This window comes from Bos indicus x Bos taurus, chromosome 10, assembly GCF_003369695.1.
Source record: "Bos indicus x Bos taurus breed Angus x Brahman F1 hybrid chromosome 10, Bos_hybrid_MaternalHap_v2.0, whole genome shotgun sequence".
Classification (NCBI taxonomy): Eukaryota; Metazoa; Chordata; class Mammalia; order Artiodactyla; family Bovidae; genus Bos; species Bos indicus x Bos taurus.
In genome coordinates this window covers 51,060,721-51,132,809 of record NC_040085.1, presented here as the reverse complement: position 1 = coordinate 51,132,809, position 72,089 = coordinate 51,060,721, and positions in this window count along the sequence as shown.

Here is a 72,089-nt window from a genome sequence, read left to right as displayed (position 1 = left end):
CCAGAATTCTATGGTCAGTCATGTTCTCATTCGCATGAGAAGGCAATGGAGAAATGTTTCAGATGCCCAAGTTCTCAGAATTATGGGAACTTTGCTACCTTTTTGATGCAATCGCTTGAAGAAGCCCTTGGGTTGAATGAGAAAAAAAAAAATCTGTGGAATTGTGACATAAAAAAAGTATCTTAATCAGTGAAGCCTCTAAAATTTGGCACTGTTCACGTAGCATTCATTTATGTCAATAAAATTTTGTGAAAATGTGAGAAATAATTTTCCAAAACTGTACCTTCCAACAGAACTTTTCTGAGATAAATATTCTCTGGGTTGTTAAGGTAGCTACTACTATCCATTTGTGACAGTTGAGCACTTTAAGAGGAAAAAGTCAATGACTACTGTGCAGAGTTGAAATGCAATAAAAAACAAACTATGATGGCTCTAAACTTTTAAAACTATAGTCACTTCTTTAGATGGTAATGAGGAAATGTTTATTCAAAGTCCAGCAATTTCTTTGCTTTCATTTCTTGTTCTTTGATTAAAGTCAGGTATAATTTACCTATCTATTAATATCTATCTATCTCTCATCTATGTCTGTCAATATATTAATCGTTACAATAATTTTCACTCAAGTTTAATGGTAAATAGATACACTTGGTGGTAAGGCTTTAGGTAAATTTTAAATATCTCAAATATGATGATTTTAAAAATGAATGTTGACATTTTTAAAGAGGTCATTGTAAATGATAACCCTATATGAGAGACAGCAAAAGAGACGCAGATGTATAGAACGGTCTATTGTACTTGGTGGGAGAAGGCGAGGGTGGGAAACATGTATACATCATTTCATGTATACATTGAAACATGTATATTATCATATGTGAAACAGATCGCCAGTCCAGGTTTGATGCATGAGACGGGGTGCTCAGGGCTGGTGCACTGGGATGACCCCAGAGGGATGGGATGGGGAGGGAGGTAGGATGGGGGTTCAAGATAGGGAACACATGTACACCCATGGCTGATTCATGTCAATGTATGGCAAAAACCACTACAATATTGTAAAGTCATTAGCCTCCAATTAAAATAAATTTTACAAAAGAACTAAAAAAATGGTCATTATGGTAAAAAACACACAATGAAACAATATAGAAGTAACTTCTAAGGAGTAGGATATGTTCTTAGAAAGAATTGTGGTCCTTTTTAATTTAATTCTCACAGGATTTAGTTGTATGTCTTATGAGATTTTCCTTATGTTGCTTTGTATGGCACCTGGTCTTTATTGTTGTGCTTGTTCAGTTGCTAAGTCATGTCCTACTCTTTTTGACCCCAGGGACTGCAACACAATAGGCTCCTCTGTCCTCTACTATCTCCTGGAGTTTGCCCAAATTCATGTTCATTGAGTCAGTGATGCGTTTAACCATCTCATCCTCTGCCACTCTCTTCTCCTTTAACTTCAATCTTTCTCAGCATCAAGGTCTTTTTCAAAGAGTTGGCTCTTTGTGTCAAGAGGCCAAAGTATTGGAGCTTCAGTTTTAACATCAGTCTTTCCAATGAATATTTAGGGTTGATTTCCTTTAGAATTGACTGGTTTGGTCTCCTTGCAATCCAAGGGACTCACCAGAATCTTTTTCAGCACCACAATTCAAAAGCATCAGTTCTTTGATGCTCAGGCTTCTTTATGATCTAACTCTCAAATTTGTTCATAATCTTTATAAACTTGTCTAATTGTCTACTGCTAGATCTTGAGCTCATTGAGAATGAGCTGCGTCTTATTCACAGGACATAAGAAGCCCTAATTCATATATATGGTGGGGGCACTTCTTATGTAACTTAATCCTGTGCTTTGAGGATTATGGACAACACATTCCATATCAAGCTTGTTTTTAAAAATATTAATTTCTTTGGTTGTGTTGGATCTTAGTTGTGGGACTTGGGATCTTTGATGTGTCACGTGGAATATTTCATTGCAGCACACAGATTCTATAGTTGTGGCACATGGGCTTAGTTTCTCTGTGGCATGTGGGATCTTAGTTCCCCAACCAGAGATTGAAATCACATCCCCTGCATTGCAAGGTAGATTCTTAATCACTGGACCAACAGGGAAGTCCTGATATCAAGTTTAACTGACAGCCTCTTTTGGAAATTAAGCTGACTTTTTCATAACTCTCAGGGTCAGAAATCTCAGCATTGCCCAGCTATAAATAACTCATAATTTGGTGATCATGACTTATTTTTAGAATATATAAACAATACTTATTTTAGCTCTACCACTATAGCTACATACCCTTTGGTAAAAACATAATTAAAGCTTTAGTTTCTTCATTTGTAAAGTGGGGACAGTAACATCCTAATTCTTACTATTGTTGTGAGGATAAAAAGAGCAACTATGTAATTATTCACATATAGCATGTCTTCAATGACGGTTAGTTGCTGTCTTTCTTTGCAGAAGAGGCTTACTATTGTTGTGAGGATAAAAAGAGCAACTATGTAATTATTCACATATAGCATGTCTTCAATGACGGTTAGTTGCTGTCTTTCTTTGCAGAAGAGGACCAGGAGTGTAGCATAAACAGCATTAATCTGGAGGTGTAGTTCTAAACCTAGCTCTTCTTATCAGTGGCTGGGCAACTGTGGAGAAACTGGTTTTCTTTCCTGGGTTTAATTTCTTCTTGTAAAATGAAAAGAAGGGAATAAATGATCCCAAAGGGCGTTTTTGAATCAGTCACTCTGTGAATTTGTAATCAGAATAGTTAGTGCAGTTAGGCGAATAAAAGAAATTTGGGTTGAAAACTGATTGATTTAAATTGCCTTGATTGTGTCTATTAATGGATGTACTATGATAACTGTGGAGAAGGCAATGGCACCCCACTCCAGTACTCTTGCCTGGAGAATCCCATGGAGGGAGGAGCCTGGTGGGCTGCAGTCCATGGGGTCTTGAAGAGTCGGACACAACTGAGCAACTTCACTTTCACTTTTCACTTTCATGCATTGGAGAAGGAAATGGCAACCCACTCCAGTGTTCTTGCCTGGAGAATCCCAGGGACGGGGGAGCCTGGTGGGCTGCCATCTGTGGGGTCACACAGAGTCAGACATGACTGAAGTGGCTTAGCAGCAGCAGCAGCAGGATAACTGTAAGGGCTTCCCTGGTAGCTCGGTTGGTAAAGAATCTGCCTGCAATGCAGGAGACCCTGGTTCGATTCCTGAGTCAGAAAGATCCCCTGGAGAAGGGATAGACCACTCCAGCATTCTTGAGCTTTCCTGATATCTCAGCTGGTAAAGAATCTGTCTGCAATGTGGCAGACCGGAGTTTGATCTCTGGGTTGGGAAGATCCCCTGGAGAAGGGAACTGCTACCCACTCCAGTATTCTGGCCTGGAGAACTCCATGGACTCTATAGTCCATGGGGTCACAAAGAATTGGACACGACTGAGCTATTTTCATTCACTCACTCACTAGGATGACTGTTCTTCCTTGTTTATATTGACAGCATAAACTTGGCCTAAAAACATGTTTTTTTTTCTTTCTTTGTTCCTTTTATCCTTCCTTAACCCCCATCAGATTTTCCTGACCTGTTCATTTCATGTTCTGTTGATCTTCTGAATTAGGATGAAATTTTGTTACTCTAAACCTGTCTCTTTCTGATATGATTTAAAATAGAATCCACCACTTTGAACAATCCCCGACTGGAATAAGAAGATCCTCATAAACCCTGCCTTCTTACAGGGTTTACATGGGACCTCATTCTGTAGATTTCATTATTTCTTGTTGTGATTTTTTTTATTATTCGTTTTTAACAAAACAGAAGGAGAAAGAGAAAATTATCATCCCCTCGGGCATTTCTTAGTTACAGTAATGGAAGTTTAACTATTGGTAGAGACTCCATGGGAATTTGAAATAGTTTTAGTATTTATTCAAACTACCTCCTATCAAAAAAGGTAACCTTTGCCGCAGATTTAATAACAGTTGTTCAATTCAGTTATGTAAACACTTGCCACCTTTGATTTTTCTGAAGTATTTTGAATTTAAAAATGCACTTTAGCATACTAAGGATAAAATTTATCCTATCTGCCTATCTAGAAGCATAATATAATATAAAAGTAAGATAATAGAGAAAATACCTGTCTTTTAGATATGTAAACAATCTAATTTTCACCTTCAGTTATCAGTTGCATGTAATTGTGTAAAAAATGAAGTTAACTGAAGTCAAGTCTGCAAAGCTATTGTATACTTTGGCTGTAATACCTGCTATTTGTAAAATTTGTTATGTGTTATTTTAAAGATGGGGGTCTCCCTGCACAAGAGCGAATTGAACATCAGCTGTTGTTATCTGGCACAGGTGAACTATGGCATCTGTTCTTGAGCTAAAAGATACTGATATTCTTTAGTCCAGATAAGGAGAAGGAGGGCCACACCGCAATGTCTATTCATCTGCATTATGTTGTTGTTGTTGTTCAGTCACTAAGTTGTGTCTGACTCTGCAACCCCATAGACTGCAGCATGAGAGGCTTCCCTGTCTTTCACCATCTCCTGGAATTTGTCCAGATTCATGTCCATGGAATCAGTGTGGCTATCTAACCATGTCATCCTCTGCTCCCCATTTCTCCTTTTGCAATCTTTGCCAGCATCAGGATCTTTTCCAATGAGTCAGCTCTTTGCATTAGGTGGCCAAGGTATTGGAGCTTCAGCTTCAACATCAGTTCTTCCAAAGAATATTCAGGGTTGATTTCCTTTAGGATTGACTGGTTTGATCTGCTTGAAGTACAAGGGATTCTCAAGAGTCTTCTCCAACACCACAGTTAACAGCATCAGTTCTTCAGCACTCAGCTTTCTTTATAGTCCAACTCTTACATCCATACATGACTACTGGAAAAGCCATAGCTTTGACTAGGTGGACCTTTATCAAAAAAGTGATGCCTCTGCTTTTAAATATGTTTTTTATGTTTGTAATAGCTTTTCTTCCAAGGAGTGAAAATGTTAATTTCTTCTATACCTAAGAATCTTGCAAAACAAAAGTTCCATAAATGCAAACTCCTTTATATAAATTTATTCCTGATCATTTTTTTCACTATAAAGAATGAATATCATCTTAGGTTTTCTTCCATTTCTAAAGGAACGTCATTCAGTTTGTTCCCAGTGGTCAGGTATGTCCTCCATTCTTTTTCCTTGTTCTTGAGGACTCAATCTGTTTTAATTCTTCTTCCATGAGCCTTGGAATTAGTGAAGACTTGAAGAAGGGAAATTAAGAGCAATTTGGGTTGTCTCTTTTTTCAATGTCTTTAAATTTCCCTTCTCAAAACATACCTGGCACCCTGGGTTGGCTTTCTCCTTTGCTGTCTGGGTCCAAATTTATCTATTCTTGTCTCTTGATGCCTGATTTCTCTGTGTTAGAATATAGATTCTTAAAGGGGCTTCAACATTTTTATTATTATTGTTATTATTATTATTAGTTGAAATTTATAAAGTCACAATGTATATTTGCTACCTGGCCATGCAGATGTATTCTTTTTTTTAAACTTTGCAAATGTCCTAAGCCATGAGGACATATGTGACTTTTAAATTTGTGATTCCCAGTAGGGCTGCATAACAGAATCATGTACAAAGATTTTAAAAAATACAAATAGTAAGAACTTCCCATAGAAATACTGAATTGTGGAGCAGCAAATGGCAACCCACTCCATCATTCTTGCCTAGGAAATCTTGTGGACAGAGGAGCCTGGCAGGCTATAGTCCATGGGGTCACAAAAGAGTTGGACACAACTTAGTGACTAAACAAATCAACAACAACAACAATCCATTCAATAAACCTTATATACCCATCAAAAAAAGAAAAGTACTGAATTGGAAACTGGTATTGAAGATACAGCTCCAACATAACAAATGAGTTGAAATAATAAAATTCTTACTTTTGGAAACATGATCCAGAAAATATGGACACTGAGGAAGAACAACCACAAATATTGAAATAAAGGATTTATCATAGGAATTGGATCTCACACAGTGTGGGAGGAACTGAGAAGGTGAAGTCAGAAAGGGGAAAACAGTCACTAAATAGTCTCCTGATCACTGGGAGGGCAGACAAGACTTTCAGAGAAATCAGAGAGAATAAGCACATCTGGCTGTAGAGTAGGCTATACAGGGGAAGCTTGTGGAGAGGTCGATTGGAAGGCCACTCTGGGGAAGCTGTGTGTCCTCAGACGAGTTCCTGGCAGGAGGACTCTCTGGGACTGCTGTTGGTCTGCAGGACAGCTATTAGGAAGATGAGTTAGCTGTGTTGCAGAGGAGAGCAAGAATATGCTGGATCCCGCAAGGCACTTCTATATGACGTCTGGCTGTGATGAGCCCCCAAGAGCAATGGAGTCTACTTCATTTTATCCTTCCAAATCTTATACAAGTTCCTCTTTTATCAACTCCAACTCAGACCCATACATGGCAGAATGTTCTGAGAAATGCAGCTCCCAGCCTTGGCAAAGTTGTTAACTTGCAATGTAGTGTGGTGTTCACACAGACATTGTGAGGAAGCAAGAACACTGAGTGTGGGCCAACAGGGAGGAAGGGAATGCATCACATTTATGAAGAAGCAGAAGCTTATGTTCCCAAAGAAAGATGGCAAGAATGGCTGGTCCTCAGACCCTAAACTTGTTAGTTTCAGATTCTGTATATTAGAATTAATCTCTCTTTTTCTGAAGAATTTGAGCACATTATCTTGCAAACAAACAAACAAAAACACCTATTTATCTAAAACCTATCTTCAAAATAAAACTGTTTAAGCATTAAAAGGCTTTTAATTCATTGTTCAAAGATTTGTCCTAACTGACTAGAAAATGTATAGTCAGGGTCTAGGACACCATATGTTGCCATATTTTTAGTTCTTAAAAATATTTGTAGAACAAATGAATAAATGAATGAATGATTGGATTTAGGCCATAGGCTGTTCTGTTTTTGTACAAAAATCAATAAAACTGTGTATCAGAACATAGTATGTTAGACCCTTCATCAAGCTAAGCAGGCGTTATGAGTCAGTTTGTCAGGAACAGTGATGAACTTTGAGTCTTCTTTGATATTCCTTGGCATCCAGTGTCATGCTTTAGATAAGAAGGCTCATCGGAGTTAGGTGAACTATGTGGAGCCTCAGAACATTCTAAAGACTGTAGGCAAATATGGCAGCTAAGTTGAAGCCATTAATTTCATTACCTTACTTTTTAGAATAGTTGAGCTAACCAATTCTAGGGGATTTGTCTAGAATATTATTAAGCTTGAAATAAATGTCTTACCCAAGCATTTTGTTGAGATGGCCTTTTAACTCTAGGGTGATCACTTTTTAACGGTTAATTTTATTGCATAATTGGGCATACAGAATGTGAAGATGAGTAACAAACCTTCTTCTTTATGCATTTCACATATGATAATTATCTAAAAGGAACAGGCTTTGATCCTTTAGAATTCACATTTCCCTCTTTGTTATTCTGGTATATGAGAAGATGAGAGGAGTGAGAAAAGTACCTAGGATGGTGGAGAGAAAGATATTCTAGCTTCCTTTTCTTCATTAAATCCTTGTCAAAGGCTGGTTGGACTTGTAGAGAAATATGATAAATATGATAAATAAATAAAAGGCTGAAATAAAAATAGAATAAATTCTTTAATATTAGAATAAACCAAATTTGAGGCCATGAGGGTTCAGAGTGAAACTAACTTTTCTTACTCAGCTCTTGGCCTGGGTAAAGGGTGATATTGAACTATATATATTAGAGCTGGTGAAGGGAATTTACCAATACACTTCAGATTCTACTCTGTATGGTATATGCCTTCTAGAGAAAGTTCTTAAAATGTCTTCTCTGAATTTTTCCTTGCGATTGGATGCCCCTTCATATAAAATAATTAAGAGTGCTTTAAAATTGCTTTCATAAATTTTAGCTCATTTGGATCTTAGAAAATTAAAATATAAAAGACAACTAATTATAATTATTCTTCCCCAAACCAAGTAAACAAAGTCTACAAATGTTAAATCAATCACAAAACACTTTAAGAAAAGATATTTGTTCAGATACGAGTTTTCCTAATTGTACTGTCATGATCCCTAACTTTTCTGTTTTTATAATGTACGTGATAAGTTCTTTCAGTTGTGTCCGATTCATTGAGACCCTATGGACTGTAACCAGTCAGGCTGTTCTGTCCATGGGGTTCTCCAGGCAAGAGTACTGGAGTGGGTTGCCATATCTTCCTGACACAGGGATCGAACCTGCGTTTCTTATGTCTCCTGCACTGGCAGGAAGGTTCTTTACCACTAGTACTACCTGGGAAGCCCATCTTTATCATGGGATATATGAAAATCCATCATATATCATACTATCATAAAACCAAGGTAGTAATACCCTATACCTACCCTGGGGCTCAGCAGTTCCACTCCAAGGTATTTCTCCAATAGAAATGAAAAAATCTACTAAAAAACATATAATAATATTCATAGGAAGTTTATCCATAATAGTCCCAAACTGGAAATGACCCCCATGTCCATTAATTAGAGAATGGATAAATGTGCGTGCATGATGTGGTATATACATACAATGGAATACTACTCAGCAATAAACAGGAACAGACTAATAATATATGCAACACAATAAATCTCAAAAACACTAAACGAAAGCAGCCTTATACAAAAGAATACCTACCATATGAGTTTATACACTGGAGTTCTAGAACAGTTGAACCTAATCTATGGTGCAAAAATATCAGAACGGTGATTGCCTCTTGGTGTGGGTAGGATCAGATATTGACTGGGAAGGGCACAAAGAACTTTCTGGCATGATGGTCATGTTCTCTATCTGATAGAGGTTTGAGTTAGATAGGTGTATGTGTAAACACATCAGTGTTAACAACCCTGATGGTTTTTCATCGTAATCAGGAAATAAAATATCACAGTGTACCTGAAGGATCTCCTTGTGCTTGCTTCAAGTTACTGCTGCTGCTGCTGCTAAGTCTCTTCAGTCGTGTCTGACTCTGTGCGACCCCATAGACGGCAGCCCACCAGGCTCCCCTGTCCCTGGGATTCTCCAGGCAAGAACACTGGAGTGGGTTGCCATTTCCTTCTCCAATGCATGAAAGTGAAAAGTGAAAGTGAAGTTGCTCTGTCGTGTCCAACTCCTAGCAACTCCATGGACTGCAGCCCACCAGGCTCCTCCATCCATGGGATTTTCCAGGCAAGAGTCCCAAGATAAGCATTGTCCTTATTTTTAACGCTATCAGTAATAAGGCTTGCCTGTTTTTGAACTTCATAGTGCCTGGCAAGCAACAGATATTTAAATATAAGATTGATTCTTTTAGCTATTTCTTCTTCCTAGTCACACACCTGAAGAAGGTACTGCAATATTTAATGTATTATGTGGTTTAATGAAGCAAATTCTGTCTACATGACCTCCATGAAAAGTGAACAATTCAGCTTACTGACCAACTGATCTTCCAGACATCTGGGTCTTTGAACTGTAGCTAAAATAGCTGTTTGCCTGATTGAAATGTCCACACTACATTCAGATATTTAGACTTTGATTAGGTACCCCTAAATGAAACATGTGCGTGCAAAAGCATTCCAAACCGAGAAGATACAAAGAAATATTATCCTTTAGAACACATTTGATCCTTTTTTTTTAACCCAAGAAAACATAAATGCAACAATAGATCAATTTGACTGTAAATATTATCTAAGTATGTCCTTTAAAAGCCAAAGGAATGTCAGATACAATTTATTTTCCACCAGTGCAAGCTGAGACATTAAGTGGCAATTCTAGTTCCATTAGCTAAATCTGGCAAATATGCAACTGTTTAAAGGCATTGTCGATAGCCATTGCACAATTAAGTATTTGTACTGATGCCTTATTAAATTACCCTTTTCAAGTAGGCATAATAAACTAGGAGTTCACTGTACAGATTTTCATGGGGAAAGTCAGATCTGTATGGGATTTACTTAGAGAGAATTTAGTGCACTGACTAATGAAGTAAATGTCATATGTTTTGACCAAATAAATCTTAATCTCCTTAAAAGTTTTTTTAGGGTCAAGAACAGCAAAACAAAATCCATGCAAATATAATTGTCATGATTTATAACATTATTGAAACAATTTTGTAATTGTGATTGTCTTTTTGATAACAAAATCTATTTTGTTTTAAACAGAGAGCATTTTCCTATACAGAGATTTCTGATCTTCCTGTAAAAAGCTGGTATTTCTTCCAAACTCTAAGATTCCTACAGGGGCTGAGTGGTAGATATGTGAATGGAGAGGGGGATGGTGGAGACAGGTGATGGAGAAAGAATTAGGAAAGGAGGTCATGGAGAAAATTATTCAGAGAAGGCAATGGCATCCCACTCCAGTACTCTTGCCTGGAAAATCCCATGGACGGAGGAGCCTGGTAGGCTGCAGTCCGTGGGGTCGCTAAGAGTCAGACATGACTGAGCAACTTCACTTTCACTTTTCACTTTCATGCATTGGAGAAGGAAATGGCAACCCACTCGAGTGTTCTTGCCTGGAGAATCCCAGGGACGGGGGAGCCTGGTGGGCTGCCGCCTATGGGGTCACACAGAGTTGGACACGACTGAAGTGACTTAGCAGTTAAAGAAGTCTTTGAGGACTACTGGGGAATCCTGATCTTCTAGATGGACCCTTCTGCATCTTGTCTGCAAAGCAATGTTAATTAGAGAGTTCTTTATTTAGTGGTGCGTTGGTCTCTTTTTTTCTTTCATCATTGGACATAGTTCTTGTCATGTCATTCTTAAGCAATGGGTATGTCTTTCTGGGTCTGGCACCACGTTAATTTCTCTATAAAAAATAATTCACATTTTCCCTCTTTCCCCATCTACTCAACAAACTTAAAAATATTTGATTGGCTTTTAATTTCTGAGTCTTCCAAATAACAAAATTTCTGGCACTATGGTTTATTCATAGGAAACTAGAATAATTAGAGATTATTTCTAATTCAGTCTGAATGAAATAAATGAATTTAAAAATTATTTTGAAATATTAGATGATGATATAATGTACAATAATTATTTGGATACATAACCAAAGTTCTGTAGTTTTCGTCTGGCTGTTTGATGTTATATGAGGACAGTTCCTGTGCCTATCTTGTTAAAATTGCCAGGAAGAATGCTTTTGCTTTCCAGTTTGCATTATGTAAAACATAATCTTGGGAATAGTTACTCTAAAGGAACATTTCTATAAGATAAATTGCATTTGGAATCTTTTAGGGAAGGTTCTTTGAGAAATTGTGGTAAATCTTTTTCTAATGGAAAGAATCACTTCAGTTTACCTCTCCTGAATACCTTTCATTTTCATTTGTTGAAGGGGAGCAAATGTTTATACTTTGAAGTTTTTGAATGTTGATCATAATCTTTGTTTTTACCATGTTTGTCTGGGTTGATGACAGACAAAGAAACTGAAGCACAGATGTCTCCTGCAAGAGGTAGAACTAGGATTAGATATCAAGACTGCTAGTTTTAGCTACCAAATAGACACACGGTTTCTTCTGTGTTAAGGTTCTAAAAAAGTTGTGATTCTTTGAATCATGTAAAAATTTGTCCAGGATTTTGTAGAATTTTGTAATTTTTCAGTAAATGGTGTCTTTTTAAATATAAATATACAGGTATTATTATTCCTGCCCCCTACTGTCATATTCAAAAAACCCAAGGAAAGGAAAGGAAAGTGGTAGAAGAAAGAACTAGATGGGAGATTTGTGTTGTAGCCTGAGACACACTGCTAAATTTGAAAACTTGAGCAAATCATTTGTTTTCTCTGATCTCAACTTCCTCAAAGTAGTAATATGTTAAGAACAAGTGGAGTTTAATTTTTGTTGTCCCTGTTCTGGGCTCAGGGACACAGACTAATTACTCAGGGGCCATTGTTGAAACAGAAACCAGGAAAAACCACATAGAAATCTTTCTGGAAGTACAATCAGTGACTATATTTTGAACAGTACAAATCCTGCATCCTGTCATTTGGAGACAGAATTTTCTAGAAGACAATGAAGGTGTTCAGTTAAGTCGCTCAGTCATGTCTGGCTCTTTGTGATCCCATGGACTGCAGCACACCAGGCCTCCCTGTCCATCACCAACTCCCAGAGTTTACTCGAACTCATGTCCATTGAGTCAGTGATGCTATCCAGCCATCTCATCCTCTGTTGTCCCTTTCTGCTCCCACCTTCAATCTTTCCTGAAGGTGAGGTGGTTCTATAATTCTAACAAGCACCTCAGGTGATTCCAATGCTCATTGAAATGTAATAACCACTTCTACGAGATAAATGTTCTGTTTTCCTGAAAACCCTCTTTCAAAAGCCTCACACAAAAATTAGTCTTTGTTACAAAAAACATGGATATAACTCTTAGCTTGTTTTACAGCTAATCGTTAGGGGGTGCCCAGTAGTTTTTATCAGGTCACACTGGTCAGTGTGAACAGGGACACCAAGGACTTTTGAGAAGGGTTCCTGGAGGATTCTGATCAAATCACAAGAGAGTGGAGCTTACTTAGAAGGTGGTGGGTCTGAGACCTGGTTCTCAAAGATGATCTTTGAAGAGAGTGCAATGTCTCGTTATTGTTGTTTAGTTGCTAAGTCATGTCCAAATCTTTTGCGACTCCATGGACTGTAGACCTCTAGGCTCCTCTGTCCATGGAATTTCCCAGGCAAGAATACTAGAGTGGGTTGCCATTTCCTTCTCCAGGGGATCTTCCTGACCCAGGGATGGAAACTGCATCTCTTGCATGAGCAGGTGGATTCTTTACCACTGAGCCACCAGGGAAGCCTGTGCAATGTTAACACAGAGTTAACATGGAAAGTTAAGGTAGGCACCAGAATTAAGAGGGAGGCTGGGGGAGACAGACTAAGCCAGGATCATGGGAAAGAGATGGCAGAGCAATGCCAGTGGCAGCTCAGTTCCTCCCTGTGGTTACAGCTCGCAATGTGTCCTAAAAGTAAGTTCTGGGGGGCCTTGGGGACCCTGATGCCTGCCAGCGGAGAAGAGATTCTGCCTGTAGTTTCCATGGCTGGAACACTACAGAGCCCAGCAAGGACACAGTGGCACAAGACTTCCTGGGTCTACATCATGTACAGTTTGGTCTCTCCTCTAAGTATTGTCTTCAGTTCAGTTCAGTTCAGTCATTCAGTCATGTCCGACTCTTTGTGACCCCATGAATCACAGCATGCCAGGCCTCACTGTCCATCATCAACTCCCGAGGTTTACCCAAACTCATGTCCATCAAGTCAGTGATGCCATCCAGCCATCTCATCCTCTGTCATCCCCTTCTCATCCTGCCCCCAATTCCTCCAGGCATCAGGTTCTTTTCCAATGAGTCAACTCTTCGCATGAGGTGGCCAAAGTATTGGAGTTTCAGCTTTAGCATCATTCCCTCCAAAGAAATCCCAGGGCTGATCTCCTTCAGAATGGACTGGTTGGATCTCCTTGCAGTCCAATGGACTCTCAAGAGTCTTCTCCAACACCACAATTCAAAAGCATCAATTCTTCAGCGCTCAGCCTTCTTCACAGTCCAACTCTCACATCCATATGTGACCACTGGAAAAACCATAGCCTTGACTAGATGGACCTTTGTTGACAAAGTAATATCTCTGCTTTTGAATATGCTATCTAGGTTGGTCATAACTTTCCTTCCAAGGAGTAAGCGTCTTTTAATTTCATAGCTGCAATCACCATCTGCAGAGATTTTGGAGCCCCCCAAAATAAAGTCTGACACTGTCTTCACTGTTTCCCCATCTATTTGCCATGAAGTGATGGGACCAGATGCCATGATCTTCGTTTTCTGAATGTTGAGGTTTAAGCCAGGTTTTTCATTCTCCTCTTTCACTTTCATCAAGAGGCTTTTTAGTTCCTCTTCACTTTCTGCCATAAGGATGGTGTCATCTGCATATCTGAGGTTATTGATATTTCTCCCAGCAATCTTGATTCCAGCTTGTGCTTCTTCTAGCCCAGTGTTTCTCATGATGTACTCTGCATATAAGTTAAGTAAACAGGTGACAATATACAGCCTTGACGTACTCCTTTTGCTATTTGGAACCAGTCTGTTGTTCCATGTCCAGTTCTAACTGTGGCTTCCTGACATGCATATAGTTTTCTCAAGAGGCAGATCAGGTGGTCTGGTATTCCCATCTCTTTCAGAATTTTCCACAGTTTATTGTGATCCACATAGTCCAAGGCTTTGGCATAGCCAATAAAGCAGAAATAGATGTTTTTCTGGAACTCTCTTGCTTTTTCCATGATCCAGCGGATGTTGGCAATTTGATGTCTGGTTCCTCTGCCTTTTCTAAAACCAGCTTGAACATCTGGAAGATCACGGTTCATGTATTGCTGAAGCCTGGCTTGGAGAATTTTGAGGATTACTTTACTAGCGTGTAGATGAGTGCAATTGTGCAGTAGTTTGAGCACTCTTTGGCATTGCCTTTCTTTGGGACTGGAATGAAAACTGACCGTTTCCAGTCCTGTGGCCACTGCTGAGTTTTCCAAATTTGCTGGCATATTGGGTGCAGCACTTTCACAGCATCATCTTTGAGGATTTGAAATAGCTCAACTAGAGTTCCATCACCTCCACTAGCTTTGTTCATAGTGATGCAGTCCTTCTCAACTAATTCTGTTCATGAATTTTACAACATTCAGAGTGAGAGATATCCTTCAGGTAGTACAAATCAATAATCTGTACTAGGTGGGCCTCAAAGTAAAAAAAAAAAAAAAAAAAGGGAAAAGTTACTACAGGAACATCCAAATTGGGTCAGCTTCACAGTTGGCTTCTAGCTAGAGACTTACTGTCCCAAACTGCACATATCAAGGGCTTCTTAGGCAGTGACACTGTATAAGAGGTGGCTGTGGGATACTGGTTAGAGTCTAGGCTTGGGAGCCAGACTTCTTGGGGTTCACAATTCTGCCCCCAACTTTGAAGCTGTGGAACTCTGAGCAGTTTCTTCATCTGTAAAGTGGAAATAAAATTGACACCTAACCTGTAAGGGGAAGACTGAAGGCAAGAGAAGGGGGCAACAGAGGATGTGATGGTTGTATGGCATCACTGACTTAATGGACGTGTGTTTGAGCAAACTCTGGGAGACAGTGAAGAACAGGGAAGCCTGGTGTGCTGCAGTCATGGGGTCACAAAGAGTTGGACACGATTGAGTTACTGAGGAACAAACCCTTAAAATTGTTATGAAGACCAGAAGAGTAATATGTATCAAGTGCTTAGAACACTGTTAGCAAATATTGCTGTGGTTAGCCCTCCTTTGTCCAGAGGAAAACAGGGACCTAACTGTCTGTGATATAGGACTTGTAGACTTCCTAAGCCTCATTCCTGTTGAGCAACAGTGGAACCCAAATGACTGCTCTTAATGTTCTGGGTTAAGATAGCAGCAATTATTGTTGAATATGACTCAGTTCAGTTCAGTTCAGTCACTCAGTCATGTCTGACTCTTTGCGACCCCATGAATCGCAGCATGCCAGGCCTCCCTGTCCATCACCAACTCCTGGAGTTCACTCAGACTCATGTCCATCGAGTCAGTGAGACTCACATCCATCGAGTCAGTGATGCCATCCAGCCATCTCATCCTCTGTCGTCCCTTTCTCCTCCTGCCCCCAATCCCTCCCAGCATGAGTCTTTTCCAATGAGTCAACTCTTTGCATGAGGTGGCCAAAGTACTGGAGTTTCAGCTTTGGCATCATTCCTTCCAAAGAAATCCCAGGGCTGATCTCCTTCAGAATGGACTGGTTGGATCTCCTTGTAGTCCAAGGGACTCTCAAGAGTCTTCTCCAACACCACAGTTCAAAAGCATCAATTCTTCGGTGCTCAGCTTTCTTCACAGTCCAACTCTCACATCCATACATGACCACAGGAAAAACCATAGCCTTGACTAGACAGGCCTTTGTTGGCAAAGTAATATCTTTGCTTTTGAATATGCTATCTAGGTTGGTCATAACTTTCCTTCCAAGGAGTAAGCCTCTTTTAATTTCATGGCTGCAGTCACCATCTGCAGTGATTTTGGAGCCCAATATGACTCAGGAGAAGTACAAATATGACTCAGGAGGAGTACGTGTAAAGCCTTTATACTATGGTGCACTTTGACTTTGTCAGATGAGATAGCCAGGCCCAGAGGAAATTGCCCTTGGATTAGCTCAAGTATGAGCAAGTCAAGAAAGTTTCAGCAGGACATACTGAGGTGAGGGCCTCTTTGATCAGCACAAGAATGCATAAAGCAAGAGGTAAGGCAGAGTGCATGGTTTTTATTTTGCCTCCTTCAGCTGTCCTTGCCTAGGAGAAAAATTTGAGAATGATGACAGAGGTATTTTGACACTTAACAGGAATCTAGGTGGGTTTATGTGCCAATTGAAAGCTCATGTTTTTTTTTCTCTTAGTTATGGAAGCCTATGCCCCTCTCTTTATTAGTAGCTCCATACAGGACTGTGCTGAAGTCCTCTATTGATCTTCAGATAGCACAGCCAGGCTCCCAGCTGCCCTGACAGTCACCTCTGCTCAGAGCCTAGAAACTGACAGACATTGTTGTCTTGGTATTCACAAGGAAGACCTCCTGCTCACGTAGAAACTGTCCAATCCTGTGCAATATGAAGGGGTGAAAAAAGGCTTCTGAACAAGAGCTTACAATTGTAGAAGGAGCTATGGAGGGGGAACCAGCAGCCATCTTATTCAAGTAAATGAATTTAGGGTTTCTATGAATTACTTAGTCCACCTTTTGTCTACATGATATTCTGTCCTGTTGAAAGAAACTTATGCTTATTAGTTCCAACAATGAGCAGGGTCTTGACTTTAAATCAGAGAGTCTACCAGGACCTCTTTTCTTTTATTTAGTATCTTTATTATTTCACATAACATTCTCTTGGCTGTTATAAAATTCATATCCATAACTTGTATATTTATTTATAATTATAATTCAGTATATTTAGCTGGTTTACTTTACGTGCAGCATTTAAGTGGAATTCATTTCATTGATATACTATAATATCCTCCTAATATTCTTGTTATTGATTTTAGTGTTTCAGAAGTATTATTCATACTGACACCTTACTGGGAAGCAAATTTCAGTTATATCAATAGATATTATTATAATATAGAAAATATTAATATTTGATAGTGACATAAATATGACACAAAGGCAATAAACTCATTAATAAACACACACATGTCATTAATAAAACATTCCAAGATGGCAACTAAGAATTTTCAGCTCTTGTTCTTAAAGTTCCCCTTTCATTTACCAAGTGTATATTGAGTGTTGCCCATTGTTCACAAGTTATTCTCAGTTAATGACATTGGCCCTCTTTTAAAGTAACACAGAACATGAAAATAATTAAAATGATAGCATAAAATTTACAAGTTAAAAAAATGATTTGTTAAATCATAACAATGCTTCCCTCTCTTTTTCTTTCTGTGTGTGTGTGTGTGCGCATGTGGGTGCATGTGTGTATGTGTGTTGCTTGGCAACCAACATTGATCTGTCCAAAAAAAAAAAATCACATGACTTAGGAATCGCTAGTGGCACTTTTACTCTGTCATTTTTCTTTCTCATACCAAACTGATGAAGGTACTACTAACTGGGATACCTATTAATTGTTTCTTCTTTCTTTGAAGTTTAATTTCCATGTATTTATCATGCATTGGGGATGGTTCTGCTAAAGACAGTGACCTAGAAGGGATGACCTGAGAGAGAAATGAATGGGAAAGACTTCTTTGAGATAAAAGAGAGCATTATCACATTCAGTTTCGTATTTATGGTGTATTGAGTCTGTCTTGCCTTCACAAAATACCAGTCATGGCAGAATCCAAAGTCAGGCGGCCTCTATTTCCCCTCACTTTTATTTGGAAGCTATAACCAGGAAACCTGCTAATTGCCTCCATGAGGCTAATTGGTGTGTGTGTGTGTGTCCAATGAGTTTATTAGAACTATCTTCCTGATCTGCTCCAGCATCAGTGCACAGCAGTTTGGATCTTCCCATCCATCTGGTGTATCCCACTCCTGCCTATTCAGTTCAGTTCCCTGCTTAACACTGTCTTCCTTTGAATGGAGTACTCTGCTCTCACATGAACTATTTGGTATACAGCCTTTTCTTTTTTTTTTTGTTAAAAGCTTCTGACAAAGCATTCAATATTTTGGGGCCATTTTTGTCATCAGAGTATCCCATCAGAATTAAATAAAACTTTAGGACATAGGAATAGAAATCTTTCTGAACTCCATACATTAGTTTTATAAAGTGTCTTTCCCCTAAAGAACTCAGCTTGGAAGAAATTGTGGTTTGCCCGCAAGTAGGGGGCAAGTGACAACAACACATGCCAATCAAATGGTCAAAACTCTGTCACAAGTCAATAGAGGATACTTTCCTTTCCAAATCCCCTGTCTTTTATCTACAGTTATTTGCTTAGTTTGAAAGACTTTGAAACATATTCCCCATTTGGAGTATATCCAGTTTCTCATTCTCTCTGTATTACATTCTCCTGTTTATGAGAATTGATGCTGTTTGCTTATATTGCTTTTGTGACTTCCTCCACCCCACCCTATAAGAGTCTAACAGGGCAGAAGCTTCAGAGACTCTTCCTGGCTAATACCTGACCCCTTTCTCTCACATTACAGCTCCGAGTGACCATTTCAAAGCAAAAGGTCATCCCTATCCCCATCCCTTTGGAACCAATGTGCATCAACCTTCTAACCTCTGCCTCCGAGAGATGATGGCTGTTTGGGCTGCAACTCCTTCATTACAGATGGTCCATATTTTATATTTAGTATGGGAGGTCAAATTTAGGAAAGCAATTTCTTTTAAAGCTAAGAGTTCCAATAATCCAACGTCTTCTATTGGCTTATGGGTGAATGGGCAGTAATGGGTTTATGGGAAGCGCCTGCTGGTCTGTCTTTTCCAGGGAGGGGATTATTCCTGTCAATCTAAATTTTTAGAATTGGTGGGCTCCCATTGTTTATTATTCAGCAAGCTTTTATTAGATTGTCTCTAAGCACAATGCAGCAAGTGGGGCATCCTTCTGAGCAGGCTAGCAGGCTGGATCAATATTTCTAGGCATTTAAAATCTTGGATAAAATAATATAACATTTTCATCTCAGCTTCAGAAAAGAGTCCTGCATGTAGTTTTGTTGCTGAAAGAATATACAGAAAGATGCATGATGACATTAGCAAGAATAAAAATTGTTTAACAATGATGGAATTTATGGGTAAGATGTTGAATTTTTCAGGTGAGTATACATTTAAAATGTTTCAGTCTTTTGTGACTGTTTAGCCTAAATATACAAAGAAACAGTGTAACTGTGCTACACAAATGCATTTACTGTGCAAACTTCAAATAAAATAATAGAGAGAAATGGCATTAGCTTTAAAATTAGCAGTGTAAATGAATTTGTAAGTATATATATATATTTTTACATATATATATATATAAATAACATCTATGTATGGAGTGAAGCAGAGACTAGATTAACTCACTTGTGTGCAGCAGATGATCAAATCAAGCACAGTGACTTGGGACCTAAGAGAAACCACATAATCTCAAGGCCTTTGGTTGTGCAAGCTCCGGATGGCCAAACTATCCTAAGGATATGCAGGCGGGGGAGGTGGGTCACAACCTCCATGTCTACATTGAGCATTCTCATTCTTAATGGACTCTAGAAGCAAACCAAAGAAAAGCTCTTAGGCTTTTGTGTTCAGACATCAGGCTTAAAAGTTCCTTGTCCTGATTTTCCAATTTACCTGGTTAGAAACTAGGCTGGAAGTAAAACTGACCCTAGGAAGGAAAATCTCCTGAAACCTAAGAGATGTTGGATAACCGTGGCCTCGTCACTTGCCTGCCCACTCCCTGTACTGGGCATAAAGACATGTGGGGACACACATCTGTCACAGACAAAATTGAATCAGGTCATCAGGTTGTTGTGTGTTGTAGATATTTTAATAAAAATAAAAACCATAGGTTATAATGGTTTTGATAGCTGCTGCTGCTGCTGCTGCTAAGTCGCTTCAGTCGTGTCCGACTCTGTGCGACCCCATAGACGGCAGCCCACCAGGCTCCCCTGTCCCTGGGATTCTCCAGGCAAGAACACTGGAGTGGGTTGCCATTTCCTTCTCCAATGCGTGAAAGTGAAAAGTGAAAGTGAAGTCACTCAGTTGTGTCCGACTCTTAGCGACCCCATGGACTGCAGTCTACCAGGCTCTTCTGTCCATGGGATTTTCCAGGCAAGAGTACTGGAGTGGGCTGCCACTGATAGCTGCTAGCATTATCATTTTTATCATTGTTGAATATTTACTATATTTTAGATATCTCAAGAATATTTTCTCAAAAGTTCCTTTGAGGCAAAATATTTTTATTATCTAGTTACTTTACAATCAAGAAACTGAAGGGAAGGAAGGAAATTTATTGACTAGCTCTTACATGTCAGACAATATGATTGTGATAGCTATTTATATTATTTAATTTTATTCTTAAAACACTTTTAGGTACATATTAGGTATAATTACATATTTGAGAAATCTAAGACTCAGAAAGGTTAAATAATTTACTCAATGTCCCAGAACTAGTACATGGTGGAGTTGGGTTAAAAGTGACCAGATTTGCTTTGTTTCTAAGTGTGTGCTATTTTCACTTGATTCTGTTGCCTACTGAGAAAGAGCAAAGACCATCCATTATTTAAATCCTTTGTCAAAAAAAAAAATCCTTTGTCTTATGTATCCTTCAGAGGTGTTTGTCTCACCACTGCTTTATGTGCAGTCTGCTCCCAAAGTATTTGACCCCCAAAGTATTTGGCAGACAAAGATGTGAGGACCCATGAGTTGAAGCCCCATGTTATTACTCTCTGGCTTATAAAGAGCCACGGTATGTGGGAGTCTCCAAAGATGATTTAGTGGAACAAAGATGATGGAGTTAGGAGAGAAAAATGAGCAAAACATATACACTAACTCATTCTTTAAAGTCTGTGCTATTAATTCATGTTTCTAAAGCGCTTATTCAATACTGAGTTAAATTCACCTTGTTTTGTAGAACATTTCAAAGAGTTTGTATTGAAGTCCTGACTGCGATCTTTCAATGGGGCAGTTGCAAAAATCCACCTAGGGGTTGAAAATGAAACTCCACCTTGAGGACACAGAAGAGGCAGATCAACATCACTGTGAATCTTTGATTCACCACTTCCTTTGCTTGAACAGCCTGAGAAATCGCTACCATGATCCCTGTGGGCCCTTACTGCCTCAGTTCTCCACATGCAAAATAGGATGACAGGGCTATCCCATGACCTTGTAGATTACAGAATAACCTGCAAATAAAGCAATGGGGAAATGCCCAGGTATGTAAGAGAAATAGTGTCTTCTCTGTTCAAATGCTCTTTAAAAATGTTCAGGAAAAGAGATGAACAGAATTCTAGCAAAATCAGGTAACAAAATGCTCAAGTTGCAGCACTTGGGCAACAACTGGGCATAAATCTATACTAGGTGCTAAGCTTACCTGTCAGGATGCACAGGCAGAGGAGCCTGACTGAATTGGGAGAGTGCTGTGGAGAATCTGGCCTCTGGAACACAGTACTTTGTCCCTTCAGCTTTTCTCTGCCTCTCTGCTGTGTGCAAGAGAGAATGCAGGAAATGTGCAGTTAAAACTGGTGACTAAATTCCAGAATGTCTTTCTTTCAAAGAGGATGAAAGAAGCCTCTCTCTAATTCTGATGCGTGTGAAGGAGACCATGCGAATAACAAAAGATGGTGGCTCAGTGGGAAGTGGACAATTAATTAGCTAAAGTATCTTACCCTCTCATTAGCTCTAAGTAGGATGTCAAAGAAGGAATTGAAATCTAGCCTCTTGTTGGGCTTTGCTGGGTAAACTGTTTACATGAACACAGAGACAGTGAAGGTATAGCAGATTCTGAGAGCGGCACATATATTTAGAAAGTCATAGCAATGAAGATGTGCTTCCCAGGGACTATGGCAAAAATCCTGGGGCCTGAATACCTGGTCTGGAATATTGGCCCTGCCACTTTACCTGAGTGAGTTATGCAAATTCTCCAAGTCTCAGTTTCCTTAGTAATAATTCCCACCTTACAAGGTTTGGGGATCAAATTAAGAACTGCATTTAGCATAGTCCCTGGAACATATTAAAAACTCCCTACCGGATAGCTATAAAAATAATAATTATTCACTCTAAGAAAAGATTTGGGGAGAAACTTAGTGAACAAAAGTTGATGGTGGTCAGAGAATTTTTATAGTGGCTGGGAGTCTGTTTCTTTTTAAAGTTTTGGAATTTGTTCTGTTAGTGTTTTATAAATGAGAGATTCATTTTACTTTATGATATTCTTTCTAGAAAATAACATTAAAATGACTTTGGCATCACTCACTCTTGCTTTTTCAATTACTGATGTCTGGTAGTTTAGAAAGAAAGACCTGGGCAGTCAGGTTAGCATTTCCCTAAATGTATTTTCAAATGTATTGATAAGTCCCTCAGAAAAGTCCTTGTGAGATTCACAGTGCATGTTCTCATGTTAAAGGCTCTGGGAAGTCCATTACTTTATGCGGTTTTGTTAAACTTAGTATTTTCTAAACTTGTTTGACTATAGGATCTGAATTCTACAAATTACCTGTTCACATTTCTGAAACACTTTGGGAAAAGTTGATCTAAGATAACACTTTTTTCTTAGGGGGATTTTACTAGCATTGTAGACAAAGAACCCAGGAAGAAATGCTGAGTTTTTATAAATATGAAACTGATGACCTCAACCTTAAATTGCTGTGAAAATATTTGCTAATAACCCCAAAAGAAAGCTATTCCAGTTTTTTTTTTTTAATGTATAGAGCAGAAATGAACACTATCAGAACATCATTTAGTTAGTACTTACACACTTACTAAAATGTTCATACTTGAACATTTCTGGGTCAGTTCAGTTCAGTTGCTCAGTCGTGTCTGACTCTTTGCGACCCCATGGACCACAGCATGCCAGGGTTCCCTATCCATCCCCAACACCCGGAGTTTACAAAAACTCATGTCCATTGACTCAGTGATACCATCAACTATCTCATCCTCTGTCGTCCCCTTCTCCTCCTGCCTTCAATCTTTCGCAGCATCAGGGATTTTCAAATGAGTTAGCCCTTCACATCAAGTGGCCAAAGTATTGGAGTTTCAGCTTCAACATCAGTCCTTCCAAGGAAAACTCAGGATTGATCTTTTTTAGGATGGACTGGTTGGAACACTTTGCAGCCCAAGGGACTCTCAAGAGTCTTCTCCAATACCACAGTGCAAAAGCATCAATTCTTCGGTGCTCAGTTTTCTTTACAGTCCAACTCTCATAGCTATACACGACTACTGAAAAAACGATAGCCTTGACGAGATGGACCTATTTGTTATATTAATCTCTGCTTTTTAATATGCTGTCTAGGTTGGTCATAACTTTCTTTCCAAGGAGTAAGCATCTTTTAATTTCAAGGCTGCAGTCACCATATGCAGTGATTTTGGAGCCCAGAAAAATAAAGTCAGCCACGGTTTCCATTGTTTCCCCATCTGTTTGCCATGAAGTGATTGGACCAGATGCCATGATCTTATTTTTCTGAATGTTGAGCTTTAAGCCACCTTTTTCACTGTCCTCTTTCAATTTCCTCAAGAAGCTCTTTAGTTCTTCTTCACTTTCTGCCATAAGGGTGGTGTTATCTACATATCTGAGGTTATTGATATTTCTCCTAGCAATCTTGATTCCAGCTTGTGCTTCATCCAACCCAGCGTTTCTCATGATGTCCTCTGCATATAAGTTAAATAAACAGGGTGACAATATACAGTCTTGACATACTCCTTTTCCTATTTGGAACCAGTCTGTTGTTCCATGTCCAGTTCTAACTGTGGCTTCTTGATCTGCACATAGGTTTCTCAAGAGGCAGGTCAGGTGGTCTGGTATTCCCATCTCCTTCAGAATTTTCCACAGTTTATTGTGATCCAGATAGTCAAAGGCTTTGGTATAGTCAATAAAGCAGAAATAGATGTTTTTCTGGAACTCTCTTGTTTTTTCAATGATCCAGCGGATGTTGGCAATTTGATCTCTGGTTCCTTTGCTTTTTCTAAAACCAGCTTAAACATCTGGAAGTTCACAGTTCACATATTGCTGAAGCCTGGCTTGAAGAATTTTGAGGATTACTTTACTAGCATGTGAGATGAGTGCAATTGTTTGGTAAATTGATCATTCTTTGGCATTGCATTTCTTTGGGACTGAAATGAAAACTGACCTTTTCCAGTCCTGTGGCCACTGCTGAGTTTTCCAAATTTGCTGGCATATTGAGTGCAGCACTTTCACAGCATCATCTTTTAGGATTTGAAATAGCTCAACTGGAATTACATCACTTCCACTAGGTTTGTTCATAATGACACTTCCTAAGGCCCACTTGACTTCCAGGATGTCTGGCTCTAGGTGAGTGATCATGCCATTGTGATTATCTGGGTTGTGAAGATCTTTTTTGTATAGTTCTTATGTGTATTCTTGCCACCTCTTCTTAATATCTTTTGCTTCTGTTAGGTCCATACCATTTCTGTCCTTTATTGAGCCCATCTTTGCCTGAAATGTTCCCTTGGTATCTCTGATTTCCTTGAAGAGATCTCTAGTCTTTCCCATTCTATTGTTTCCCTCTATTTCTTTGCACTGATCACTGAGGAAGGCTTTCTTATCTCTCCTAGCTAGTCTTTGGAACTCTGCATTCAGATGGGTGTATCCTTCCTTTTCTCCTTTTCTTTTCGCTTCTCTTCTTTTCTCAGCTATTTGTAAGGCCTCCTCAGACAGCCATTTTGCTTTTTTGCATTTCTTTTTCTTGGTAGATGCTCTTGCTCCGTGTTTCTTGTACAATGTCACAAACATCTGTTCATAGTTCATCAGGCACTCTATCAGATCTGGTTCCTTAAATCTATTACTCACTTCCACTGTATAATCGTTAAGGATTTGATTTAGGTCATACCTGAATGGTCTAGTGGTTTTCCCTACTTTCTTCAACTTAAGTCTGAATTTGGCAATAAGGAGTTCCTGATCTGAGCCACAGTCAGCTCCCGGTCTTGTTTTTGCTGACTATATAGAGCTTCTCCATCTTTGGCTGCAAAGAATATAATCTGTGTGATTTTGGCATTGGCCATCTGGTGATGTCCATGTGTAAAGTCTTCTCTTGTGTTGTTGGAAGAGGGTGTTTGCTATGACCGGTGCATTCTATTAGCCTTTGCCCTGCTTCATTCCATACTCCAAGACCAAATTTTCCTGTTACTCCAGGTGTTTTTTGACTTCCTACTTTTGCATTCCAGTCCCCTATAATGAAAAGGACATCTTTTTGGGGTGTTAGTTCTAGAAGGTCTTGTAGGTCTTCATAGAACCATTCAACTTCAGCTTCTTCAGCATTACTGGTTGGGGCATAGGCTTGGATTAACATGATACATACTTGCTAAAATGTTCATACTTGATGAACATTTCTGGGTACACAGAGTCAAAACCTGACTCTGAACCATAGAACTACTTGATAAATATTGGTGATTCCTTTTACTAGGAGTCAATTATGATTTTGGAAAATCCCATGGATGGAGGAGCCTGGTAGGCTGTAGTCCATGGGGTTGCTGCGAGTCCGACATGACTGAGTGACTTCACTTTCACTTTTCACTTTCATGCATTGGAGAAGGAAATGGCAACCCACTCCAGTGTTCTTTCCTGGAGAATCCCAGGGATGGGGGAGCCTGGTGGGCTGCTGTCTCTGGGGTCGCACAGAGTCGGACACGACTGAAGGGACTTAGCAGCAGCAGCAAAGAAGAAGTTAAAGAGAAGCAATATTTGGCAAAACTAATACAATTATGTAAAGTTTAAAAATAAAATAAAAATAAAATTAAAAAAAAAAAAAAAAGAGAGAAGCAATGAGTGGGCTAGTGTGAGAGGAAAAGGGAAACTGCTTCACCCAACTGTTATATTTTACCTCTGCCTGGACATAAGAAGTGCTTATGAGGAAAAAGGAATGTGAAGCAGAGAAGGCCTTTACCTTTCTTTAGGGCAGGGGTCCCCAACCTCCAGGATCTAATGCCTAATGAATTGAAGTGGAGCTGATGTAATAATAATAGAAATAATGTGCACAGTAAATGTAATGCACTGAAATCATCCCGAAACCATTCCCCTACTCCAGGTCCATGGAAAAATTGTCTTCCATGAAACTGATCCCTTGTGCCAAAAAGGTTGGGACCACTGCAGTGAGCCAGAATATTAAGCTGCTGCTACTGCTAAGTCGCTTCAGTCATGTCCGTTGTGCGACCCCATAGACGGAAGCCCACTAGGCTCCCCCGTCCCTGGGATTCTCCAGGCAAGAACACTGGAGTGGGTTGCTATTTCCTTCTCCAATGCATGAAAGTGAAAAGTGAAAGGGAAGTCGCTCAGTCATGTCCGACTCTTAGCGACCCCATGGACTACAGCCTACCAGGCTCCTCCATCCATGGGATTTTCCAGGCAAGAGTACTGGAGTGGGGTGCCATTGCCTTCTCCAGAATATTAAGCTACATCAAGCTAATTCTAACTCAGTGTACTTTTATCAATCCTAATTCATCCACAGTTCAGTTCAGTTCAGTTGCTCAGTCATGTCTGACTCTTTGTGACCCCATGAATCGCAGCACGCCAGGCCTCCCTGTCTATCACCAACTCCTGGAGTCCACCCAAACCCATGTGCATCGAGTCAGTGATGCCATCCAACCATCTCATCCTCTGTCGTCCCCTTCTCCTCCTGCCCTCAATCTTTCCCAGCATCATGGTCTTTTCAAATGAGTCAGCTCTTCTCATCAGGTGGCCAAAATATTGGAGTTTAAGCATCAACATCAGTCCTTCCAATGAAGATCCAGGACTGATCTCTTTTAGGATGGACTGGTTAGATCTTCTTGCAGTCCAAGGGACTCTCAAGAGTCTTCTCCAACACCACAGTGCAAAAGCATCAATTCTTTGGTGTTCAGCTTTTGTTATAGTCCAACTCTCACATCCATATATGACTACTGGAAAAACCATAGCCTTGACTAGATGGACCTTTGTTGGCAAAGTAATATCTCTGCTTTTTAATATGCTGTCTAGGTTGGTCATAACTTTCCTTCCAAGGAGTAAGCGTCTTTTAATTTCATGGCTGCAGTCACCATCTGCAGTGATTTTGGAGCCCAGAAAAATAAAGTCAGCCACTGTTTCCACTGTTTCCCCATCTATTTGCCATAAAGTGATGGGACCAGATGCCATGATTTTAGTTTTCTGAATGTTGAGGTTTAAGCCAGGTTTTTCACTCTCCTCTTTCACTTTCATCAAGAGGCTTTTTAGTTCCTCTTCACTTTCTGCCTTAAGGGTGGTGTCATCTGCATATCTGAGGTTATTGATATTTCTCCTAGCAATCTTGATTCTAGCTTGTGCTTCCTCCATACAGCGTTTCTCATGATGTCCTCTGCATATAAGTTAAATAAGCAGGGTGACAATATACAGCCTTGACATACTCCTTTTCCTATTTGGAAGCAGTCTGTTGTTCCATGTCCAGTTCTAACTGTTGCTTCCTGACCTGCATATAGGTTTCTCAAGAGGCAGGTCAGGTGGTCTGGTATTCCCATCTCCTTCAGAATTTTCCACAGTTTATTGTGATCCACATAGTCAAAGGCTTTGGCATAGTCAATAAATTCATGCACAAATGTCTTACAAATCAAACTTTTTCCCTCAACAAAACAATGTCTTAAAAAATGATTTTTCCCCGTAAGCTGGACTGCAAAAGCCTGTTTCAGCTATATATTTTTTTCTAAACTGTTAGGATCTCTGCAGTGTAACTCCAATAGTAGAAGTGACAGAGTTTACCATTTATTCAGTCAGCAAATATTTCATGATTTGTAATGTACTGAGATGCAAAGATAAAAGTACCTAGCTCTTACCCTCAAGGTGCTTGTCTCATTGGTGATATAAGACATAAACAAATAATGAGTAGACAAAGTCGTTTTAGATAAGTGAAATGGAAATAGAGTAAATATACTGGAAGTATTTCTGGTTGAGATAATCAAGCCTTTATGGGGTGGCATTGCAGCTTAGCCCCACAAAATGGGTAAGAATTTAACAAGCAGAGAAAAAAAGGTGGGCTCTTAGGATGGAATGCTTTGAAATCACTTAGAAAAACCCAGAAGTAGACTGGCAAATGAACTCACTTCTCATGTTCCATGGAATGGATTCCTCATGCTGAGATCTACAAAGATGAGATACTTTTTGAGATTCTGACACAGCAACTCTTTTCCTCACTAGGGCATCAGTAGTAGAATTGCAGTTAACAAGTCTTTGTGGTCCCAGAGAGAAATTGATATTTACTGATTGCACTGTGCTGAAGTAAAATTACAAGAGTGCATTAAAATCCTTTGTAAAGAAGGCTGAAGGCATTACAAAAATGCATGGGCATCTTGGGCATTAATATTTGATTCAATATCTTTTAGTTGCATATGGCATATTTTGATGGAAGAGGCATGCATAGATATAAATACAAATTGGAGAACCACCAGAGCCAGTACTAGCTGTCAGTAAGACTCCTGGCTGGCGGGATTCACTTAGCCTCATTTCATACACAAATTTTGAGGCCATATCCTCAAGGAACAAAGAATCAAGGGAAGGTTTTTGTGTTTACTCTATTGTCTGTGAAAGGAGGAACAGGGAGCTTCTTGCAACCAAGAAACATAACCACTCAATTAGGATTGCTAAAGCACATACTACATCCAAAATACTGTGCTCAGACACTGACAGTGGTGGAAAAAGAGAAACATAATTTCTTTCCTTAAGGATCTCAGAGTCTTGTGGAGGGACAGATATACACATAGCCAGTGAATGTGAAAACAGTAAAATAAGTACTTGGGGAGGATAGGAGGGAAGGATGAGATTCTGTAAGTGCCCATTGAATGGCAAACTTGGTTGCATTTCATTGAAAATGTTCTTTTTTATTTCTATTCATAAACAACCCAATTGGGACTTTGTGGGTCATCAAAGTTGCATTTACCCTTTCTCTGTGTTTCTTGTCCAGTTCAGTCCTTCTAGGACAGTTTCCTTTGCTGGTATAGAATAGGCTTTCCTCAGTGCTTTTCCATCAGTCAGAGTTCAATGGCAGTCCACAAAGGCCACTCAAGTTAAGTTAAACAGAAAAGGATTTATAACAGGCTATTACAAGGCAACTTATAGATTTTGGGACACAGTCTGAGAAACAAGCTTGGATGCCACACAACAGAAGTGAGCAGCTAAAAGGAATGCTCAGTCACTGCATGAGACTGTTTCCACAGGAAGCCCACTGCTGTTTCCACTCATGAAACCACAACCTGAAGACCAGAAGCTCTGCTATGGCTGCTGCAGGTGAGCTTCACTGCCTTCACTGCCATGCTTTATGGAAGGGGCTTATGGCATCATAGAGTTTTCCTTGCTCTTCCAAGTCTGACAAGGAGAGACTGCTTGGTTGAAGCTAGTCACAAGCAGGAGATGATTGAACTGGAAGTTTGGGAGAAATGCATAATCCACAATGCAGAAAATTGCCACAATGGGGAGATGAGTTAACAAAGTCATTGGCAGCTGTAAATGACAGAGTTCCATTGCATCACCCCTCAGGCTATTTCCCTCAGGAAATTTTATCCTAGTTTTTAAAATTTACTGAAATTCACAGATTGGCTTGATATAGAGTATCATTTCAACATCTTAGCACTGTGCTTCCCTGGTGGCTCAGATGGTAAAGAATCTGCCTGCAGTGTGGGAAACCTGGGTTTGATCCCTGGGTTGAGAAGATCCCCTGGAGAAGGAAATGGCAACCCACTCCAGTATTCTTGCCTGGAGAATTCCATGGACAGAGGAATCATGGCAGGCTAGAGACCATGGGCTCGCAAAGAGTTGGACACGACTGAGCAACTAACACTTTCTAGCAGTGCAGCCTGGACTTTTATTCAAATGTGTTGAAGAGAAGCAAAGATAGTCAGTAGCTGAGCTCCTCATTTGCTTTACTTCTGATTGTCCCCTGTGCCCCTGAATATGGAGGCCCTGTGCCAGAATTTATATTCCTGAGTGGACTCAAAATTGTGTGCACATTCTTCACTGCAGATATGTGCTTGGGTAGTCTCCATCATGTTCAGAGAGTATGTGACCCTTCTCTGAATGAACCAGATAGGATTGAGACAAAAATTAAATATTTTAGGGATTGTATTTCTATATAGTTGTACTAATTAGAAATTTTCTGGTGCCAAGGAGCATGTATACTCTCTGACAGGCCCAAACTTATAAGAAATTTGTGTATAATGATACAAAGGTGTTTCATTGAAGGCCTAGGACTCCAAGAAGGTAAGACCGGGGCAGCAGAAGTCTGTGGATTTGCTATCAATGATCCACTGCTTGTTTGTTCCAGTTGTGCTACTACTTATTTCCAGGACAGAAATCTAATTGGCCCAGCTAACTTTTTTTGTTCCAAGCTCCAGATTGCTAACTGGACTTGTATGTCTGCTCAGTTGCTAGGTCGTGTCTGACTCTTTCTGACCCTATGGACTTAGCCTGCCAGGCTCCTCTGTTCATGGAATTTTCCAGGCAAGAATACTGGAGTGGATTGCCATTTCCTCCTCCATGGGATCTTCCCCATCCATTGATCCCTTGTCTCTTGTGTCTCATACATTGGCAGGCAGATTCTTTACCACTTTGCCACGTGGGAAGCTCAACCAGCCTTGGGAAGCCACCTTTTCAGGTCAGGTGTTCACCCTTGGGCCGATCAACTGTGTCACCCATTGAGAAGGGACCTGTATGATTTTTACTGCCCGCTTACCAAAGACTGTGGGTGACATCAGATTTCTCGAGAAAGGAATATAGGGTAGCCCATCAAAACCTACTTTCTTCAATTTAAGTCTGAATTTGGCAATAAGGAGTTCATGGTCTGAGCCACAGTCAGCTCCTGGTCTTGTTTTTGCTGACTGTATAGAGCTTCTCAATCTTTGGCTGCAAAGAATATAATCAATCTGATTTCGGTGTTGACCATCTGGTGATGTCCATGTATAGAGTCTTCTCTTGTGTTGTTGGAAGAGGGTGTTTGTTATGACCAGTGCATTTTCAAGGCAAAACTCTATCAGTCTTTGCCCTGCTTCATTCCATTATCCAAGGCCAAATTTGCCTGTTACTCCAGGTGTTTCTTGACTTCCTACTTTTGCATTCCAGTCCCCTATAATGAAAAGGACATCTTTTTTGGGTGTTAGTTCTAAAAGGTCTTGTAGGTCTTCATAGAACCATTCAACTTCAGCTTCTTCAGTGTTACTGGTTGGGGCATAGACTTGGATTACTGTGATATTGAATGGTTTGCCTTGGAAACGAACAGAGATCATTCTGTCGTTTTTGAGATTGCATCCAAGTACTGCATTTTGGACTCTTTTGTTGACCATGATGGCCACTCCATTTCTTCTGAGGGATTCCTGCCCGCAGTAGTAGATATAATGGTCATCTGAGTTAAATTCACCCATTCCAGTCCATTTCAGTTCACTGATTCCTAGAATGTCGACATTCACTCTTGCCATCTCTTGTTTGACCACTTCCAATTTGCCTTGATTCATGGATCTGACATTCCAGGTTCCTATGCAATATTGCTCTTTACAGCATCGGACCTTGCTTCTATCACCAGTCACACCCACAGCTGGGTATTGTTTTTGCTTTGGCTCCATCCCTTCATTCTTTCTGGAGTTATTTCTCCACTGATCTCCAGTAGCATATTGGGCACCTACTGACCTGGGGAGTTTCTCTTTCAGTATCCTATCATTTTGCCTTTTCATACTGTTCCTTATTGCCAAATTCAGACTTAAATTGAAGAAAGTAGGGAAAACCACTAGACCATTCAGGTATAACCTAAATCAAATCCCTTATGATTATACAGTGGAAGTGAGAAATAGATTTAAGGGCCTAGATCTGATAGAGTGCCTGATGAATTATGGAATGAGGTTCGTGACATTGTACAGGAGACAGGGATCAAGACCATTCCCATAGAAAACAAATGCAAAAAAGCAAAATGGCTGTCTGGGGGAGGCCTTGCAAATAGCTGTGAAAAGAAGAGAAGTGAAAAGCAAAGGAGAAGAAAGATATAAATATCTGAATTCAGAGTTACAAAGAATAGCAAGAAGAGATAAGAAAGCCTTCTTCAGAGATCAATGCAAAGAAATAGAGGAAAACAACAGAATGGGAAAGACTAGGGATCTCTTCAAGAAAATCAGAGATACCAAAGGAATATTTCATGCAAAGATGAGCTCGATAAAGGACAGAAATGGTATGGACCTAACAGAAGCAGAAGATATTAAGAAGAGATGGCAAGAATACACAGAAGAACTGTACAAAAAAGATCTTCATGACCCAGATAATCACGATGGTGTGATCACTGACCTAGAGCCAGACATCCTGGAATGTGAAGTCAAGTGGGCCTTAGAAAGCATCACTATGAACAAAGCTAGTGGAGGTAATGGAATTCCAGTTGAGCTATTCCAAATCCTGAAAGATGATGCTGTGAAAGTGCTGCACCCAATATGCCAGCAAATTTGGAAAACTCAGCAGTGACCACAGGACTGGAAAAGGTCAGTTTTCATTCCAATCCCAAAGAAAGGCAATGCCAAATAGTGCTCAAACTACTGCACAATTGCACTCATCTCACACGCTAGTAAAGTAATGCTGAAAACTCTCCAAGCCAGGCTTTAGCAATACATGAACCGTGAACTTCCAGATGTTCAAGTTGGTTTTAGAAAAGGCAAAGGAACCAGAGATCAAATTGCCAACATCTGCTGCATCATGGAAAAAGCAAGAGAGTTCCAGAAAAACATCTATTTCTGCTTTATTGACTATGCCAAAGCCTTTCACTGTGTGGATCACAATAAACTGTGGAAAATTCTGAAGGAGATGGGAATACCAGTACACCTGATCTGCCTCTTGAGAAATTTGTATGCAGGTCAAGAAGCAACAGTTAGAACTGGACATGGAACAACGACTGGTTCCAAATAGGAAAAGGAGTTCGTCAAGGCTGTATATTGTCACCCTATTTATTTAACTTATATGCAGAGTACATCATGAGAAATGCTGGGCTGGATGAAGCACAAGCTGGAATCAAGATTGCTGGGAGAAATATCAATAACCTCAAATATGCAGATGACACAACCCTTATGGCAGAAAGTGAAGAGGAACTCAAAGGCCTCTTGATGAAAGTGAAAGTGGAGAGTGAAAAAGTTGGCTTAAAGCTCAACATTCAGAAAACGAAGATCATGGCATCCAGTCCCATCACTTCATGGGAAATAGATGGGGAAACAGTGGAAACAGTGTCAGACTTTATTTTTCTGGGCTCCAAAATCTCTGCAGATGGTGATTGCAGCCATGAAATTAAAAGACGCTTACTCCTTGGAAGGAAAGTTATGACCAACCTAGATAGCATATTCAAAAGCAGAGACATTACCTTGCCAACAAAGGTTCGTCTAGTCAAGGCTATGGTTTTTCCTGTGGTTATGTATGGATGTGAGATTTGGACTGTGAAGAAGGCTGAGCGCTGAAGAATTGATGCTTTTGACCTGTGGTGTTGGAGAAGACTCTTGAGAGTCCCTTGGACTGCAAGGAGATCCAACCAGTCCATTCTGAAGGAGATCAGCCCTGGGATTTCTTTGGAAGGAATGATGCTAAAGCTGAAACTCCAGTACTTTGGCCACCTCATGTGAAGAGTTGACTCATTGGAAAAGACTCTGATGCTGGGCAGGATTGGGGGCAAGAGGAGAAGGGGACAACAGAGGATGAGATGGCTGGATGGCATCACTGACTCGATGGACATGAGTCTCAGTGAACTCCGGGATTTGGTGATGGACAGGGAGGCCTGGCATGTGGCGATTCATGGTGTCGCAAAGAGTCGGACAAGACTGAGCGACTGATCTGATTTGATCTGATTTGATCAAAACCTATCCAATATAGAGTAAAACTCTCCGAGGCTTTTGAATTGGCCCTTGCGCATCTGGCAGGCTGATAGGGAGGGGCAACTGAAGGTCTGTTTGCCTGAGGACCTGAAGGGCCACCAGCGAGCGAATTTATCTTAAGGTAAGAGAGAACCAAAAATGTGGCACCTGACCAAGTTGTGGGTGTTAGAGAGGCAAATCAGGTGGTGACTATCACTCAGTCTTTCATCCTGGCTTATTGCCAGGTCAGGGTCCTATTTGAGAAGCGGCAATAAAAATTGAAAGACCTGTTTGAAATTCAAGCAGTCATGTTTTGTATTCTCTCCAAGAAAGCATATTACATGGAGAGGAGACAGATATTCTTTTTCCTTCACTTTAGAACACAGTTGTTCTTTGGTCTTCATGGGCACCAGCTATTGCCAGCAGAAGAGGCTTGATTAAGACAACAAGTCTACTGATTGCACCTATTCTTAGGAGAATCCCTGGGATTCCAGCCAAACTTAGGAGGTGCTTGTTGGGAGGCTAGGTCTTTCTGACATGGGAGCAAGAGCCAGTGACATATGTGCATTATCATTAATGTGATCCTATTTGAATGTGTAGGCCAACAGACTAGTGATAAAAGGAGAAAGAGCCAGTTTAGTTTAATCTGGTTATAATTATAAACAGTTAAAATCAGTTGTTTCTTCCAAATAAGGTTTCTTCATCATTTCTGTGTTTGCCATCAGAAAATATGCTTGAAATTATAGGGGACTGGTATGCAAAAGTAGGAAGTCAAGAAACACCTGGAGTAACAGGAAAATTTGGCCTTGGAGTATGGAATAAAACAGGGCAAAGGCTAATAGAGTTCTGCCAAGAGAACACACTGGTCATAGCAAACACCCTGTTCCAACAACACAAGAGAAGACTCTACACATGGACATCACTAGATGGCCAACGCCAAAATCAGACAGATTATATTCTTTGCAGCCAAAGATGGAGAAGCTCTATATAGTCAGCAAAAACAAGACTGGGAGCTGACTGTGGCTCAGATCAGGAACTCCTTATTGCCAAATTCAGACTTAAGTTGAAGAAAGTAGGGAAAACCAGTAGACCATTCAAGTATGACCTTAATAAAATCCTTAACGATTATATAGTGGAAGTGAGAAGTAGATTTAAGGGACTAGATTTGGTAGAGTGCCTGATGAACTATGGATGGATGTTCATGACATTGTACAGGAAACAGGGAGCAAGAGCATCTACCAAGAAAAAGAAAAGCAAAAAAGCAAAATGGCTGTCTGAGGAGGCCTTACAAATAGCTGTGAAAAGAAGAGAAGCAAAAAGCAAAGGAGGCTCCTCTGTCCATGGGGTTGCAAGAGTCATACACAACTTAGCGACTAAACCACCACCACCAGAGTACATCATGAGAAACACTGGGCTGGATGAAGCACAAGATGGAATCAAGACTGCTGGGAGAAATATCAGTAACCTCAGATATGCAGATGATACCACCCTTATGGCAGAAATCAAAGAAGAACTAAAGAGCCTCTTGATGAAAGTGATAGAGGAGAGTGAAAAGTTGGCTTAAAGCTCAACATTCAGAAAACAAAGATCATGACATCCGGTCCCATCACTTCATGGCAAATAGATGGAGAAACAGTGGAAACAGTGGCAGACTATTTTTTTGGGCTCCAAAATCACTGCAAATGGTAACGGCAGCCATGAAGTTACAAGAGGCTTACTCCTTGGAAGAAGAGTCATGACCAACCTATTTAATATGCTGACAAACATATTAAAAAGCAGAGACATTACTTTGCCAGCAAAGGTCCATTTAGTCAAGGCTATGGTTTTTCCAGTGGTCATGTATGGATGTGAGAGTTGGAGTCTAAAGAAGGCTGGGCACTGAAGAATTGATGCTTTTGCACTGTGGTGATGGAGAAGACTCTTGAGAGTCCCTTGGACTGCACAGAGATCCAACCAGACCATCCTAAAGCAAATCAATGCTGAAGATTAATTGAAAGGACTGATGTTGAAGCTGAAACTCCAATACTTTGGCCACCTGATGGAAAGAACTGACTCCTTGGAAAAGACCCTGATGCTGGGAAAGACTGAGTGTGGGAAGAGAAGGGGACGATAGAGGATGAGATGGTTGGATGGCATCACTGACTCAATGGACATGAGTTTGAGTGGATTCCGGGAGTTGGTGATGGACAGGGAGGCCTGGAGTGCTGCAGTCCATGGGGTTGCAAAGAGTTGGACACGACTGAGTGCTGAACCTAACTGAATATGCTTGAACTGAGTGAGCTTACATATTCTTAAATATCTTCGAAGCTGAATTTCTTTAAAGCTTACAAGTGACATTCTCATAAAACTATATATGTGTGTGTCTGTGTGTGTGTGTATGAACTTACTAAAGATAAGGATAAATAACTTGGATGTCTTTGTTAATAGCCATCTGTATTTACCCAGACTCCTTAAGAGATTCACTGGTAGCTGTTAAGAGCCACCACCCAGCACTTCCACAAACTATTCACATCAGCTCCCTTTGATCACAGCCTCTCATCCTAAACTCAGTTAAAAGCAAGGGACTAACCTCTAAATTCTTTATCTACAACACTGAAAATTGATTGAAAAGCAAACAAACCAATGACATACAGTTGATTCAAATGAGGAAATCCCTCTATGCTTCCAGTAGTTTCTTAACACTTGTCAAATTTGTCAGTGTAAATATTTTTCAGTAGGATTGATTTATTTCTGTTCACCAAATATATCAGAAAGTAATTCATATTTTCTCTCTCAAATTTCCTGGTATAGGGAATTCCCTGGTGATCCAGTGGTTAGGACTCCATGCTCTCACTGCTGAGTGCCCAGATTCGGTCCCTGGTCTGGAAACTAAGATCCCACAAGCCGAGAAAAAATAAATTAAAAAAGAAAATCTAAAAAAACCATCCTTGTCTATGTAAAATTGTCAACTCAAGCATTTTTGGGGAGGGACATATGGTAGGGTTTCAGGATTTTGCCACAAAATTCTCATCTTTGTAATGAGGATTAGGACAAATTAATTTCATACTTGGAATCAAGAGCTAAATGTCTTTCTCCCCTTTCATTCCTATATCTTCTTTTCTCATAGTTTTCTTCATCTATATTCTTCCATTTTCTTTCCATCTTTCTTCTCCCTTCCTTTCCTACTTGCTCCTTTTCCCCCTGTATTTCTCTTTTCTTTGCCAGCAGTTCTTCTGGGGAGTTGGGATGGTGGTGGAGGGAGGATGATTTTTTAAAATCAGTGGTTCTCAACTGGAAGTGATTTTGCCTTCAGAATATGTTTGGCGATGTTTGGAGACTTCTTTGGGTATTACTACAATCAGAGGGGAGGGACTGGGGCATGGTGCTTCAGGTTCTTTGAGTAAGGAACATTGGATATGGAACAGCAGTACTGCTGAACATAATACTATAGTGCACAGGACAGTCCCCCACAGGAAAAGTAGATAAATATCAGTGGTCCTGAGTCTGAGAAAACTTCTTTTATATAAGTATGACACTGTATTCATCAAGAACACAGAGATTAGAAGGAAAGGGGACTTTGTAAGGGCCTTTTCCTTTCTTTTTATTCATAACTGCTGGTTGGCCCATTAATTTAACTCTTTTACCACAGTGTGTATAAAGTTTATGTACATAAACCCACCTCTGCTGTAAGCATTGATTATAGTTTCAAACAAATAGACAGAAAAGCTCATTAAAGCTGGGTATGTGGGAAATGTGAAAAGCCTTTCTCTTGATTTATTTTTTCCAAATCTGCAAGTGGCACAGGATATGCTAGAAAAAAATAGATGTGTTTAAATATATTTATGGTAGAAACTTTCATTTATGCATTTTGCAGAGTAGGGGAGATGAAATATTCTCTGGGTTACTTTGACAGTTTTGACAGTTTAAAGATTACATTAATAAAGAGGACAAGGAAGTCTATTAAGATCTGATCTTATTGTAATTGAGATGGTTAGCTATAAAGCAATAAAAGAAAGTCCATAGAAAACATTTGGTTCACAAGTGGCAAAAATAGTTAAAACTTTTTATCAGTATAGTCTGAGAAATTAAGGTGATAAATACTTATAATGCCAATTTTAATAACTCTATTTAATTATGGACCAAATACCTAAATGCCCTTACACATATGATGTATTAGTGACCCAATTTATCTGGATTACACTTGACCATAAGCAGACAGTGGACAAAGGGAAATTGCCATCTAAAGTTTATTTTCTTTCCAGATTACAAAACAGAAGAACTACTAGCCAGGTTGTAACCTAACTAAATTGGCCAGTAAAACCAATCACAGCATTGTAGAGTCTACAGTTAAGTCCAGAGAGATAAACTACAATTCAGCAGAAAATTTACCAATGTGCCAGAGTTAAATAAGAAAAAAATTGTTGCATGATACTTAGTTGTAACAGCTAACTAATAAAATTGGACAGAGTCACTGAGGTACCCAGGCTACTAGGCCAGCTTTTATCAGGAGCTCTTGGGCAGTTTCTGCATGAGGCTAGAGTGGGGATCAGCTGCAGGACTGGGCCCACCCCTCTGGCCATTGGCCTTTTCTGGGCTCTTAACAGCATTACCCAGAAACTGGGGTACTTGAATCCAATGGATTCAATTCAAGGTCTTGGACATCACAGATATGCTGACTCTTTATTAACAATTTTCTCTTTGTATTTTGCCTCCATGTTTCTCTGGAACTTTCTCTCCCTTAACTCTTATGTGTACCCTAGATCTTCCTTGCTATCTTTTCCACCTTGTCTCTTGTACTCCAGCCTCTTCCCACAACATTCCTTCTACCCCTGACCCTAACCATGACCTTCTTCTCACCAGGAGACATCATTTGTCTCATATCCCTCTAGATGAGTCTGTACGTCCCACCCTGCAGGGTATTTCTCACTTCTCACTCCCAACAGCCTCTTTGATGCCTTTTCTGAAATACTCTCCTGTAAGGAAGCTTCCACTGAGCTTGCATATACCTCTCTGACCTGTTGCTGTAACTGTCTCCCCTTTGGGTTCTCCCTTTATGAGTGACATGTAGACTTTTCTTCTCTCCAGCTTCTGACATCACCTGAGCGAATTCTTTGTGTCTTGTAGGCAATGCATTTGGCACCATTTCCCAGTTCCTTGATATCTTCAATGCCAATGGATTTTACTTCTTTTTTTTTTTTTTTTTTTTTTTTTTTTTTTTTTTTCACTTCCAATTTTATTTTATTTTTAAACTTTACATAATTGTATTAGTTTTGCCAAATATCAAAGTGAATCCGCCACAGGTATACATGTGTTCCCCATCCCGAACCCTCCTCCCTCCTCCCTCCCCATACCATCCCTCTGGGCCGTCCCAGTGCACCAGCCCCAAGCATCCAGCGTCATGCATCGAACCTGGACTGGTAACTCGTTTCCTACATGATATTTTACATGTTTCATTGCCATTCTCCCACATCTTCCCACCCTCTCCCTCTCCCACAGAGTCTATAAGACTGTTCTATACATCAGTGTCTCTTTTGCTGTCTCGTACACCGGGTTATTGTTACCATCTTTCTAAATTCCATATATATGCGTTAGTATACTGTATTTATGTTTTTCCTTCTGGCTTACTTCACTCTGTATAATGGGCTCCAGTTTCATCCACCTCATTAGAACTGATTCAAATGAATTCTTTTTAATGGCTGAGTAATACTCCATTGTGAAGTAAAGATCTCTTCGTCTTTACTTCACAACAACAGTTCTCATCAACAGCAACACCTTGCCATCAAGCAGACTGTTCCATACCTCAGTGAATTTTCTCTATGATAGTAATTTCCCACATTCCCTGCTCCCTCTCTGTCATTCCAACAGTATCTACTCCTCAAGCATCTTGGCTTATTAGTCTTCTTCTGAGCTCTCTTTATTCTGCACAGCCTTAAATTGATGCTGTTCATTGTAATTACTCTTACCTATACCTTTATATCCCGCTTCTGTTTTTTAAAAAAATTTATTTGCTAATTACTTTACAAATGTAAATTGTAATTGTCTAATTACTTTACAATATTGTAGTGGTTTTTGCCATACATTGACATAAATCAGCCATGGGTGTACATGTGTTTCCCATCCTGAGCCCCCCTCACACCTCCCTCCCCATCCCATGCCTCAGGGTCATCCCAGTGCACCAGGCCTGAGCACTCTGTCTCATGCATCAAACCTGGACTGGTAATTTGTTTTACATATGATAATATACATGTTTAAACGCTATTCTGTTTTGTTTTTGACACATATACATACTGCTAGCTGCAGAGCGGTCTGTTGCATTCTGTTAGGAAAAGTCACAAATTGTGCATGTTTGTGTCAGTACAAATTCATGGCTTCTAGTATCATTTGGGCCTCAAGATTCTCTACCAGTTTACCTTTCTTTCTTTCTTTTTTTTTTTTTTTCTGGTCAGTGCTTCCATTTCTTTCAACAGCTCTGTCTGGTCTCCTATGTTTGTCCTAAACTCTCTCAGTGGATAGGCAACCCTTTTTAGCAAACTTAAATTATGTATAGAGCAAAATGATGTTTAAATATAAACAAATAACTTTGGTTTCTACCTATAAGAAGTTTGAGATTATTAATCAGGAAATCTTTAATTTATTGTTTCCTCCTTGTCTGCAATACTGTTTACTTCTATATCCATTCTCTAGACCTAAAGATGGCATTACCCTCCCTGTTCTGTTCCTCTTGTCTCATCTGGAATCTTGCTCTTTCAATGATCTTTGTTTTCTACTATGTCTTCAGCTTCTTTCTTTCTATGCTCCTTCCCTTAGCCTAACCTGTGATCAAGTTCTCCCATTCTAGCAAAACCACAACAAAATCTTCCTTTCATTCTATAATGCTTTTGAGTTTTTAGACAACCTTGATTTTTCCCATCATAGCTTACGCTTTTTATACCTTAATGTCTTATTTACTTAACCTGCAATCCACCTGCAATGCAGGAGACCCTGGTTTGACTCCTGGGTCAGGAAAATCTGCTAGAGAAGGGATAGGCTACCCAGTCCAGTATTCTTGGGCTTCCCTTGTGGCTCAGCTGGTAAAGAATCTGCCTGCAATGTGGGAGGCATGGGTTTGATCCCTCGGTTGGGATGACCCCTGGAGAAGGGAAAGGCTACTCACTCCAGTAATCTGGCTGGAGAATTCCATGGACTGTGTAGTCCATGGGGTTGCAAAGAGTCAGACATAACTGAGTGACTTTCACTTCACTTTACTCACCCTAACCTGACACTGTTCAGACCAAGGTCACTGGTGACTTCCACATCACCATATGCTGTGGGGAATATTCTGTCCTTGTCTTATGTCAGCTTTTCTGCAGTACTTAATATTAATACTACTATTTTTGAGGCTGCCACATTTCCTTCTTTACTTCAGTGGCATGAAGTAGGATGAGAACATGAGTATGTCAAATGATAGCATACATCTATCTCTGCCTTGCACACACTATTCCCTCTTCTTGGGCTGTCTTTCTCTCCATTCCCTTCTACCTTCTCTGCCTGAAAAATTCTCATTCATCCCTCAAATTCCAGCTTGGCCATCCCCTCTTCTGTGCTGCCTTGGCAGATTTAGTTTCTCATTATGGATCTCAAAGTCTGTCTTAGTTGAATACCTCTTTTTTCAAGTTAGGCTTCCCCCCAAAATCTCTTAGTCACAAAATCTATTCTAAATTAGAAACAGAAAATTAAGAGGAATAATTAAACCTTTGTTGCTAATAAAACCTCATTATGCATATCTTTTTATTTGCATATGGCGGCAGTGTTGACGTAGTATTACTAGTAATTCCTCTCTCTACCTTCTTTATCTTTTCCCTCCATTTTCCCTTGTGGCTCAGGTGGTAAAAACTGCCTGCAATGCAGGAGACCCAGATTCGATCCCTAGGGGAAGATCCCCTGGAGTAGGAAATGGCAACCCACTCCAGTATTCTTTCCTGGAGAATTCCATGGACAGAGGAACCTGGTGAGCTACAATCCATGGGTTGCGAAGAATTAGATACAACTGAGCGACTTACACTTTCTATTTTAATGCATTTTAATTAGCATTGACTCTGGCTAATTAGCATTGACTTCAAGCATTGCAGGTGGCCCAGTAGCAGTATTTATTATATTTGTTTCAAAACTCAAATTAAACTCTTAATTTTTTATCAACCTCAGCTGTAGGAAAGTCTTTGGTTCTTTGTTTAACGAAGAAAATGATTTTGAAAAGACATAGTTTTCTTTATAGCAAGGTACATGCCTGTGTTTTGTAGAAGCACAGGATGTGGGTTTAAGTTCAAATGTAAACATGTAATTATATTAGGCAATAAAGGAACAATGTTGTCATCATGAAGGCCAAAAATTGACTCCCAAATGTAAATTACTATTCACACAGGTAAATGGCATGTCATCAAGTACGTTATGTTAGGATTTAGTGTATCATTTTCAGGAAAAAGTATTAAGTAAGAAAATAGACTATGATGACACCGAGGTCCTGTCTGTAATTGGGCTGAAAAGATCTCTCTGGCTGTGCTCTGGACTGGCTCCTGTCTTCTTCTATTGCTTATGTGTTAATGGCACTGGTGTCACTGATACTTCTGGGCCCCATTGCCATGCAGATTGATGGCAAAAACAGTTCTGGCCAATATGGCTTTTAGATGTCGCCTGTCTAGACACAATCAGGATTACTGGAAACCTGTCTCGTTTCTTTATTTCATGGATACTTTACCCTTTTGCACTTAAACCTCAGTCTCTAAGGGGACAGCCATATCTTTTCAGCTTGAATATTTCACAGGGATGATGGGTTTTGTTTTATGATTTTATTTTGCCCTGTACTCTCCTTTCTATATCCTTCTGAGTTAGTGGAATAAGTTTACCCAAGTGACTTTGAAGGATACCCTGAGTTTTTTTGCATGTTTTCATATGTTATGTATATAATGCTTTTGAAATGGTCCCCTTTTATGCTTTTTAAAATCAGATTTCTTTCTCCCTAAACCCCTCCACCATTATGGCTGGGACAGGGGTGTGTAATTTAAATACTATCTCTGAAGGAGGAGAACAAGAAATGGGGGAGTTCTATGTCAACAGAAAGAGTGAGGAGAAAGCCCACTATTCCTGGCTTTAAGGGAACTGTGAGGAGAACGAGTGGATGTCAGAGGTAGAGTGGAGGAGTTAGCATGTTCTTGAAGGGCTACTGCAGCAAAGGACACCCAGGGTGGGTGGTTAAAGGAAGGTGTGGAAACCTGCCATCTCTTCTATGCAGTTAGATCTTCCTGTATACCCAAATGTCACTTTGAAGAATAGGAGGAAATCTGAAATACTGAGTCTTTGAATCAAATGAGATGACTGGGTTACCTAAATAACTGTTTAAACTCTAATGATTCTTCTATGCTCACTTGTTATTGTTCTTGTTTAGTGACTAAGTCATGTCCAACTCTTTGTGACCCCATGGACTGCAGCACAGTAGGCTCCCTTGTCCACTATCTCCCAATGTTTGCTCAAATTCATGTCCATTGAGTCAGTGATGCTATCTAACCATCTCATCTTCTTATGCCCCCTTATCCTTTCGCCTTCATTCTTTCCCAGCATCAGGGTCTTTTCCAATCTGTACTCACTAGATTGAGCCAAATTTAACCACTCTCAACTCTGCTGCCCTGCATGCTGTGGTCTTGAAAGAAAGATTAGTTCAAAAATGAAAACAAAAAAAGTTGCATTTTTCTCTGCATGTATAAGTATATAAGTACATCTGAGACCCAGTTGTATATAATTGAGGAAGTATGCCTTTCTCTTCCTAAAGCAGTGAGTCTATGGTCATGAATGTAGGTTGGGGGTATTGTACAGGAGGAACTTTTGTAAGCTAAAATGGGTTAACACACCCTGAATATGGAAGATAGCTCTATACACAGTAGGGAAGGGGGAAGTGGCTTCTTTTTGAGGACTGACCATTATGAGGGGAAGTTGTGAGAGCTTCCTTAGCAGTTTTCCCTTTCAGGCTGTATGCATGTTGTGATTGATTCCTCCAATTCCATTAATTACTAGAGCCATTTACAGTATTTTGGGGGCTTCCCAGGTGGCACTAGCGGTAAAGAGCCTGCCTGCCAATGCAGGAGATGTAAGAGAAATAGGGTCAATCCCTGAGTCGGGAAGATGCTCTATAGAGGAGGGCGTGGAAACTCATTCCCATATTCTTGCCTTGAGAATCCCATGGACAGAGAAGCCTAGCAAGCTACCATCCATAAGGTTGCAGAGTTGGACACAACTGAAGTGACTTAGCCAGCATGCACAGTATTTTTAGTCCCATTGCTAGTAATTGTTTGAGGAATGGACAAGCTTACACTTACTTGAGTCAATGACAGTCAAGGAAAATATTTCTGGGGCCTTTTTGGAAAGAAGTTCTTCCCTTAACAGTAAAAAGTGACAGGTTAGCCTAATGACCTGGATGGCAAAGTGGAGAGATGGTGAAATGGGGTCTCAGATAGCAGGGTTGAACTGTTGAATCAATTGCTCTGAAGCCTGACTGACTTCTGGATGCCTCAAAAATGGGCTAATGTAATTCTTTAGAGTTTAAGTCACTAGGGGATGAGATTCAGTTATTTGTGGTGTCAAGCAACTTGACTGAGCCATAGGCCACTTCTGTTTTTCTCCATGGAAGAGAATGGAATTATTCAGGGAGACCAACTAGTTTGCTCACTGCTTTGATACCAACTATTAAGGCAATGGCACCCCAGTCTAGTACTCTTGCCTGGAAAATCCCATGGACGGAGGAGCCTGGTAGGCTGCCGTCTATGGGGTCGCACAGAGTTAGACACGACTGAAGCGACTTAGCAGCAGCAGCATATCTTACACAGGGCACTTTCTAAATCTATTTGTAATGCTTCCAAGAAGATGAGAAATTTTTTTAGCGTGGGAGACCAAATGGCTGATTCCATTCCTGATTCTATTCCATTCTTCTAATAACTGGGTGGGCAAATATTAGTTTCTCTAGGTTTCTGTTTCTGAGTTGTGGGATGAAGATATTAGACATGAATCTTATTGGTTCTTAAAGATTAGTGTACATTTTTTAAAAAGTGTGGGAAAAGCACTTACAATACAAATCCTTGGGACCCTCTTTAAAGATTCTAATTAATTTTTAGCAATTGCAGTACCAGAGGTAATTCTAATGTAAGGTGGTTCAAGAAACACATTGAGGAAATCTGAATTAGACACAGTAAGATGCTTCCACATTACCCTGGAGTCTGGTTGGTCTTACCCATCAGCAATTCTTACCTGTGCCATTCTGTATTTTATTCTTTTCTGTTGTAAAGAAACCATGGACTCTAACAATGAAACTTTATTGGGATGAATGACCAAATGTAGGGAGTTATAGAATCATCAAGCAGAAAGGAACCATGAAAGGTCAATGCAGTTCATTTTCTTACTTCAGGGCTGGACTCCATCAAAAGTGCCCAGACAAATAGATGTCTACTTCTATTCACAGATATCTTAAGAAAGTGATGCCACATCCATTTTGGATTGTCACTTCATGTGAATTCTTTCTGGACAGGTCAGGGAATCATATAGTCTGACTAATCATATAGTCTCATATGAGGATTTTGTTAGAGAACTGGGGGAAAAGCCAAAACATTTGAATTTAAAATTATACTAGGTACCATTTGATCATTGGATATTTGAAAGAGAATTCCTGACCTCATTATGAATAATGCTTGAACTGGCAGTGTAAGGAAGGCTGGTTAAATTGAAGTTCACAGTTGAGAGTATATGAACTAGTGGAAGTCCTTCCTTATAGTTGGCTTCATTTCCTCTTACTGTGATTTCAAGCTGGTTTTTTTTCTCTGTGAAGAGAAGAATGTTATTTAATCAGGGAATAAACTCTGATTATCATTCTCTCCATAATAATTCTTTCAAGAATTATTAACTTTCCTTTCAGGCTTCTCTTTTTAAGGTTAAAAAAGTTTTGCTTCTCTTAACCTTTCCTCATATGTTCCATTTTTCAAGCATTAATAATCTTCTTTATATGTCTCTGGACACGCTCCAAATTTTTCACATTTTTAAGTGACAGTGTTGTAAATAGTGTAAAATAATAGCTCTGGATGTTGTAGGGTACAGAATCCATGTACATTTTTTGTGTGTAGAGACTGCAATGTAGTGAGATGGACTGTGGACTCATAAGTTGCCTGGGTTTGAATCCTGGGCCAGGCATCCTTGTGAGTTCTTTATATACATAGACTCATTTAATCTCTGAGTAACCTGTGACATAGGTGTTATTATTATAATGAGGCCCAGCATATGCAACATTAAAGGTTTTCACTGGGTTCAGGCTCATATCTGTTACTTACTAGCTGTGTGATTTAAGGAGCTTCCCTTAAAATGTCTTGGGATGCAGTGGATGCATCCATAAAATAAGAATAACCACAACTCACCCTCCTGAACTATATAAAGTTTTCAGTTTCTTTTGAGGGTCTAATATGTGGGTTTCTAATACTAAGATTTGATTAACAGGTGGTAGGAAGTTGGGAGAAGACATGTAACATAAATCAAGACGTGTAACATAAATCAATATAAATCAAGACATGTGACTAAAAAACAGAAGGAGGAAAGATGAAAATAAATGAGCCTCTCTTTTAAATGCTAAAATCCAATAGTGGAGCTTGAATCTATATTAGGTTTAAAAACATAATTTTTCGTTATATTTGGAAATAGTATGGTGTGGTGGTTTAATGTGTAGGTGCTAACACTGACATGAATTTAGATTCTGACTATGGGATACCAGTCAGGTTGATTATTTGCCAAATGCCTTATCTGTAAAATGGGCATATTTTTTCCTACTTTACAGGATTGTTTTTACTATAAAAATGAAATAATACATGTAAAGCACTTACCAGAGTGATGGCACATTATAAGTGCTCAACAAATGATACAAAGTATAAAATTTATCTATTATGGGGATACCAGAATTCAAAGTAATGAACTTGTCTTGGTCTTTCTCAACATGTTCTGTCTGAATGGTATGCCTGGAGTTTACCCTTGAGAGCCTCAGGTTTTGAAGAATGAAGGCTTGGGTGGTGAAGTAGGAACAGGGAATGGGAGGGCAGTGTCTCCTCTCCAAATCAGCATGCATTTACTCCAGCGCAGTGTTGGTGAGAGATGAAGGGCAGCCCCGAGAAGACCTGAGGTGGGGGAGGCAGAATGGGAAGCCACATATGATAATGCAAACCACATTTCCTGGCTCAACCACTTAATTCTTTCCCTTGGGAAATTTTTACTGGTATTTTGCTGTACTAGGAGTCTTTGCACTTCCTGTTATGAACTGGTTAAGAAGATAATTATAACATGGTTATGGGAAATGGTAATGAAATATACCTCAGTAAACAGTAAGAGAACAAGACTTTTGTCATTTGGGAGAGAGAGGAAAAACCACCCCCCATTTTAAAAAGTAACATTTATTACTTTTAAAATTATAAAGTAATACTGTCTTATTTCAGAAAATTTTGAAAAACAGAATTTAAGGATTATTAAAATGGCACATGTGCTCACCATTCAGAAATACTGCTCACATTTTGTCATTCTTTTATTTTCCTATATGTATGTATGTTTATGCATATATTACAACATATGATAACATGATATTTAAGCATATTATATAATATTTGTACAAAGTAAGAATGAAAATGTACATATATAAAACATATATGCCTACATACATATCTCTATATAATTTTTCATCCTGTTTTTAGTAGTATTGCATGGTAAACATTTGTTCATATTATTACATGTTTTTTTAAAGTGCATAATGTTTTGTGTTAACATTTAGGTTATATTCTTTTTGTTGTTGTTGTTGTTATAAAAATGAAGCTGCAGTAAACATCCAGCTACAAAAATTCCTATGCATATCTGGGGTAATTTCTTTGGAATAAATGTCTCCTCAAATATACTAGAATTCCCTACATATTCCCAAGTTAACTTCTAGAAAGATGATGGTATATTACAGTTTGCTAGCAAAATTTTTAAGTTATTATTTTATTTCATTGTCAGCAAATTAATATAATTTGAAAAAATCTTTGTTTGCTATGTAATAAGTAGTTTCTCATGTAAATAAGTGAATTTGAAAGTGTTTTTGCCTGTGGTACTTCTTTAATTTGTTAATTTTTATTGATATACTTTGACAATAAATAGGATATTTTGATTTTCTTATGAGCTTATATATATGTAGTTGTAAGTTTGTGTTTATAAACCTATTAAAGTTATATTGCCTATTGTGAATTCTACATTTTCCTTGTTTTTCAATTTGTTTTTGCATTTTGTTTATATTATTTGATATGACTTTTTCCAATTAGTGTTTTGTAGTCTATCAGTACTTTCCTTGGTGTTTTTAGTGCTTAGAAATTCCTGAGATCAATATATTGCTCTTTTTAAAAAAATCCATTTTATGCTTTACTCTAATTTGTAATATAAAGCAATTTAATCCATCTAGAATTTATTTTGTTGTAGTGTAGCATATATTGTGCAAATTAACAATCTCCTCTTTTTGCATAAACCTGACGACTTTTTTTCTTTCTTTCTTTTTGGTAAGAAACAAAGATTTCCCTAAGTCAAGCAATGACTGCAGAAGCACACCGATCTGTCTCCATGCTGTTGCAAGTTGTGCAAAGTGGGCCAGAAAGGGTCAGTCATGGGCCCCTGGCTCTGGGGCAGTCTTAAACCATGGGCCGGTGTTGCTATAGCTGAGCTTGCCTGTTTTTGTATTAAGAGAGAGGCATTTAGGTGCTTATGCTCTCAAGGTTCCTAGTAAAGTCATAGAGGCAACAATCTTCTGTTGATTGAATTTTAACTTAATTTAATTTAATTTCCTTGGCAATCACAGATGGTGTCATCCAGCAGCTAGAGGCTAAAAAGGGGCACTCTACAAACTGACTGAACGCATATTGAGTTATAATCAGAAACACAAGCAAATTGAAGCAAAACTGTGACTGTCAACAATGAGTTGCAACATATATTCTCAGTTCAGCGAAGGCCCATTCTGGTCTTCACCAAGAGCTTTGTGCAAGTTTCAACAGCAACAGAGATGTCACCTAGGAAGACTCTTCTCAGAGTTAGAATCTCTAAGGGCGGTTCAAAAGCATTAAATAAATATGAAGGAAAAGTATTACGGTATTCATAAATGGGTAAAATCAATACAGTTAAAATTACATTTGATTGGAAACAACAAAAAATTTTTGTTCCACTCTAGGAGTGGAGTTTTATCTTGGTTGAAAGCAAGGAAACACAAGCACTTTGGCTTCATTGATTGTGCTTTGGCTTTGTCATAGTAAAATATTTATTGCAAAAAAATGACCTTTTTTAATATTTGGTATTTCACATTGCCCCAAATTATAAGGTCTTTGTTTCTGATGAAAAGATGAGGGTGAATGGTAAGTGTCTCATGCATGTGAGGAGAAGGCACTCACACCACTGAGTTATTCAGGAGAGCCAGGGAGGAGGGCGTTCTGAATCATCTTAGGACTTCTGCCTCCAGATGTGTTACTCATTCCCCCAGTTAACAGCCATTTCCTGTAATCAGTAAAAGCTGATCAATCGTCCCTGATGAAGATGGAGCCAAGAGGTTTCTGGCCAGGGAAATGTCTGTGTTGCTTCTAATCTACCCACACAATGGTTCAGAAGGGAAGCAGCTACAATGCCCGTGCTGGAAAATGACAGTGAACCTCACCCAAACTGTTGTGGTCCTCTTTATTGCAGGTGTTGAAGCTCAAGCCTGGGCCATTTTCTGATGGAACACAGATATGATGATACTCTCTTTCTGTCAGTCTTTGCTGTAGATTTGGGTGTTTCAAGCCATATTCACTGGGATATGAACTCACCATTGTTCATTTTTTTCCAATTTTGGCAAATAAATGGTATGTTTTCACGAAAATTTGTTAAAACGCAACCCAGATAAGCAAGTGGATCTAAAAGTGGCTGTCAAATAAACCCCCTTTTAAATAGAAAACCGGCACTTTGAAATGCTCAAATTGTACTATTTTCTATACCCTTGTAACAGGTCAGGTGCCAAAGCTTGATGAACGAGATAGAATTGCACAATGGGATCAAAGGGACAGCCAGCCCAGTTTATTTCCAGAGGAAAAGCTTACCAGTACACAAAGGAGAAAAAAAGGGCTTGGCTTGAAACCAATTCTTTGCTAAAGTACAAATGTAAGAGAAAGGACATCACCAGGAGCAGTTATCCCTGTGGTTATAATAGTTTTATAAGCAAGCCCCGCTCGTGTAGTAAATTATTTGATGAATCAGGAAAATATAAGCAGTCCATTTAGATGAAAAAGAAACCCTATGTCTTTAAAATTTATCTGGATAATTCAGGTGAAAGCAGCCTTTTTTCCCCCCTCTTCTGAATTATTTAGGTAATTGATTATGTCCATCTGCGCATCAGAGAAATCAAGGACCAAATGCTTCTTTTGGCATCTCCATTTCTATTCTTCCCTTTTATGTGACTAACCCCTGTCTGAATCAGAAGTTTCTATGGATAATCACCCACCAGCTGTCACCAGTTCCATTTTTCACCTGTTCCATTTGCAAATTTGAGCAAATCTGAACTGGTTCAGTAACATTCCCCAATTGGTTGAGAGTACCTAAGTGATTATTCAGCGTCAAGATTATCCTGTCATTGGCCACTTTAAAAGTTATTAGTTTGCCTTTGGGGTATGTGCAATCTAATTGGTAGTACAGATAGAATTTTGTTTGCTAGATAGAACTTGTTATAGGACTGCTTGTTTGATACATGGAAATTCAAGTGCTTTTTTGTGTATATATCCATGTGTGGTGATTCTGGTGAGAATGGTCATCTGTTTTCAAGTGGCAACTCCAGTTGTTCCATAATTTTTTCTTGCCTGCTGGCTTTGGTTCTATCCTGTGTGACAATAGAGCATCTCAGACTCACTCAAGAGAGCAAACAGGAAAGGGAAGAGATTTGTCTCCTGGAAAGGGCCTGCTCCCTTACAGGGCACTTCCATCAGCTGAATGCTCAGGACCCAGTGCAAGTATGCAAGCCTACTCACATTCTGTTCAGCTGTTGTGGAATAAGTAATCCCCAGCTAGAATATATAGGTAGATATAGGGTTAAAATGAAACTTACCCCAAATTATAATTAAGTCATGTGACTTATAAATGGAAGATCTCTAAACTTGATACCCAAACCCTGAGTTCAGGTTCCCCCCACTTGATAATACTTAGGTTCATGGCCTTGGGTAAACCACATGAGTTCTCTGAGCCATGGTTCTCCATCTATAAAATGGGGATAATGGTACCTGCCAGAACTCCCTGGGTTGTCATGAGATTTGAATTACTATTTTATTTATAGGCATTCATTTAATTGCCACCACAACCTCAGTGGGGCAGGTACTATTATTATTTAACTTTTTAGATGGAGACACTAAAGCACAGAAAGGTTAAGTTATTTGTCTCAGGTAAGAGAATCAGCCTAGTTTTGGAGTCTGAGCTTTTAACTTCTCTACCTATAGTGCCTCTCTAGGAGCATTGTGCATTGGGAAGTGGATGTGAGTTTCGGAGAAATGCCAATCTGTTCCTTGTTTTGGCTAAATTGGCTGACTGGCTGGTCTGAACAATAGCAGCCTTCTCTGTCAGGGGATGCTTGAGAAGCATCTCAAGGATCTTGATCATGTGGGACCACTGGACATGGTCACCGCTTCTGTGATCAGTGTAGCTATCAGAATTTGTCTCCACCTCCCTCCCAGTTTCTCACCCCCTCTTCTGTAAATGCCAGGAAGCTACTATGCAACAAAGGTAGGCCGTGTGGGGGATAGAAAGAATAGTCATGGACCCTGGGGCCACATTATAGTTCCTCCTTGAATTAGTTCTTCCTAATTTTCAGGAATCAGTTATTAATAGTGCCCCTTGAGGAAGCAGAAATTGGCACACTGTCCTGTATCATTTTCCTTTTGTCTTTAAGAGTTTTATTGTGATTCTTCCTGATCAAATCTATGCCTGTCTGTTAGGTGCTTACTACAAGTCCAGGAGGCCCAATGATTGACTCCCCTTGGTTCACCTTTCTCAGAGGGAATAAACAAATCACCATGAATATGTCTCATGATATATTGAACATATGTCTCTCTTAAACCCATGTTACCTTGCTACTTGCTATGCATGATGAAATTTCACATGATAAATCATGAGATCCTGGCAGGATTCTGCTTGTTTGCCAATGAATTTTGATTTGGCTTTAGAGCAATGGGAAGTGTGAATACAATTGGATTTGAAAATTATTCAGGAATCATTTTAATGTTCCCAGGAGATTGTACTACTAAACCAATGGATTTCTTCTCCCTGTCAGAATTTAACCACTTCAGGGCAGTCTTTCATTTGAAAGAAGATGTAAAATCTTTTAGGTTGAGGCTGTTTGTGAACTAGCAAGACTGTTTGTGAAGAATAGCAAAGAGACATAAGAAAGCCTTCCTCAGTGATCAGTGAAAAGAAATAAATGAAAATAACAGAATGAGAAAAACTAGAGATCTCTTCAAGAAAATTAGAGATACCAAGGGAACATTTCAGGCAAAGATGAGCATAATAGAGGACAGAAATGGTGTGGACCTAACAGAAGCAGAAGATAGTAAGAAGAGGTGGCAAGAATACACAGAAGAACTATACAAAAAAGATCTTCATGACCCAGATAACCATGAGTCAGAAATCCTGGAGTGTCAACTGGGCCTTAGAAAGCATCACTACAAACAAAGCTAATGGAGGTGTTGGAATTCCAGTTGAGTATTTCAAATTCTAAAAGATGATGCTGATAAAGTGCTGCGCTCAATATGCCAGCAAATTTGGAAAACTCAGCATTGGCCACAGGACTGGAAAAGGTCAGTTTTCATTCCAATCCCAAAGAAAGGCAATGCCAAAGAATGCTAAACTACCACACAATTTCACTCACCTCAAATGCTAGCAAAGTAATGCTCAAAGTTCTCCAAGCTAGGTTTCAACAGTATGTGAACCGTGAACCTCCAGATGTTCAAACTGGATTTAGAAAAGATAAAGGCACCAGAGATCAAATTACCAACATCCTTTGGATCATTGAAAAAGCAAGAGTTCCAGAAAAATATCTATTTCTGCTTTATTGATTACTCCAAAGCCTTTGACTATGTGGATCACAACAGACTCTGGAAATTTCCTTAAAGAGATGGAAATACCAGACCACATTACCTGCCTCCTGAGAAATCTGTATGCAGGTCAAGAAGCAACAGTTAGAACTGGACATGGAACAACAGACTGGTTCCAAATAGGAAAAGGAGTACGTCAAGGCTGTATATTGTTACCGTGCTTATTTAACTTAATGCAGAGTACATCATGAAAAATGCTGGGCTGGATGAAGCACAAGCTGGAATCAAGATTGCCAGGAGAAATATCAGTAACCTCAGATATGCAGATGACACCACCCTTATGGCAGAAAGTGAAGAAGAACTAAAGAGCCTCTTGATAAAAGTGAAAGAGGAGAGTGAAAAAGTAGGCTTAAAACTCAGTATTCAGAAAACTAAGACCATGGCATCTGGTCCCATCACTTCATGGCAAACAGATGGGGAAACAATGGAAACAGTGACAGACTTTATTTTGGGGGGCTCCAAAATCACTGCAGACTTTGCCTGTAGCCATGAAATAAAAAGATGCTTGCTCCTTGGAAGAAAAGCTATGACCAATCTAGACAGCATATTATAAAGCAGAGGCATTACTTTGCCAACAAAGGACCATCTAGTCAAAGCTATGATTTTTCCAGTAGTTGTGTATGGATGTGAGAGTTGGACTATAAAGAAAGCTGGGCCTTGAAGAATTGATGCTTTTAAACTGTGGTGTTGAAGAAAACTCTTGAGAGTCCCTTGGACTGCAAGGAGATCCAACCAGTCCATCCTAAAGGAAATCAGTCCTGAATATTCATTGGAAGAACTGATGCTGAAGCTGAAACCCCAATACTTTGGCCACCTGATGTGAAGAACTGACTCATTGGAAAAGACCCTGATACTGGGAAAGATTGAAGGCAGAAAGAGAAGGGGATGACAGAGGATGAGATGGTTGAATGGCATCATCGACTCAATGGACATGAGTTTGAGCAAGCCCCGGGAGTTGGTGATGGACAGGGAAGCCTGGCATGCTGAAGTTCATGGGGTCACAAAGAGCCAGATATGACTGAGCAACTGAACTGAACTGGTTTGTGAACTGATATAAATTATTGAACAATTGCTTATTTTTGTTAATGCTTTGGAAAGATATAACAGGGTATTTGAGATTTTAAGTTTCATATGACACCTGGAAACTTTTTTTGGTTTTCATTATGAAAATCTTTTACCTCATTATGAAAGTAATAATGAATAATAGCTACCTTCTCTATTTTTGAGCCACTTCCTCTGTATTAGGTGTTTATTGTTGTTGTTTTGTTGCTAAGTTGTGTCCTATTCTTTAGAGACCACATGAACTGTAACCCACCAGGCTCCTCTGTCCATGCGATTTCCCACTCAAGAATACTGGAGTGAGTCACCATTTCCTTCTCCAGGATCCTTCGCAACCCAGGGGATCGAACCGACATCTCTTGCACTGGCAGGTGGGAAGCCCATTAGGCAGTTTATAAATTCCTGCTATTCCTCCCAGTCATCCTCACAAAGAGGTGATTCTATCTATCTATCTTTTATATATGGTAGAGGTTTGTGTGTACTCACTCTAAGAGGAGTTAATGTTCCACTCTCCCAGAGACACAGAGTGGGTTATCAGTAGAGCTGGAATTTGAATCCTAGACAGTGTATCCTCAGATCCACAGCATCTCAGACCTACTGGTCCTCAGAAGAAACAAGAAGGCACAGAACTTGAGTTCCACCCTGACATTACTAATTGTTAACTCTAAAATCTTAGCCTCAGCCTGTGGTTGGCCAAGTGCAGCTAGGATCAGCCAGTAAGCCTCGAGAGAGAATTCCAGAATAGGCTCTTTTCAATTTGGATTAGTAAATAAGCAGGTTTTTGGTCTATTTGAAAGGTAGGATAGAAGAACATAATAGTTAAGAGCTCAGGTTTGGAATTGCCCACACTTGGTTCCAATTTCAGCCATACCAATCTGGTCAAGTTTCTTACCTTCTCTGAATTTCAGTTTTTAGTTGTAAATAGAGCATAATAATTGTATGTAGTTTATGTGGATTAAACAAGAGATTGTAGGTAAAGCATTTATCATAATGTCTGATGTGGTGGACTCAATATTGTCATTTATTATTGTTCTATATAGCTGTGGGGAAAAAAGCTCACAGTTGTCAGAGGTCATTACCATTGCTTAGATTATAGCTTTATTCACATCTTTTCTTGTTTCTCAGATGCACTAAAGCCTTTTAAATGGTTAACACTGGAAAGTCGTGTACATTTAAAAGTGACAGTGGGTTTTATCTTTTATCTGTGTGTAATTTTTACCAAATACTTTCAAGTACATCATGCATATACCCTTCTGTGTAATTCTCACAATGACGTTGGATGATCCATGAGCAAGTATCATGTTCCCATTTTCATAGATGTGGAAGCCTGGAATCAGACCAAATCAATCACTTAGGACCACATTATTAACTAATGATTCAAGACTTGATTCCAGGTCCTTAGACTCTTATTTCCAGGATTTTCTTTAGCAACAAAGGCAAGATTTGTGGGGACTACTAGGTGTTTGGTGATACCACCAATATAACAGAAGGAAGAATTCCTGTTGTACTTAACTGTGCTAAGTACTTTACTCACATCCTCTCATTTAGTTCTCAACACAGCCTGGGCAGTAGAACTGCTCTGCAGGTGAGGAGATGGGCTTAGAGTTTAGTTAACCTCTGGTTGCACATTATGGAAATGTGGAGCTGTCTGTCTGTCTTCAATACTGAGATCTTATGGTGCTATACTCTTTCTGTTATAATTCCTTTGGAATCAGTAAGCCTGTAGAGCTGGGTAAGGAACAACCACTGAAGTGGCCATGAGACCTCTGAGCTGCTGGAGGTGTGGCTCCTTCCTTAGAGTAGGAATTGGCTCCCTCTCTCAGATAGGGGACATGAAGCCCTGGGGGCATGGTCTGTGGACTAGGGTCTCAGAGAATTACATTGAGTTACGGGAAATCTGTTCTTTTTGTATTAAAACGAATGTGGGGATAGTATTAAGATGTTAAATTTACATAAATATTAAAGAATAAATAGGAGACCTCAACTAAACTTTGGGCTTTCTGGCTTAGTTTCTGAACCCCCTAGAGAACGAGCTTACAGCCACTGCTCTCAGGTGCACTTTGGTGGACAAGTTTTGGAAATCCTGACTCAGCCAGTGCAAAAAGGTTATTCCTTGCTCTGGCTAATGATGAACACAAAGATCACTGAGCTACGATTGCTTTTGCAACGCACTGCAGCAACAAGTTTTTGGCCATTGATTAGCAATGGGCACATTTTCCACCAAAGGCTTTGCCCTCCCCTTGCTCTGCTAATCCTGTTTGCAAGCATTTCCCCACAGAGATTGCTACTTCCTAATAATGAATAAGCTCACACTTGTGAGTTCAAACTGGCAAATTGCCACCAGCCATTTATTAGCTCTGGATTAATGGATCAAGACTCAAACTTTCTAGTTAAAAGAACAAGACAAGGCCTTAGGATTCAAGACTCTTAAAAAAAAAAAAAAAAATCCCCATTCACTTGGTATTACCGTTTCTTGCAGTCTGGGGAACTTTTAAATTTTTTTTCTTCTTCTCCCTTGTAGAGTTCGATTTGTAAGTAAAACCATGAGGAGGACTTAGTTTTCAACCATTGTGGAGGAGGAAAAATTGTCAAGTCTGGAAAATGTTCATGTTGTAGTCTTGGTAATTTTGAATGGGGTTGATGTTTTGACAGAAGTTTCTGCTTATTGTGTAGGATACTGGTATGTGTTCGGAGACTAAGATGGCCACTTTGTGGTGATGGGCTTAAAAGGGCAGGCGTCAAGGTGGTCAGGTTGGAGAAGAAAAGACTCTAGGAGCCATGTGAATTGTCTGATCTAGGGGAAGAAGCTCTCATTTTTACTGTTAGTTCTCCAGGCAGCTGAGCAGAGTCCACTATGTGGGAGCTCTGGGAGACAGGTTTGATTCAGAAAGAGGATGGAGTTTCTAGACTAGTCAAAGAGGCTCAAAGTTAGAATGGTGTCTTCTGGAAGCATGAACTCCTCATTCCCAGCTGGAAAGGGGATGAGAAAACAGTTTATTTTAGCAACACACTGTGAGCTGGGTCATTCCTTGGTTATCTTTTTTCATCTTCTCGACACCACTGCAAACTTTATGCTGTCACTCTCAGTGTGTATGGAGGGAAAGACTTGTTCCCAAATGAGGGGGGAAAGATGGAGGCATCTTAGTCAAAGGATAATTGCTCATCTGTATGCAATTGAACAGAAAATTCATCTCCTCTCAGTGTTTCAACTACTACTTTCTGGGGATGATTGTTCGAATCTGCATTGTTAATGCCCATATTTCTCTCTCAACCTTCACTGTTTTGATGAAACATGCTTACCCAGTCAGATCCAGCACTTGTTATTCTTCCCCAGAACCACCCTTCTATGCTGTATTAGCCTCACTGGCACTCAGAATCATCAGAGGTAATCCCCCAATTCCCTTCCTTCCTACTTTCCACATATAGTGGTCAATTATTCTGTGTCAAGCACTGTGCTGGGGAAACCAAGTTGAATAAGTCTTAGTACCTTTACTAGAGGAAAGACAGAAACAATGAGGAATGTACACATGTTATGGTGACTGGAGGCCTCTGGGGAGCAGCACCTAGCAGCCTGGGGTGAAGGAGGCAGGAAAGGCCACCTGAATGTGCTATCTAGAGCTGAGGATGAAGAGCTGAGCTGAGCTAAAGAAGGAAGGGAGGGGAAGTATGCATGCAAAACACAGAGAAGAAAACAATAACTGTGTTTTCTGCAACACAGTAATAGTAACTGTGTTTTCAGAGCATCAGATTAGCAGAGAGTGTTCACAAATGAGCCTGGTTAGGTAGCCCTCATCCAGTGACTCTAACTCAATAATATCTATCCATTCTCCCAGATATTATCTTAAAAGAGTTGGATTATCTTATTACTGTGGGTTCCCCGAAACATAGATTTAACCAATATATATGTCTGCAGCTCATTCTAATCTTTTGTTCTTGCAATACCAAATAATACCACTGAAAAAAGTCCCAAATCTGTCTTTTTTTAATTAAAAAAATTTTTTTCTTGGGGTATAGTTAATTTACAATGTTGTATTAGATTCAGGTGTATAGCAAAGTGAATATACATATATCCACCCTGTTTAAAAAATATTCTTTTCTAATATACACCATTATAGAATACTGAATAGAGTTCCCTGTGCAATAAAGCAGGTTCTTCTTCTTGTTCAGTTGCTAAGTTGCGTCCGACTCTTTGCAACCCCATGGACTGCAGCACACCAGGTTCCCTGTCCTGCACTATTTCCCAGAGTTGCTCAAACTCAAGTCCATTGAGTCGGTGATGTCACCAACCATCTCATCAACTGTCATCCCCTTCTCCTTTTGCCCTCAATCTTTCCCAGCATCAGAGTCTTTTCCAATGTGTTGGCTCTTCACATTCGGTGGCCAAAGTATTGGAGCTTCAGCTTCAGCATCAGTCCTTCCAATGAGTATTCAGGGTTCTTGTTGTTGTTTAGTTGCTAAGTCATGTCTGACTCTGTCAGGGTTGAGCATGTTCTTATTAGTTACCAATTTTATATAGTCCTTTATCGAGCCCATCTTTGCATGAAATGTTCCTTTGGTATCTCTGATTTTCTTGAAGAGATCTCTAGTCTTTCCTATTCTGATGTTTTCCTCTATTTCTTTGCATTGATTGCTGAAGAAGGCTTTCTTATCTCTTCTTGCTGTTCTTTGGAACTCTGCATTCAGATGTTTATATCTTTCCTTTTCTCCTTTGCTTTTCGCTTCTCTTCTTTTCACAGCTATTTGCAAGGCCTCCCCAGACAGTCATTTTGCTTTTTTGCATTTCTTTTCCATGGGGATGGCCTTGATCCCTGTCTCCTGTACAATGTCACGAACCTCATTCTATAGTTCATCAAGCACTGTATCTATCAGATCTAGGCCCTTAAATCTATTTCTCGCTTCCACTGTATAATCATAAGGGATTTGATTTAGGTCATACCTGAATGGTCTAGTGGTTTTCCCTACTTTCTTCAATAAAGGACAGAAATGGTATGGACCTAACAGAAGCAGAAGATATTAAGAAGAGATGGCAAGAATACACAGAAGAACTGTACAAAAAAGATCTTCACGACCCAGAAAATCACGATGGTGTGATCACTGACCTAGAGCCAGACATCCTGGAATGTGAGGTCAAGTGGGCCTTAGAAAGCATCACTACGAACAAAGCTAGTGGAGGTGATAGAATTCCAGTTGAGCTATTCCAAATCCTGAAAGATGATGCTGTGAAAGTGCTGCACTCAATATGCCAGCAAATTTGGAAAACTCAGCAGTGGCCACAGGACTGGAAAAGGTCAGTTTTCATTCCAATCCCAAAGAAAGGCAATGCCAAAGAATTCTCAAACTACCACACAATTGCACTCATCTCACATGCCAGTAAAGTAATGCTCAAAATTCTCCAAGCCAGGCTAGAGCAATATGTGAACCGTGAACTTCCTGATGTTCAAGCTGGTTTTAGAAAAGGCAGAGGAACCAGAGATCAAATTGCCAACATCCACTGGATCATGGAAAAAAGCAAGAGAGTTCCAGAAAAACATCTATTTCTGCTTTATTGACTATGCCAAAGCCTTTGACCCTGTGGATCACAATAAACTGTGGAAAATTCTGAAAGAGATGGGAATACCAGACCACCTGATCTGCCTCTTGAGAAATTTGTATGCAGGTCAGGAAGCAACAGTTAGAACTGGACATGGAACAACAGACTGGTTCCAAATAGGAAAAGGAGTACATCAAGGCTGTATATTGTCACCCTGTTTATTTAACTTATATGCAGAGTACATCATGAGAAACCCTGGACTGGAAGAAACACAAGCTGGAATCAAGATTGTTGGGAGAAATATCAATAACCTCAGATATGCAGATGACACCACCCTTATGGCAGAAAGTGAAGAGGAACTAAAAAGCCTCTTGATGAAAGTGAAAGTGGAGAGTGAAAAAGTTGGCTTAAAGCTCAACATTCAGAAAACGAAGATCATGGCATCCGGTCCCATCACTTCATGGGAAATAGATGGGGAAACAGTGGAAACAGTGTCAGACTTTATTTTTCTGGGCTCCAAAATCACTGCAGATGGTGACTGCAGCCATGAAATTAAAAGACGCTTACTCCTTGGAAGGAAAGTTATGACCAACCTAGATAGCATATTCAAAAGCAGAGACATTACCTTGCCAACAAAGGTTCGTCTAGTCAAGGCTATGGTTTTTCCTGTGGTCATGTATGGATGTGAGAGTTGGACTGTGAAGAAGGCTGAGCGCTGAAGGATTGATGCTTTTGACCTGTGGTGTTGGAGAAGACTCTTGAGAGTCCCTTGCACTACAAGGAGATCCAACCAGTCCATCCTGAAGGAGCTCAGCCCTGGGATTTCTTTGGAAGGAATGATGCTAAAGCTGAAACTCCAGTACTTTGGCCACCTCATGTGAAGAGTTGACTCATTGGAAAAGACTCTGATGCTGGGAGGGATTGGGGGCAAGAGGAAAAGGGGATGACAGAGGATGAGATGGCTGGATGGCATCACTGACTCGATGGATGTGAGTCTCAGTGAACTTCAGGAGTTGGTGATGGACAGGGAGGCCTGGCGTGCTGCCATTCATGGTGTCACAAAGAGTCGGACACGACTGAGCGACTGATCTGATCTGATGTGATATGTCAATTCCTGTCTCCCAGTATCCCTCCCTCTTTATCCCCTGGTAACCATAAGTTTTCTGCATCTGTAACTGTACTTCTGTTTCACATAAGTTCATCTGTACCCTTTTTCTGTTTTAAATTCTGTCCCTCAATGTCCATAGGGGATTGGATCCAGGGCCTTACACAGATACTGAAATCTGCAGATTCTCAAGTTCCCTATATAAAATGGCATAGTACAGTTGGCCCTCTGTATCCAAGGGTTCATCCAAGTGTACATATACCTTCTCAATGTTTTTTCAAGACCCTTTGCTGAAAATGCCTCCTCTACCCACTCTGTGTGTTATCTAGCTGTTAGTGTGATCCAACGTGGGGGAACCTCAATGAAGTCACCTTCTTGTGCCTGATACTACACTTTTAGCACTTACCACCCAGCTCTCCCTCAGGACATTGATTCTCTCTCCCTGAGTCAAACCTTGTCTATCACTTCCTTCCAGTCTCACAGAGGCTTCTGTCCTTCACCAACTGCTTTGCCTAGAATTTAATTGGTACTGCACTTGGGTTTTATTTTATTGAGGATTGACTAAAAATACTAAAAATACTAAAAATTCTATGTTTTTTAAATGACAGAAGAAAATATCATGTTATTCAGTGTTATGCAATATTCACGTAGAAGACTCCTCCAGGAAATTGTTTGTCTTTCTTGATCAAGTGGTATACTTCCTTTCATCAGATGATGAGACCTGTTTGTCCTTTACCTTCTAGTTTCCTTCTGGAAGTTCAGAGCTAACTTTCATGTTTAACTGTAGTAACTATATTAGCCAAAGATTTTGATACAAATATTTCCTCCCTCCTTTATACAAGATATTGAAAAGTTTAATATCCTTGTTTTATACTTTTTATAGTGAAACGTCTCACCTTGCCTCACTCATTCATTCATTCACTCATTCAATAAATGTTTGTTCTGTCATATCTACATCTAGGTCCCGGGGAACCACACTTAATTTCTGTACAACAGGAATAATTAATAATTGCTCCCTTTTATGTTGCATTTCTTTTGTGACAAGCTTAATACTAGTTAATTTGCTTATGATATTTTATTAATTAGGCAAATAAGTAAGACTAAACCTGCCTGCCAGTGAAGGAGACACAGGAGACACAGGTTTGATCGCTGGGTGAGGAAGATCCCCTGGAGAAGGAAATGGCTACCCACAGCAGTATTCTTGCCTGGAGAATTCCATGGACAAAGGAGCTTGGCTGGCTACAGTCCATAGAGAGTACAGAGTATATAGTATACAGTCGTAGAGAGTTGGACATGATTGAGTGACTAATACTTTTCAAACTATAGTGAGAAGACAGGGAAAAGCGCTACTAGCCACTGGAAATGCCTTCATTGCAAAGAAGTCATTTGGACTGAGACTTATAGGATGAGTGGTGTCTGCCATGAATGGAAACATGTACCATGGTGTGGATTCACTCAAAGGTCTGGTATGGCATAAGGGCATGTTTAGTGTTGCTATCTAGAGGTTGTGTTAAGGTGACTGGCAAGAGATGGCACTAAAATAGAAGGTTGGAGTCAGATAGTCAAATAACTTGTAAGGTAAGCTAAAGAATTTATCTGTAAGTAATCATTAGAAGTCTTATTTTTATTTCTAGAAATTTAAACTGAAGATTAGTTGGTATACAATATTGTATTAGTGTCAGGTATACAACATAGCGATTCAGTATTTTTATAGATTAAGCTCCACTTAAAGTTATTGCAAAATAATGGTTATATTTTCCCTGTGTTTTACATTATATCTGTGTTGCTTATTTATTTTATACATAGCAATTTTTATCTCTTAATCCCCTAATCCCCTACCCCTGGCTTGCCCCTCCCCTCTTTCTTCTCCCTACTGGTAACCACTAGTTTGTATCTGTGAATCTGTTTCAGTTTTGTTATATACATTCATTTGTTTTATTTTTTAGATTCCACATATAAGTGAAACAGAATGTCTCTGTCTGACTTATTTCACTAAGCATTTTACTTTCCGGGCCCATCAGTGTTGTTGCAGATGGCAGAATTTCATTCTTTTTTATTAGAAGTTCCTTAAAAGAGATTATTACCTTTTTTTTTTTTTTTTTAAGATTACACTTAATAACCTCCTGCTTCAGAGGTTGGAGCAGGAGAGGGTAGTGTCAGGAACTGGATGATACAGACCTGAAGAGAAATAATATTGTGGCAGTGGGCATGACAAGAAGGGGACAGATTTAATTCAGAAACTGGGATAAGGAGGGCAGAATTTGGTGTCTGGTTAGATAGAGAAGCCAAGGGAGAGGGAAAGGCTAAGGAGCATTTCAGGTTTCCCATATGCCTTGAAGGTGTTTGACTCATAATAGTGACTAAAAAGTTGCTTGCTTAACAAGCACATGGGATTGACTTCATCCACTATGATGAGATGTTTTGGACTAGCCAAGTTCAAGATGTCTTATAGATATTTAGAGGAGAGGTCTAGGTGATAGACTAAATACAATGACTCCAAAAGCGGTTTGCCCCTATTGACATGTCCTTTAAATATTACCCATATTTTCTCATTTTTTTTCTTTTTTCCTCAAAAGCAGTCACATTTCTTGTGGATGGAGATCATACTTAAATTTCTCTTCTCTTTCCCAATGACAGCCAGGACAGTGGCTTTTTCATATGGTAACAAACATTTATTGAGCCTTTGATATGTACCTGGCATTGTTCTAAAGGCTTTGTATGTAGTAACTCATTTAATTTTCCCAACAGATCTTTGAAGTAATTACTGTTATTATCTCTGTTTTAACTGAATAAATGGGACCAGAGAAGTTAATTTGCTTGAATCCTCCCATTTCTTCCAAACTGGAGCTGAATTTGAAGCCAGGCAGTCTGGCTCCTATAGTCCTTTGCTTTTTCCACCAAACCTAACTGCCTCTACCCCCCAGAACCTGTGGACAAACTGGTTGAGAAGTCTGCTGGGGCCCAAACTGAAATTCTCTTAACTGAACCTCATTGGCAAATTTCTGTGAATGCTGCCAAAAGATATTTTTGCAGTCAGTCAAATGTGAAAAGTAAAAGAGAATTCCAAAAGCTTCAGGAGTGGGACAATGTGTAACTTCTTTTTGAAATTATACATGGGGTGATTAAAAATAATTACTGATTGAACTATTAAGCTGGCTGAGGATAAAGTTTATTTGCATATTATTTAGAATTAATAAGGTTCTAGAGTTGGAAGACTCCTAATTGTTACAGACATCATTACCAAGTGGTTAAGAAAGAGAAGATATGGAAAGAGGGTATGTGAAGGAAAGCATCTCTGTGAGGAAAAGAAGCCTCAGATGAGCTGCCTGTCTAAACAGTGTACTTGTGAGGAGAGAGAGAAGTGTTGCCAGCTCATTAAATACAAGCATTGGGTTGTTTCCTGCTTCAGTGTAGACAGTGAGGGACACAGGTAAAGTTAGAAATGTCTCACCTGGTGTAACATGGGTACAAAGCCTAGAACATACTAATATACAACAAACGTCTGAATCCCAAAGCATTTATGAGTGAGGAGGACATAACAATTATTATGCTCAAAACTGGCCGGCAGATAACAGAGGTTTAAAAAAAAGTTATTTGGAAACTCATGTGGAAGAGGCCATTTGTCATTTCCTCCTCAGGGGATCTTCCTGACACAGAGATTGAACCCACATCTCCTGCATTTCCTGCATTTCAGGCAGATTTTCTTTTACCTACTTACTGAGCCATCAGGGAAGCCCAAAAGAAGACATTTATATTTTCCAGTGCCGAAAGAGCCAACCAGAGGATGAATGCTTGGCCATAAGGGGAAACTGGCTTTTTAGTTCACTATTGTATGTAGAACTTAGTAACACATGATGCCATTCAGCAAAGAAGCAGACTGCCTCAAGTAAAGAACTTGCTGTCACTAGAACTGTGCAAACTGGATTGGAGAACTACATGTCAGAAATTTTTCATACCATCCTTTATGCTTGAAATGCTTTCAGTGGAAGGTCAAAGAGAAGTTAAGTGGCAGCTATGGTAGTATGCAGTAGAGTAGAGATTTAAACCCACACAATATGGGTGCACAGTCTTTTCTTTTAACGTCTATGTCATGCTGCCTTTCCAGGTGATTAAAGAAAGGGATCCAAAAGTATTAATGAAATGAAATAAAAACTACAGAATGTAATTGTGTATCTGGGTGTATATTGGAGTAAAAATTTTAAAATGTACTATGATTCCCACCTTCTATTCTGTGTAATTCATGCTGTTGATCAAGCACCAATTTTGTCAAATGCTCTAAATGTCATATTTAGAGTTTCTATATCATAAGGGGCATGTTCTGCTTTTGCAGAAAAATGAGAACATTGGCTAGCTAATGTCTACATTAGTTATTGGTCAGAATCTAAAATTCACTCATAAGTCAAGGCATGAGACTGAATTTCCCAAATTAATTCATCCAATTAGCTTGGCAAATATTTACAGAGAACTTTCTATGTGCCAGACAATGTTCTAGGCATGAGGAATAGAGCAGTGAACAAATACAAGTTTCTTTATCTACATGGAACTTAGATTGTAGGGAGACAGGCAATAAATATTAAACACAACAAATAAAAAATTACAGAGTATATTAGAAGATGATAGGTGATGTGGTATATCAAGGTGGTTAGCATAGGCCTTACTGAGAAGGTGACAGTTGACTGAAAACTTGAGGGAGGTGTGGGAGTAAGTGGGCCATGTGAATATCTGCATAAAGAGCATTCCAGGCAGAAAGAATAGCCAGTGCAAAGGCCCTGGGGGCAGGTCGTTGGGGCGGGGAAAGCATGCTTCCTGTGTTTAAGAAAGAGCAAGGCAATGAAATGTGGCTGTAGCAGAGTGAATGAACGGGGTTGTGGTAGGCGATGAGGTCAGAGGAATAATTGGGTCCAAATCATTCAGGGTCTTGTAAACCATTTTAAAGACAATTTTTACTCTGAGTGAAATGGGGAGTCATTAGAGGTTTTTGAGCAGAATAGTGACATGATCTCTTTCTGGTTGCTGTGTTGAGAATAGTCTGTTGGGGACAAGAATAGAAGCAGTTAGAAGGTTATTACAGTAATTCAGGAGCAATGATAGTGTCCCCTAAGGTGAGGTGTTAGAATATTCTGGATTTACTATGAAGCAAGCAGAATTTTCTGACAAACTGGATGGACTCTGTGAGAGAAGGGTCCAGCATGATGCCAAGGAGTAAATACAGTAGACACTGATTAAAGTGGAGGAGGACTATCCATAATTGTTTTTAGAAATTTTGATTTTGAACCATCTATTAGATCAAATAAACAGTTGGTCACTGAGTGTAGAATTCAGAGGTCTGGCAGTCATTGGCAAATAGTGTGTAAAGATATGTGTAAAGACATGGGAGCGGATGATACAACAAGGAAGTGAAGGCAGATAAAGAACGAAAAAGAACAAGATCACTTTAGAATTAAAAATTTGAGGAGAACTGAAAAGGAGACACAAGTGAGTAGGAGGAAAACCAAGAAAGTAGTAATCTGGAAATCACGTTTGTCAAGGGTCTAGCAAGGCTATTTTGTTTAACCCATAGTGAATTTGCACCATAGCAATGCTATGCTACTTATAGCCATGGTTTTTCCAGTAGTCATGTATGGATGTGAGAGTTGGATTATAAAGAAAGCTGAGGGCTGAAGAATTGGTACGTTTGAACTGTGGTGTTGGAGAAGACTCTTGAGAGTCCCTTGGACTGCAAGGAGATCCAACCAGTCCATCCTGAAGGAAATCAGTCCTGAATATTCAGTGGAAGAACTGATGCTGAAGCTGAAACTCCAATACTTTGGCCACCTGATGTGAAGAACTGACTCATTGGAAAAGACCCTGATACTGGGAAAGATTGAAGGCGGGAGGAGAAGGGAATGACAGAGGATGAGATGGTTGGATGGCATCACTGACTCAGTGGACATGAATTTGAGTGAGCTCTGGGAATTGGTGATGGACAGGGAGGCCTGGCATGCTGCAGTCCATGGGGTCGCAAAGAGTTGGACATGACTGAGCGACTGAACTGAACTGAATTTATAACCATATTTCTTCTGGAAAATATGCTTAGCAATACAGTGAACAGTATTTATTAACCATCCATTGTATGTTTACTGTTTGTGGAGCACTGCTAAGGGGGTTCAGGAGTTGTGTGTTATACTGCACCGTGCAATAGAGACTGAAGAAGAGGCATGACTTAGTTGAAAATGGAAAGCTGCACTTCCATGTATCATCATCATGAAGAAGAAAGAAACTCAGCCTTAGCAGTCTCAAGAATGAAGAGCAGTACCTCCAGGAAGTTGTAGAAGCCTAAAGATGTGTTTCTCATGTTCTTGTTGTGTGCTTGTCCTTCTAGGTAAGGTAAATGTATCTGAGCAGTGAGGGGATAAGCTTAATAAAGCATGTGGCCTCATGGAGTTCTTCTTGGTTGCGTAAGTCACAACTGTCCTATTCATTTAAAAACAAATATTTATTTGACTGCATCAGGTCTTAGTTGCAGCACGTGGGATCTTCATTGCATCATGTGGGATCTTTCATTGCAGTGCACAGACTCTTTAGTTTTGACATGTGGGCTTAGTTGCTCAGAGGCATGTGGGATCTTAATTCCTTGATCAGGGATCAAACCCATGTCCCCTGCATTGCAAGATGGATTCTTAACCACTGGAAAACCAGGGAAGTCCCCTGAATCTTTTTTCTTGATGTAACTAGGGGTGAAGCAGTGATGGAGAGGCCTGAAGAACCCAGACTAGGACAGGGAAGCAGGGCAGAATCATACTGCAGGCAGAGACCTATGTAGTTTCTTAGCAGGAGAACTTCTAGGAGGAAGTCCAGGCAGGCATTTTAGGCCATGTCAGGAAACTCTTTAATCAGGCAAAAGCAAGTATGTATGAAAAATTGAAGGGATAATAGTAGCATATTGAGTGCTTATTATGTACCTAGCACTATACTAAGTATTTTAATATTTTAATGCATTTATATGTATATCATTAATCATATTAGTGATAGCCCCAGTTTTGGATGAGAAAATTAAGGTTTCTTATGACTTGTGCAAGGTCACAGGACTATTAGGGTAGAGTGACAATTCAAATCCAGGTGATTTGATTTCAAGTGATTGGCAGTCTTACAGCTATACCATCTGCCTCCCGCCCCACGAGGCTGCCTGTGCTTTACCTAGTGCTCAGTCATGTCTGACTCTTTGTGACCCCAAGGACAGTAGCCCGCCAGGCTCCTCTGTCCATGGGATTCTCCAGGCAAGAATGCTGGAGTGAGTTGCCATTTCCTTCTCCAGGGCTTTGGCTAAAATATCAACAAACTATTTTCCTAACATTATTTAAATATTCTAACATATCTCTTTCTTGCAAAAGATGAAATAAAGGTCAAATGCCTTGTCTCAGGTCACACAGCAGCTAAGGAAGCAGAGTGGACATTCAAGCCAATATCTGTCTAGTTCCAAAGCCTGTGAAGGACTTTGTATGACAGTGGGCTGCTGCAAGCAGGGAAAGAACTGATGTTAGAATTTCAGGCAGGACAGCCCTGCAGATGGTCCTGTCTACAGAGATTGGGGGGGCCAAGTGTGACTGACAGATCCTTTATAATCAGATTGACTTGTGCACGAGTCCCTGAACTGCTGCTCTATAAAGATTCATCCTTGGATACTTTAACCTCACTGGGCCTCCAGGAACTCCTCTGAAAAATGAGAATAAAACAACTACATCATAAAGTTTTTGTACAGAGTAAATGAGCATAGTGAAAATGTGCACAGTAAAAGTTTGCTCAGTGCTAGTGCATGTTCTTATTGTATAGACAAATTGTCATTGTATTGCTATAGAAGTTGCTACAGCATCCAAGTTCCAGACCATGCCAGACTTTCAGAATAAAACCCACATGATTCTTTGAAACATACTTCTTTGTAACTGAACTTGATATAGCAACTGCTGTACTTGTCTTCTGTTCAATTATTTGAAAATTTAAATGCTAAAAATGGAAACAAACACCACATTCTCTGACAAAGGAAGAGGGAAGAAAGCTTATTAGTTGTTTTGCTTTTATGAAGGCCTGTTGTGAATTTCAAAATTCTATATAGCAAATCATTTGCTGTGGGAGATCCCAAAGTAAAATTGAAATGATTACTGACTCAGAGGGTTAAATATCAATTGATTGTTTTGTAACCATGCTCTAGTTGATCAAAAATTATGGGTTTCAATATCAGAAGGCAATGTGATCTCCCTAGCAGTAAGCAGTGTTAATTTGGTCCATGTGGGAAACTAGGGAATGGATACTTCCATAGAGAAATCTGCTTTGGGAAGCCAAAATACAGTTGCTCTGGAGTTAATATGGGCAGACAAGAGATTTATGGAAGAAGATAATATTGTTGATGTTTAGTTGCTAAGTCGTGTCCAATTCTTTTGCAACTTGTAGCTCACCAAGCTCCTCTGTCCTTGGGATTTCCTAGGAAAGAACATTGGAGAGTGTTGTCATTTCCTTCTCCAGGGAAAGGAATCAAACCCCCAGTCTCCTGCATTGGCAGGAAGACTACCACTGAGCCACCAGGGAAGTGGAGAGATAATATTACTGTCTTTTAAAGAGCAAATGGGAAAACTGTGTTCTCTTATTATCACAACATTTACTGGGAGATTCCACTGTGTTGCTTTCAACACAAAATGTTAGATCAAAGCTATAGGATAAAGATTGGTAGTGGGGAAGTTTGCGTGCTATGACAGTTCCTGAGCTTGGGAAAGTCACTTTACTTCTGAGACCCTCAGTTTCCTCATGTGTGAAAGTGATTTCATAACACTCTAATTGCCAACATTTAACATTTGTTTAGGGCTTCCTAGGTGGCTTCCATGGGTCACGAAAAGAGTCAGATACCACTAGTGACTAAATAACAAACACTTGCTTACACTGTGCCGGGAACTGTGCTAAATGCTTTATATGTCTTATTTGTTTAAGTCTTATAATGACCCAATGAAATATAGACATTTTTAATCTTCTCTTTAGTCATTTCAACCCCAAACTTCATATAGCACTTTTAACTTAGCACAATGCCAGTTATTTAAACAATGTTAGCATTGTCTTTATTACTATTATTGCTAGTTCTTATAAACTCCAGATTTTGTCCGTTTATCAGCAGATATTTGATACATATAAGATGAATGAATGGATGCTCAAATATACTCATGATTTTAAGTATAATACTCAAATGTACTTATGATGACTAAGGTGATAGTTATAGAAATAATTACAAAAAAGGCCTTTCCATTTCCCAGTTTCTGGTAGAAAGATTCCAACAGGGAATATATTTCACCAAATTTATGTATTAACTAAGGGAAATAAGAGTTCTCAACTTGTACATTAAAATGTATGCACTTGAACTGAAGTAGGGAGGTAATAGAATTTGTTGATTATGTAAAAGATATACATTGAAAAGAAAGGGCACTATGGCCATTATTCAAATGCACATTGAATCAAAGGTAAACTATCTCAGCATAAAAAGCAAAACTAAACTGCAAAGGACAGGAACCTGCTAAAGCCCACCCACTAAGAAGGACCTAAGTGTGGATGAGGGTGTTGACACCAAAATGGGAAAGCATTATCTTTTGTGGTCCCTAGAATCCTTTCTGGATTAAGCAATTCTGTTTCCCATAGATCTCCTTGAAGTTAAAAATCATCCATCAGGGAATCCAGGTCTAGACAGAAGGAGCCTGGATCCCATGCAACTGATCCGCAATGGACTAGAAAGAGACATTATCTTTTATTATGTTAAGCAGTTGAAATTTGGGAATTATTACAGCAGCTACTATTATTTATACTGATTTATATCCTTGATGTGGAATCCAGGAATGTAGGAAGGCAAGTCTGTCCCGTGATTTTGAATACAATCTCCTAGATCCCAAGTGTGGCCAGGGTGGCTGGGTATCAGCATTCTTAATCAGCTTAGCATGGTCCTGCAAGGAGTACCTGTCTTATTATCTCAGATTTCCCAAATGCCCTACCTAGTGGTATAAAAATTTTCAGGTAAGATAGCAGCAGCAATAGCAAAACAATAACAACAAACTTATCAAAGGTTTTCTCTGTGTTTCACCATTCTTCCCTGTCTTCCCAAATTAGATCTTTTTCTTTCCATGAAAAAGATGCTGAAAAGATGTTTATGATGCTGGAAAATTCTCTATGGCTTTCCCGGATGGCTCCAATATCTAAAGATGTCCCTCACCACTGGATTTATTACTGGGCCTCTCTGAGTGGGGTCAGAGGGCATCCCAAGCCCTATATTCTGAACCTCCTCCTTCTCTTATGTGCTCCATAACTCTCCTTTGCCATTTATTGACATTTGAGACACTTGATCTATGACTGCCTTACTTTCCCTCCCCCCACCCTCTCCTGTATCCATGCCTTGGTTTCCAGGGACAGCAGGAATATATTATTTCAAGACTGAAGACAGGACCAACTTATCTAGGCTCTGTGAGCTCATTATAGGTAGAATTTTGCATAGGTTGACTTTGCATGTTAAGACTTAACATTGAGCTCATTATTTAGATTCTAAGACCCAGCAACCTAAGACTGGAATCAGAAATGAGTCGAAGATCCTCATAGTGCTGTCTACCTCTCAGCTTGCCTGGACGTTGTCTCAGTGGGCTCTGTGAAGTGGATCTTATCTCCATGTTAGGAGGGCCAATACTTAAAGACTGATTTAACAGTGATAACATTGGAAGTAAAGCCAATGCACAAGCCTCTTCCTTTATATAAAGGACTATTTCTTTAAAAAACTAGCATTTATATAGAGCATAAATTAGGAAATGCTTTGAAAAGCAGATTGTATTGGAAATTTCTCAGTTTCTTAGAAAAATCAGTTGGCCCTATTGCTAGGAGACTCTGAGGCAGCAGTGCTCAGGATGGAGGTTGGGAGGACCTCTTTTGGATGCTGGGCCTGCTTCTCAAACATCACAACCCTGATCAGCCATGTGCTGGACCAGAAGGGGCTACTCTGGGCTCATGCACTTTAAAAGCTTTGGTTTCTTTTTTCTGATTTAAATTCAACCTTTAGTTTTACAAAATACTTTAGATGTTGACTTTAAAAATCATCAGCTCCTAGGTTTTAGGGAGCTGTGTTCATATCTGGAAGAGAATAGTCTAGTTCTGTGGTTGCTAAACTCTGATCTTTGGAGGGGTGCTGGTCCAAGACAGATCTTCTATTGATGCAGGTCAAATGAGAAAAATTAGGACAAATAGGAGAAAAGTAAAATTTAAACAATGAGAATAAATAAGGAATTTTCTTAATAAAGCTATTTTCATGCCATTTAAAGGCTTGCCCTTTATTCCAAGACTATGTTTTGTTTTTTTTTTTTCCATTTGTTAATGG